General features: G+C 35.7%; 1 protein-coding gene and 1 long non-coding RNA gene across 2 annotated transcripts; both read left to right on the plus strand.

Moving 5' to 3' along the window:
• Positions 1 to 13,683: 13,683 nt before the first annotated feature.
• Positions 13,684 to 48,641, plus strand: LOC127834763 (uncharacterized). Its single transcript, XM_052360798.1, has 2 exons — positions 13,684 to 13,872; positions 46,685 to 48,641. Exon 2 carries the CDS (start codon positions 46,735 to 46,737, stop codon positions 47,815 to 47,817), a length of 1,083 nt encoding a protein of 360 aa, XP_052216758.1. The 5' UTR covers positions 13,684 to 13,872; positions 46,685 to 46,734; the 3' UTR covers positions 47,818 to 48,641.
• Positions 48,642 to 65,407: 16,766 nt separating this feature from the next.
• LOC127834765 (uncharacterized) lies at positions 65,408 to 69,167 on the plus strand. Its single transcript, XR_008028115.1, has 2 exons — positions 65,408 to 65,749; positions 68,488 to 69,167. It is a non-coding gene; the product is annotated as an uncharacterized LOC127834765 (long non-coding RNA).
• Positions 69,168 to 72,089: the final 2,922 nt, after the last annotated feature.

The following is a 72,089-nucleotide window of genomic DNA, read 5'->3' on the forward strand; positions in this document are numbered from 1 at the left end:
TGAGATATTTAGCATATTTAGCATGTTTAATAAATAGGATAAAACATACGGCATATGTATACTATTTAGCCTAATTTGCAGCTCAAAAAGCCTATTCAGCAAGATTATAATATAGTTTTCAACATATCGCCTTTTAAGAAAATTTGTCGTACTAACAAGCCTTATAAAATTATTGGGCATGTTTAGCTTTAAAACGAAATAGGACAATATATACAGCCTGTTAAGAATAAAAAGCAGTGTAAGACACTGTTCAGCATATAAGGCCTATTAAGCAAGTTTACACAATTTGATAAAATGTTAATCACATTTTTGCATATTTATCATCCCATTGAACTTAGTAAGCCGATTTAGCACATTACATACATCATTTTAAGCATATATGTCCTATTAGGAAGGCTTTTCTGCTTATTAAGCAACTTTATAATGAAATATTTAACCTATTTGTCACAATCAGCATATATCATTCACTTTTTATGATAATTGTAATACCTCGCAAATGGGTTAAATATGATAAAACAAACATGCTACTAGGTATTTTAGCCTATTTAGCATATTTATTGCATTTTGCTAGTTTTTAAAAAATAGGAAACAATATTGAGAGTATTAAACACACTTATTATTTTAAGCAAACTATTACGCTGCCATTTGCGTTATAACCGTTGATTTGGTATACACGTTTAACGGCCCCTTTCTGACAAATATGAGTTATCCCGCGGAAGCGACCTTATGCATGCAGGCCTTCCGTTGCCTGTCTGCCGGGCTGATCTAGTTTCGGCCAGGGGTTAAAATTAGGTTGGGTATCAGGGGAAAGTACATTCATGTCTAGTGCGTTATTTAAAGTGCGCGAGTAGGAACTTTAAATGACCTCTTAAGAACAAAAAAGTTATTCCCTGGTAGCGATTTAGTGCAAACAGACTTCCCGTCGGCTGCCTGTCGGGCTGACATTGTTTCTGCCCTGGGTTGTAATAATGGTTTGCATCATGGGGACGACGTGCCGTGTGCGTTATTGTCCGTAGGTGGGTATGTAATTTTAATGGGCCCCTTAGAACAAACACGAATAATTTCCCGGAAGCAACCTAGTTCAAGCAGACGTCCCGTCGGCTGCATGTTGGGTTTACCAAGTTTTGGCCCGGGGTTTTATAAGAGTTGGCATCAGGGGGAGGGGGCGTCTAGCCTGTTTAGAAAGTTTATCAAATATGATAAAATAAACAACATAATTAAGCATCATAATTAAAATAATACGCACATTGTGATTTTACCGTTCCGAGGCTGTGACTAAAAAAAATAGTTGTGTTAATGTGTGTTTGTTGTGTAATTGATGCTTTTTCAATTGTGTACTTTCACTTTGAAGTGATCATTACTCGGGTTTGTGTGAGGTTCAGCTAGCTTATTTATATCCGCAATGTTTTCACCTGTGCGTTTCAAAGCGGTGACCCAAGCTTAAATGGTTGATATGTGTGTTGTGTGTTTTGTCCTAATTGCCTTGTATCGTGCCTGCAATTGGTCACTTGCATCAAATAAAAGACTACGGGAGATTGACTGGAATTTCACTTTTAAACATAACATAAAATAACATTTATTAGGCATTAAATAGCAAATTTACAGCCTATACACGGTATGTGTTTGAGATAGCAAAGACATGGTACATGTATTTGAGAAGTACAACACAAAACGATGTATACAAATAGTGGGTAAAACAATAAAAGAAAAAAGGCATGTCAAAATCATTCAAAGAATAGAATTAATAAGTCATTTACATAATGAATATATAATTTCGATGGTGAATTATATTTACAAAAAAAGTAATTTCTCATTGTCTAAATGATTGATTATATGTTCGATGCTGGATACAATTAAATATTGTTCAATTACACAGAGTTAGTTAACTAACAGTAGTACATAATGTTTTATGTTAATATAAAAAAATAATGAGTAGAATTCTTTAATCATTTAAAATAAAACATATGTTTGCTGACTATTTTATGTAAATAAAATATTCTAATTGATAATGATAACAATACAATTACCTTTAGAATAATCTTATTGATAATGACAATAATACAATTGCCTTTTCAAAATTTTGAAAATCATACAAAGAAGTGATCTTCTTCATTACAAATAGTCAACGTAATATAAAAGAATCGCACAAGCTGATCACTTTTACTCTATCCAATAAAGTCATTCGATCACCTTAATAATTTTAAGAGTAGGCAAAAAGAAATAATAATCATAGTTAATACGGTTCACTTATTATTGTATATGTTCTAATAGACATACACGAATGAAGGCGTTAACTGCATATATTTTATACTACGTTACATTTGACCTTAGTTTGAGGGCAAAATAAACATATTTTGATAGGTTATTTAATTCCTTTGTTGATTTTGATGACATAAGAGTTTCTAATTTGTTCAATGTTGGCCAATGACGACAGTATGGCTTTAGGTATTGTTTTCTAATTTCTTTATATAGGGGCATACTAATAAAAAGTGAAATTCGCTTTCTATAGTATTCATATTTCAGTAAATACACTTCCTGTTTTCTTTTGGTATATTTTCATGGCTAGATTATGTGCTGAGATTCTGAATTGTGTAAGTGATATTCTAAATATATTGTTATTAATACATTTTAAATAGTTTTTCCGTTTCAAAGTCATATTTGAAATATCGGTATGCAGCCAGTCTATTTATGAACCAAGTCTGTTTATATATATAAAAAATTCGATTTGTTATTATTTTTAGGTCGTATTCGTTTGGGGTATGCGTATTTTGCTGCATCCATATGATAGCTAATCCAATGTGTTCGAGTAGTTCTTTAATCTGATAAGCCCAGTTCCTACCGGCATATGTATTATTACTTTCAACATCGCTTTTAAGCAAATTATAAATAGATTTTGTCAGTATGTTGTTGTTCGGATCAATGATTTTTAACCAGTATTTAATTAATGTCAATTGACGTTTTACATACATTGAATATCTGCCAAATTCTCCGTAAAGTCCGTCTAGGTTTGTGGAATTTCTGACTTTAAGTATCTTACGTAGAAATTTACAAGGTATACGTTCGATATCTTTTCCTTCATGAAAGCCCCATGTTTCGGATGCGTAATTTAATTTGGACCCAACTAGACTGTCAAACAGTCTACACTTTTCGTCTATAGTTAATTCAAGTTGATTAAATGCTGTAAACAAATTGTGTAATGCAAATTGTGAATGTTGAGCAATATGTTTTTGCGTACGGTTTCAGTCTCCGTTTTTGTCAAGATTTACCCCTAAATATTTGGATGAATCGACAATATATAATATTGTGTTATTGAATGCAAAATGATATTGTGTATGTCTACCTTTCTCAAAAATCATTATTTTTTGTCTTTTTTGTATCAACTGCTAGTTTCCACTCGTTGCAGTTATTTTCTAAATCTTTAAGCAGCGATTGTAGTGCGTTAGGCGAATGAGCGAATATGACCGAGTCGTCAGCGAAAAGCAGTATGAATAATTTAGTATTCTTAATAGTAAAAAAGGTCGTCGATATTATCATTAAACCTTGAAACAATATCATTTATGAAAAATAAAAACAATCACGTTGAGCTTTGGTCACAAATATTCGACTCAAATAGTGATGTATAGTTATTTTCATGCCTAGCACATGCTTTGACGGAGTTATACATGCTCCGTACGGCGTTTACAAATGTTGTGCTTACGTTTTCATTAATAAGCTTTTGGAATATAAGGTTTCAGTCTAATTTATCAAAACATTTTTCGAAATCCACGAAGGCACAATCTATTTTTTTCCGTTGGCTAAGTGTTTATTGTATAATAGATTGCAATACAAATATGCAGTCTACTGTAGACTTTCCTTTCTGAAAGCCGAACTAGTTTTGTATCAAGTTTTTATGTTTAGTTGACCAGTTTGGCAATCGATTTAAAAGACTTGTTTACTATATAGTTGCCCGAATATTAATTAGGGTGACCACCCTTATAGTTTGTCGCATCCTCTGTATCCCCTCCCTTGAATATAGGTATTATAATTCCTTCACCCCAGGATTTTGGATATTCACCATTTTTATACATCCTGTTAAAAAGTGCTAATATAACTGATTACAATTCCGGTATAGTGTTTTATATATTTCTGCGCATATCTTGTCGATACCGCTGCATTTGTTATTTTATGTGCGCGGATAGCATTAGTTACCTCTTCTAGCGAAATGTCCTTATCTAAGTCTGGGTCTGACCTTAAGGGATTATTTTCGCGCGTGCTATTTTCGGTATTACTCCCATTGTCAAAACATAATTGTTAAAAGTGTTCATAGAGTGTCGTTGTGTTTAAATTGGTTGGGCTGTTGTCATTCTTTAAATACTGTTTTTTAATTATTTTCCAGAATTCTCGTGGCTTACGCTTACTAAATTGTGTGTGATTGTTTTTTTCTGTATGCATTAATTTCTGCTTAACTCGGCGTTTAGTGCGTATATATGTATTTTTCGATTTGATAAATAATTGTCGGTTATGTTCATTAGATCTGTCCTTTAGAAATGTATTCCTATGTTTATTAAACTCCGCTCTGGAAGTATAACATTCTTTGATAAACCATGGTTTTTGTTGTGGTGAATTATATTATGTGTTTGTTATTTATTTCGGTTTTTCCAAACACCTTTATCGCACTATTTTGAAAAATATTAATAAAGTCATTTGATACCTCATCAATGTCACGCTCGTTTAAAATGGACTGTTCGAGTGAACGCAATTCCGCTCTGTATTGCGATAAGACATTCTTAAAAGCGTCTATTTTTGAGTCGTCCCATTTTATTTTACAATAATATGCGGCTTCGGATTTGTTGCCTTCTTGATCGGCAGCGTGTCTTGACGCGAGACTTAAGACTATGCCCGAATGGTCAGAGAGCTCATTTGGCTGAAGTATTTTAAAGTTACTTAATAGAATGATATCTGTTGGTTCTAAAAGTAGATAATCCACAAGGCTGCTACCGCTATGTGAGTGGAAAGTGAACTCTCCTATATTTAGATCTTCGTGTATTCGCCCGTTACCAATAATGAGCGAAGTTGAATGGCAGAGCTCAATCAAGCGTTTACCATTTGTATCAATCACGTGGTCTTTGCTAGCATGTGGGGGATATAAACACGATTTGACAACTCTTCATCGTCAATGTACATGTCAAAACCTAGAACGGCGCATACATTTGAACATCTACTATTTAAATCTCCTGTGATAAAAACTTTGCCCAGATTTTTATATCGCTTCATGTTACATTCAAGGGTATCGAAAAATTCTATATCATTTGTATAAAGACTATAATTTTTTTGGAGAAATGTAGATATGACCTATGTAAGCATCAATGTCTATGTAAAAGAGAGATTTACAGCATTTATCCAAATAATACCTGCTTGATTATTTTCTATTACTCTAATTTTGTTTTTAACGTGATGTTTAAAATATACCGAAATACCTCCGCTATAACGTCCTCTGCTTGTGTTCACACTCTTATTTCCATATAAATGATCGGAAATAAATCCATCAATATAAGCGTTTATGAAGCTGTTTTTATGTAACCAAGTCTCTGATAGAAACAATATATCACATTGAGATACAGCGTTCAGAAAGTATGTGTCGTCGATTTTTTGCCCAAGTCCATTAATGTTCCATGACAATATTGTGGTTTCCTTCCCACAGCTATCCTAGTTGATGTTGACTACCTGACCGTTAACAAATTTCTTCCGCGCCACTTTGTTAACAAACATCTTGTTGCCTACGATTCGCACGCGCTCTTGTGCATCCGCTTCCTTTGAGTGCGGATGTAGAGCCTGCCTAGCTTCTCTAGGTAGATGTGGTTGTGGGATATCGACGCCCATTTTACGTCTGGAGAGTTCCGTCTGTATGGCGTCGATGAAAGACTGTTTACGCACTCGTTCGCGGTCGTTGTAGTAGTTAAACTTAGCGACTATTGGTCGTGTTTTCCTGTCGGAATATGGACCTATGCGATGCACTCTGTCTTACTTGAAGTCGTAGGTATCTAACATGTTTAGCCTATTTAGCAGCCTATAGTAGATAGTTACGATAGTTATTATGTTAAATAAATAGAGTGAAGCATGATGCCTTCTGAGCATATGTAACTTCTTTTGCAGGCATTCTTGCGCATTTAGCCTGTTTAGCAAGTTTATGAAAGAGGATCAAAAATCAAAACCTTTTTAGCTTATTCATCATATTTTGCAACATTCTTGAGATATTTAGCATATTTAGCATGTTTAATAAATAGGATAAAACATACGGCATATGTATACTATTTAGCCTAATTTGCAGCTCAAAAAGCCTATTCAGCAAGATTATAATATAGTTTTCAACATATCGCCTTTTAAGAAAATTTGTCGTACTAACAAGCCTTATAAAATTATTGGGCATGTTTAGCTTTAAAACGAAATAGGACAATATATACAGCCTGTTAAGAATAAAAGCAGTGTAAGACACTGTTCAGCATATAAGGCCTATTAAGCAAGTTTACACAATTTGATAAAATGTTAATCACATTTTTGCATATTTATCATCCCATTGAACTTAGTAAGCCGATTTAGCACATTACATACATCATTTTAAGCATATATGTCCTATTAGGAAGGCTTTTCTGCTTATTAAGCAACTTTATAATGAAATATTTAACCTATTTGTCACAATCAGCATATATCATTCACTTTTTATGATAATTGTAATACCTCGCAAATGGGTTAAATATGATAAAACAAACATGCTACTAGGTATTTTAGCCTATTTAGCATATTTATTGCATTTTGCTAGTTTTTAAAAAATAGGAAACAATATTGAGAGTATTAAACACACTTATTATTTTAAGCAAACTATTACGCTGCCATTTGCGTTATAACCGTTGATTTGGTATACACGTTTAACGGCCCCTTTCTGACAAATATGAGTTATCCCGCGGAAGCGACCTTATGCATGCAGGCCTTCCGTTGCCTGTCTGCCGGGCTGATCTAGTTTCGGCCAGGGGTTAAAATTAGGTTGGGTATCAGGGGAAAGTACATTCATGTCTAGTGCGTTATTTAAAGTGCGCGAGTAGGAACTTTAAATGACCTCTTAAGAACAAAAAAGTTATTCCCTGGTAGCGATTTAGTGCAAACAGACTTCCCGTCGGCTGCCTGTCGGGCTGACATTGTTTCTGCCCTGGGTTGTAATAATGGTTTGCATCATGGGGACGACGTGCCGTGTGCGTTATTGTCCGTATGTGGGTATGTAATTTTAATGGGCCCCTTAGAACAAACACGAATTATTTCCCGGAAGCAACCTGGTTCAAGCAGACGTCCCGTCGGCTGCATGTTGGGCTTACCAAGTTTTGGCCCGGGGTTTTATAAGAGTTGGCATCAGGGGGGGGGGGCGTCATAAATGTCGTGTGCGTTTGATGCAGTCAGATGGTATGCTCATTTAATGGCTCCTGTCGGACAAACAAGAATCATCCCTATGTAGCGACCTAGTGCACGCAAACCTGCCGTTGGGCTTATCTTGTTTCACCCGTAGTTTTAATAAAGGTGGGACGTACATACAGTTGTGTGTGTTGTTTTCAATAAGCGGGAATACCTCTTTTGTACAAATAAGTGTTATAACCCGATAGCGACCTAGAGCACGTACACCTCGGCTACCATCAATATTTTCTATTGATGTACCATTAAAACTTCCTCGTTGATGATGTCCTACTGGGTTAAGTTTAATACATAGAATCGCGCATCTTTATCCACCTTAATTTAGAATTATCAAAGAAAATGGTATTGCAACATCGTGAGCACAGACACGCTGATTTATATAATTGTATTCAGTATAAATTGTCCTATTCAAATAATGAGGTTGTTATTTTAATAGAAAACATAAACGATAGGTTGAACGTTTTATCCTACAGCTAAATGATTTTATTGAAGCGATCATGCCCATTGAATAAACTATAGGTTTATTCAACACGTACCTTTTCTTTATTCAAAACCTGTATATAGGGACTACTTTTGTTGCCTTTCACTTTAAGTTCATTGTGTGCTAACCGGTCTTACTGACCTGTATACTAACGCGAAAGGAATTGTGGGTAGCACTTCTTTTAGGTCACATAACCCCAAACCGGAACTCCTGTTTGCAGGGTTACATACAGTCAACTTGATACTAATCACACATTGTTCAGTGCATGCTGCCTAGGATTTGTAAAATACATAGCAAATGGTATGTTTTGGTATCAAATTGAAGGTATATATGTAAGCAATAAGAAAAAAAGCCATTTTGTGCTCTACTTTTTCTGTTGATAGTTCCCGGCTTTGAAAGTAGGTCATTCTATTCGAGCCCAAAATGGCCGCCTTTACAGGCGTAAAAACATGTGTGCCTGTTCTAAGGTAAATATTTTGAGTTACAACGTATAGAATTTAATGACGTGCATTTTTTCAAAAGATTATGCAGTTATCATTCCAATGATGTATGATGATATGGTGGCAATACGCTTGATCATGGCAAAAATTGATATCGAACTTCAACTATTTTATATGTACTTTAGAAGGAAATTAATTGCGCATGCGTAAACTTTACAAGTGAAAAGTGAAAGCGAAAGTAGGTCAGGTAATCGTGCTTCTGTTATTCGCTATCAGTCTTAATAGAGATTCATTATAACATTTAAACATAATTAAATAACATTTCTCTAAACAACATTCCGTTTTAAACACACAATAAAAAACGATTTTTCTTTCATTATTAACAGTTTCATTCTTACGCAGAACTACTTTGGCGAAAGCATAATTCCCCAAACCAGGGGAATGAGATGCGTCTTAGTATAGAGGTGACAATAACGTAGTCACGTCACCATCTATGTATAGAATGCGTCTCGTTCATTTGTTCTTATATATGGATTTATACATGAGGTGAATATTTAATCAATATATCATATTTAAATAAAAGCCGTAAGTTATCAATCCAATACAGCGTTTCTTCATAATTCGTTTAGCTAAAGAGAAATAATCCTGGATCCAACGGGGTACTGAACTCGAGTTTCCCGCGTTGTAACCACACTCTCTAACCGCGACAGTTGTCATAGATCTTATTTTACTATTTAAAAATATATTTGCTCCACTTTGACATGAATGTAAGGAGCGTAACAGTTAACGGAATATTCTTTTGCCACGTCAATCTCGCAAAGCCTCGTTTTCAAGATGACGACACCCTTCTTCACTGACTTCACCGTTTCAATTTTTTCTTGATAATCGCTATGTTGCGGTAGATTTAATTGTGTGTAATGATATTCAACAAGTTTTCAATTTGCTGTCGGCTTACTTTCAAGCTTCCTCCCATCGTATTTTTTACAAGCTGTAAATTATCGAATGTCTTTGTATGTATTATCTTTCTTTATGGCATGCATTCACCCTTTTAAGAACTATTGCTTCAAGACATTTCTGTAATACGTACGCATGTTTTGAAACATTCACTTTCATAAAATACCGCACAATGTCGTTAAATACGTTCCTAAAAATGATCATGAATAATTTTGTCCGATGGACAATTGTAGCTGTCTCATCATTTCCTCCTGTATTTTGTTATTTATTTTCTTGTTCAGACAGACATACTTGTGTGGCTTGAAGATGCTTTCTCGTTGCTGTACCCCTTACAGAAACAGATTGTTTGCTGCAACTTTGCGGCAACTTTGCTGCAACTTTGCGGCAATTTTTTTTGTATGCAGGAAGGTTTGCAAGAACTTTGCAGGACTTTGCGGCTAACCGCGAAGTTTTTGCAAAGTTGCCGCAAAGTTGCAAGAACTTTGCGGCTAGCCGCAAAGTTTGAAAGAAGTTAGCAAGAAACTTTTTCAAAATATTAGTGTTGCAGGAACTTTGCAAGAAACTTTTATTAAAAATATTGACATTGCGGGAACTTTGCCCTACATGTCAATATAAGAATATGAACTGGGTGTGATCCTATCAATATTAACTGTTGTTAAAACTCTTAACAGTGGCTTACTATAGTAATAGCAGTTTTCTTAGTCAAACATGGGCATACTTTCAACAAAAACATCAGAGAGTTGCCTACTCTTGCCTGATTAAAATGTGAGGTCATGATTGTAAACAACTGCACAACATTACAAACAATAAAATATGTCAATGAACTAAATAATATTTCAAAGTAGCATTAAGACAAGAATGAAGAAGCTCTGGTGATTAGTATGATAGCTATCCTTATTCTTTGAATAGTACGTAACGTTAAATAGGGAAATAATATAAAAACATTAATTGTATGGTTAAGTATGTTTATTTAAAAGTGCAATATTTTTAATTTCCATTGGTATAAAAATGTATTTACAAAAATTAATTCATTAGAATCCCTTCCTTATTTTGGAGTTATTCTTCAGACGACAGAAGCACTGACAGAGGATGCTGGACGTTAGACTTCAGGTGCTTGACGAATGCTAATATTTTTAGTAAAAAAGGGGAATAACTCTTACAAATTCTTGACACAGTTGTCGCCTCAATTCAATAGAAGTATATTGGTCATCGAATTATAATGTGCATAAAGTTTCCAGTTAACAGATTTTATAGTTTTTGAAAATTGAATTGAAAGTTGAAAATCGTCATTATAGTTAATATGTACTAAGTCAAAACAAGGGTAGATAACTTTATGAATACAGGTCACAGGGTTACCAGCCTTGTCACTATGGAGTGGACAGATGTCCAAGTTTGAAGTGGATATCTAGAATAGTTTTTAATACAAAATTGACTTCAAGAAAAACATAAATTTATCTAAATTTTGACCTCACACGTGCCACTGTATATTTCAACTTGTAACAGTAAATAATATACTTGCAGTAGCATATAATACTACAATTTTCTATCGTTATCCCAGATTTACAAGTTTCCTCTTTAGCCAATAATGATAACAATTCACGCTGACTCAGATGGCAGATTGAAGACAATAGGTGCACTTTTTTCTTGCAAACCTTCCCGCAAACAAAATAGTTTGCCGCAAAGTTGCAGCAAATTAAAGTTGCAGCAAACATTCTTTTTCTGTAAGGGATCTCTTCTGATTGGTTCTTTGCAGATTGTGAGCCAAATTTGAATGTGTAAACATGTATAGATCCACGCAGGACCTGTTACTGGTTTGAAATGTAGTTTGAAAGCATGCGCAATGTTTGGAATTTTTAAAGTGTAAGTTTTAACAATATCCTGAAATACTGACTTTGATGAACATTCTTAAACAATTAAGTAGAATGTGGAAATCAACATTTTGTGTGTCAACAAGTCTAAAGGAGTAATTCAGTGAGTTATAAAGTGGCCCTTTTGGATATGCTTTGAACTATTTAACAGGTTTGTATTGTTTTTCTTATAATGTTAAGTTTAATTTGATGATGTTGTTTAACAGTTTCAAATACCTGTTTTTAGTGGGTGATTTACATTTAAAATAAATGATGAAACAAATTATCGATCTTTGCAGTAGGTCACATAAAAGACATATTAAGTCATGTAAAGGTATCCCTATTTTACAAAACCAACATAGTTGTAACAATCAATTGCTTTATCAGTGACCAAATAAAATAATAATGTAACCAATACTTAGACTTATTTATGAAAACTACTCTGCCACGAAATGTTAAGCCTTTTTTTCACTTACATATATAAGAAAGCTATTACTATCGCTTAATAGGTGTAAAGCAAAAACCTAATATAAAATAGTTAGTAACTTAATCAAAATTATACAATAGTCAATCAAACATTAAACTTTTCTGTTTTAGTTTTATGTTTGGTGAAGCATTCATATGACATTTCCAACATTTGAAAAAGAAAGCTATATACTTGTATGCTTGCAATTTCATTTACATAACATTCACCATGTGACAACTTTGCAAGAACTTTGCGGCAACTTTGCAAAAACTTTGCGGAAACTTCGCAAGAACTTTGCGGCAAAGTTACCGCAAAGTCCCATATGCAAATGAAGTTTGCAAGAACTTTGCGGCAACTCTGCAGAATTTTGAAAGAACTTTGCAGCAAAATTACCGCATAAACTCCCATATGCAAATGAAGTTTCCAGGAACATGACAAAAACTTTGCGGCAAATTTGCAGCAAACTTAAACCATGTAAATTAAGTTTGCGGCAATGTTGCTGCAAACCCATATGCAAATGAAGTTTGCGGCAAAGTTGCCGAAAAGCTCATTTGCATGGTAAAAGTTTGAAATAAAGCATGTTTGCGGCATCTTTGCTGCAACTTTGCTGCAAATTAGCAAGAACAGTTTGCAGGAGGCCTGTTTTTTCGGTAAGGGGTTATTTAAGTTTCGTTCGACGTATTAAGTAATCACGTCTGCTAAATTTCTTTTAGCGTAGATGAATTAAGTACATTTAAAATCATCAAATGTCAAATTTTTCATTCATCATAGCAGCGGGAATTTAAAAGTCTAGTTAAATTGTATTTTAGAGGTGTACACTTCATTAAACGCCGTGAGAAATAAGTAGTGTTTGAATCTGTGAATACTGTTTAAAATAAACACTGCCTTCTAAGTAAACTGATTATTAACACTCGATTTTGTTCCCTAGTGTTCTTGTTATAACAAGTACCACGCTTTTAATGAGCAATTGAACCTTTAACCGTCATAAACTTGAAAAGTCAAATAGAAGGCTGCAGATTATAATCTTTTACAGTATTTGAATCTGGGAATAAATTATGAATTCAACTATTAACAAACACAAATCATCATGATAAGTAGCACACCATCAATAAGTGAGTTTTTTTTATAGTTTTTTTATAAATATTTTGATCATTATAGATGGGCTTATGGTCCTACTATTTTTTAATATAGTGTACTTTAAACGACTCCGGAAATATACCCTACAATTACGGAATTTCTCTATGCAAACATCACGGCTGTCACTCACAATTTCTTTTACAAGAAACCAGAACAGATAATTATTTTAATTTTATTTACTTGGAGAAGAATTTAAATATCATATGGACGTATTGCTTCAGTTTATGAATTTGAAAAATCTTGATAAAATATTTATGGATCAGTGTTATTGAGCCACCTTGCGTGTGCCTTAAAGGCGTATGCTCCGTCATTCTGTTAAAACGAGTAAGCGTGAGTATGAATTGTACATTACATAAGCTCGTATAAACAGCCAGTTTAGAACGTAAATAAAACCATGATAAATGAGATATCAAATACGCACATAATTTTAACGGCTGTAATTTCTAGCATATTTTTATTTACTATTTACACACGTAAACAATAAAGAAGTTTTTCGTTTACTTCTACATCATAATGAGCAAAATCCAAAACATTGAAACCGATTTCGATCAGTGTTTAACATCGTTGATAACGACTCCAATCCCCACTACGCCACAAGGACATCTATATTCATAAACATTAAATATTACCGCGTGATTACCATGAGAGTTTTTATAAGTTAATATAATGGTCACCAATCAACATACGTGTAGCTTCGTTGCTATATGAACACATTAAATTTTATATCCACCTATAGCATTTAATCGTATACAAAAATCCTTCCAGATTTTGTGTTTGCAATGATTATCGGTATGAGGGAAATCGCTTCAAGGTATTTGGTTTTTGTTCGCGATACTAAGGTTGTTGTTAGCCTTTTCTTGTTGTTAATTATTTTTCATTACGATAAAATAAATTTGAATGGTTACTTAAAAATTCGCAGTTTTTCTTTCTGAAAACGAGTGTTTTTCTTCCATATGATAACACGTGTTTCGATATTCTAAGATTGACATTCAACCAATTAAAAACTGTTAGTTTAAATGAATCGTTCATGCTGACTAAAGTGAGAAACAGAAATGTTCAACGAAATCGTACATCCAATGGAACCTAGGTCTAGGAACATTCGGCTTCGCCCTGGTACGTTTCGCGCCAATAAATATGTTTGTCTTTGTTGACAATTATTTACCGTGTAGTACCTTGCAATCACGTGCATTATATAAGATCTCATTTTTTAATGCTTTGAATTTATATGTTATACTATAAAACTATTATAATGTTTATTCTAGAAATTCAAATGCAGGCGGAACACAAGTCCATATAAATGTACTCGCAGATTCTGATAATTGTTGCTATGGCGGCTCTGGAGTCAATATGCACCCCTTAATTAATTCAAGCCCAAATCTGCGCACAGATTTTGTGCGCATCACTAAACAGACGTCGTTCGTTACCAATTAAAGCGGGTATATACGATTTTTCATATGTGTTTAATTGTAATATATTGATAAAATATGTTACAATAACACAAAATATGCAAGAAAATTTTTACATTAAAGCCGAATTTCATAAAATGCAGCAAAGACAAATTAGCGCCCCGAGCCGATAGTGACGTACATATTTTCCTACAATAACCGAAGCATTCGTCTTTGTATTAGGATCGGAGATAGTGTTCGTGTGTCGTATGAATAGATATCATTGCAGGAATTCAAATAAACCGTTAAACTAAGTTTAGATGCACATCGTACATGTATGGTATACATGCTGGCGAATTCGGCTGTACAGCCGTTTTCAATTTCAGAATTAAATATCTGGCTTATTTCGCTTTTTTCGACACATGTTCTTCTTAACTTTTATTTTAATTTATATTGAAATATATATATAATAAGTTTTTTACACAGTTTATATAAATTCATAAATATTTGACAAAATTGTATATACCCGCTTTAAGGAAAGCAATTAATAAACTTCATTAACACATTAATTTAAATTTACCTGAATGGCAGCCTACAGACATTATCCATTGCATGCAACCTAAAAAAATCATCGATATGTCAGCACACTATTCTGGCTGTCATTTCCATTTTGAAACTTCTAACAGTGATAGTATTTGACGACTCAAAACATCGTTATCGACTTAACGGGTACACCAAATATCACAATGTGGAAAATATTCGTGTGATGTGACCTAACCAATAGCGGCACATTTTGTCTGCAACATTACAAAAGTTCAATCTCCGCGCAGAGATTTGACAGGAACCAGTATTGTATGTGAGTGCAAGAAACGACAACTCTGCGTGGAGATTGACAAAAGTTCCCAATATGGTCACTATAAAGAGCGTACGAAAGAATAACAAAGTAAATAAAAAACAGTTATTTGTTGCTTTAATGGTACCATTTGTGTAAGTTTGTGCTTGAAACAGGTTAACATTGATAAGTTTTTTTGCAGTATCAGTGTTCCTAAGCCGTTGCAGGGGTGATGAAATTTTAGCACCTTTGGACAATAGACGGCGAATTGCAACTCTCAGTAACCCTTTGGGTTATAAAGCTGAGAGTTGAATTATTGCAACTAGCGGAACATTTTTCATGGATTTGAAAAATAATAGGGGGATTTTTGTTAGAAACTTTAAGAATTATTAAATGAATTTTGTATACATATAATAAGTTTAAATTGTTTAATCGTAAGCATTATTATTTACCATCAGTGAAATACAATTTTAACTGCTGTTACATGTAAATATCAGGGTCTTCCCCAGGCCATTTAAGCGCCCCTTGCCGGGGCGCTTGAATTTCGAAATCAAAGTCCCCGGGGCGCTTGAAATTTTCCGATCAGTGTATTCTTCAGTAAAAGAAAGTGGAGTTTTTCCAAAAAAATCAAGGTTTCCCTATCAGTGTATCAATATTCCCTGTTTTAAAAGAGCACTCGGTACCTACTTTCACAAGTAATCGCCATAAACACCCCATGGGGTAATGGATAATCCACTGATAAGAGAATAGCAAGACGCGCGTATCGATTATTCTAGCCACATTACACGGTCATTTAAATGCCGACAAGGATGTATTTGGTAACTTTCCAGTCGTCAAACTGTGAAGTTCATCGTCCAATCGGTTACGCGAATGCTTATGAGGGCGGGGTTAACTATCGACCATTATTTTTGATTGACGTCGGGCATGAAGTAAGAGTTTATCGCAGCTTGATTAGCAAGTAGTTGTACCATTTGAGTAATGTAAAACCGGTAATTAGTAGTGCTGCAACAATATACCGGTATATCGGTATATATCGCAATACGCAATCCGCATATTGTATTGCGATACGATTTTCATCATACCCGTCAGGGGTGGCGAAATCTCAAAAAACTATACTTGTCCACGGACAACCATTTAGGAAATTTAACTTGCCCGTTGCTGAACTACACTTGTCCGTTCATGTTTATATAAATTATAAACGCATTTATTGATTAATGTTAAATAATGTGGAATATATCAAAATGAGTAAGATTTGCTTGTTTTGTTTATAATTGTATTTTAATGGTACATTCATTATAGCAGTATATTATAAACAATATAAAGACTTTCTCAAACTTTAAATCTTGCGAAGCTAGTGTTATTAAAACATGTGCTGAACATAAGTACATTGTAATCTTAACAAATTAAACTAGTCCAATATGTGGACCTCATCAGACTGAGGCTCCGCTACTGGTAGCATTTTGATTATATAAACTGGTAACCATTGAAAATCGGTTAGCAAATATCATAATCTTTCTTAGTTTTTTGGGAGGTGGGCTGCTCAAAGCTTCGGGTTTCTGCTCCGTTGTTGAATATTAAAAAAAAAGTTTCATCTTTACCATTAAAGTTGTCTTGAATAACAAGGTAGACCGTGTTTTGATTATCTTAGATTGATACTTTTTATTTCCGTCTGATTGTAAAAATAAAGAAACCAGTCTGTACACTGTCTAACAGTCGGGCCGAATGTTGAAAATGCGGCATGCTCCCGGTCTCATATAGAATAAGGGAGATCACTGCGCAGGAAAGTGCAGGTATTTTAGCTTGATTGCTCCGCAAATAGCACTGACAATGTAATCGCGTGTCAACATCCGGTTTTGTAAAACTTAATTACGGCTTTAATACATTGTATTTTTGTATACCTGTACGCGACTTTTAAAAAACTTGTTGTCCACGGACAAATTAATTGAAAAAAGTCAGTTGCCCAGACAAGCAAATGTACGACTCGGGCAACTCGGACATTTGATTTCGCCACCCCTGCCCGTACGAAAATTTTACAAAAATTCATTCACATTTCGTCCAGAAAAGCCATCCGAAATAATGATAACAAGGTAAACAAAACAAAGCAGTGTATTTATTTTTTTTTGTAAAAATAGCATTCTGAAAAGTATACGGAGTAACGTTGTTACATCGGAGCATTCGTTCGATGCTTTTGAACAGATTATCGTTGAATTAATTGCGCACAGCTGTAAATGTTTCGTTCGATTCTGAATTGAGCATTATTAAATTTGTAATCCACATTCCGGAAATACGCTTCAAAATTTTAATGCTACTGCGACAATAAAAAATTATAGCGTCAAATAAAAAGTGCTTTAGCCTTTGTCTCAATAAAAAGCGCGCGAAAATTATACAGACATGTAGGACGTTGCATGGAAAGTATGGGTGTATTTTGTGTTGTATAAAATGGGAACATCACGTCAGGTGAATTACGCGTGTTCAGTGGAAAAAAACGCCCGGGTTGGACGTTATTTCATCACATCTTTAAATAGTAACAAATGCCAAAATGTATTTGATACATAAATAACCTAATAAGTATTTACCTTTTAATGTATATCTACATGTTAAGATCTTCTAACGAAGTCCTATCGACTAGATTTAAATGCTGAACCTCAAATAAAATGAAAAGTTGTTCGATAAGTAACTGAATATACAATTACAATCTTTAAAATATAACATTCTTCGCTAAACATATGTAAAATCGATATCCACTTTTTAACAAAAATATTACGATTTTCGTGAACTTTTGAGCACATTTACCGGTATATAGTAAATATTTACCAAAATTTGCTTTAAAACTGGAATATACGGGATTATCGGGTAATTGGCAAGTTATAATTTTGGTACAAGTTAGCAATATATTGCGATATATTGCAATACGGGTTTTTGAACTGACAATATATTGCAATACGGTTTTTGGCGTATTGTTGCAGCACTAGTAATTAGTACAGTACAGAACATTAAAGATGGTTTCGGGCATCATCATCACACCTTTTTACTGTAAACAAGTGTTACCTATGACTCATAATTAATACGAGAAATTAATTGCAAGTGGTAAACAATTAATTATTATAGAGGTTACAATTATGTGATAACAATTTATTTAATTCCAGTACATGTATATTTCAACATGTCCATTTATAGAACTCATTCACCTCGTTTTTCTGACATTTATTCGACACGTAATGCGCTTTAACAAATTTTCGTTGAATTAATTACGCACACTTGTAAATGTTTCGTCCGATAATCGATAGTTAGAAGACTGATGATGGCAACCGGCCGTGATCCTCGTGGACAACGTGAATTTCATGCATAATTCCGTCAAAACATTTATTTGACTCGTAAAGTGTGTAAACAAATTATCGTTGAATTTATAACGCAACGGTTAATATTTATTGAAATCTCAAATGGGAATAATTAAATTTGTAATCCGAAACCCATTACCGTAAGTCGATGTTAACGCGTTTTTAATCCGAAACACGCTTCCGAATGTAAATGTTACCACAACGTTAAATATTTTTGCTTCAAATTAGCAGTGCAAATTTATTTTGATTCGAATCTTTTTCTCAATTAAAAAGAGCGTGAAAATTATGCAGCATGTACAACGTCGCGTCTTTTGCATACAAATGGCGTGTATTGAGCGTTTTAACAAGCACACAACAGGTCAGGGGATTGACGCATATTCAGAGGCAATATTTCATCAAATCTATAAATAGTCACTTAAAAAATGGCAAGGTTTGTGTTAAAGAAATAACTGAAAGCTTTTATCGTAAATATTTACCAGAAAGAGATTGATAAAAACGGAATAAATGGGATTATCGGGTAATAAATAGAAACTTGAAAAATAGTAAGTATACAGTAATAGAGTCGGGTTGAAACGGATGTATTGGGGAATCGTTCGAGTCGGGATTTTACTATCTGTGCGGAAAAGTTTTTAAACAATTAAACAATATAAAAAAATATATTTTTAAATGACTGGGGGATTTTTTTGAAGAGTCATAGCGCACCAAATGACTCTTTTGACGCTGTTTTTCTTTTGAGTTATAACGCACCACAGAACGTGAATTGACACGTTAAATTAAAAAAAAATCAACGTTGGGAGGGGACATCCCTCCCGAACCCACCCCCGGGGCGCCTGAACAAATTCCTGGGGAAGGCACTGGTAAATATATCAACACTTGCCATAGTACAGTTTGGTCGCCAGTAACGGATCACTTCCGGTATCCTTCTTTGCTATAATTTCATCCAGCCCTATATATTCGTGAACATTATTCACGTTCAATTTGCCACAATCCTAATGGTCGCGCATACCCCGCTTCGATACAAGTTTTGTCAGGAGATATTAATTAATTAACTCATTCCATACTACAGCCTTATCTCTAGGCAACCCCTATCAGTAATAACCTTATCTTCCCCTAGATAATCAGTAACCCTCATAAGCTCTGAATGCCTGACAGATTATCTGTTTATTGCTACTTTTGGTGGTATGAAATAGGATATGGTGTTTTTAGCTCCGGTTTTTCGGAGAAAACCCAAGGTATTGTCATACAGTACACTCCACGCGTTTTCCCCAATTTCCCTCCATACTCCGCGGTGATTGACCTGGAGGGAGATTAAGAAAATCCCGCCAGACGCGGCGTTTGCATGATTTTGGACGCGGCGGTTAACAATCGGCAAAACTGATAAGCCTGCGCGGCGGCCCTCGGCTTTGGCAATGCGGGGGAAACTCCGCGTTTTACGAGATAACGATCAATTTAATTTTGTTTGACTTCCTGATTTTCAAATAAAATTACATTTATTACAAGTACATACATGTACATGTAGTATAATATTTACAATAAAAAAAAACAACCAAGATAGATCGATCCCGACGTGGTTGTAGAAGTAGTTGTTTTTGTATAGAAAAATCGTTGATTTACGACAAACAAAACGTCGTCTTTTAACTAATACTAACCAATTAATATAAACACAGTTTGCAACATTGTTTTTATTTTGATAATTTAATCCAAAGTTTTCATGTTAGCAGGTGATTTTCTATACTGAACATGTAAACAAATGACCTAGGACCCTAAAAATCTCGCAAATCTGTGTGAATTGACAGTTTGACGTAATCAAAGAAAAGCCGCTTCCTGTCTAAAGGCATAACTTACTCAAGTAATCACGTTCAACGAATGCATAAGGAATGGTTTTAATTGTCAGAACAACGTCAATTCTCTGCTCGCTAATGCATTTATTTTCTCTTTGAAATTAGGTTATTCCATTGATTGCTAAAAGAAGGTGGTAACTATTGAGTTGATAGTTGCATTTAATATTCACAGTTGTATTCTTGTTGCGTCGACATTCAAAGCAATGTTTACCAGTAATTATGGCTCCATTGGTCATTGTCGGCTCGGGTACTACTTACGTGTACCCCGGGTACTCTGAAGTATACTTACATGTACCCCGGGTACGGTAAATATACTTAATCGTACCCGGTCGATATTAGACTGAACCCGAGTTGCATTCCCGCCTAAAATCCTATGTCGTAAAACGCGCTACCGATTATCTTTAAACAAACTTTTCTTTAAAAAAAAACTGCATCAACATGCTTTGTGAGTATGAGTTTCCATAATATAGAGGCCATTTTACAGAAAATTGACATAAATGTGAATATATTTAATTAAAAAAAAATAGCCGACAACGACCGATAAAGCTTTAAATTTACCGGGTACGTTTTAGTATAGTTACCGTACCCGGGATACATATAAGTATACTTAAGAGTACCCGGGGTACATATAAGTAGTACCCGAGCCGACAATGACCAATCAAGCGTAATTATGGACCAAATCGGCAGAGTGACATTCACACATGTTAATCCCTTTTGTCAAAACACCGCAGACAGCAGTCTACACAATAGGTCAGTAGACAAGCTTTGCGTGTTTTCATAACGTCAAACACTTAAAATCCAGTTCCACCCAGATGTCTTCTTTAATCAGTTAACAGTACAATTACTGTTAAAATAATTACTCTACTAAAATACCGTAACGATAAAGATTCGGCGTGTATGATTTGAAATTATTTTGGAGGGAGGAAATATCAACTTATTCGCGATATAATTTTGTTAAAAAATACCAAAGAAACTTTTAACGGAAATCAACAAAATATAATGTTCTGTGCGCTATAAAGTTTGTATAAAAAAATCAATACACGCACGCTTTGCAGGAGTATACCTTGTACATTGCAGCATAATTTTCGCGCGCTTTTGTCGGGAAATATACATGATGACTGTATATTGGAAGCATTTGTTAACGTCGTGTTAACATTAAAAATCGTAGTGTGTTTCGGATTACTAATTATTATTCTCATTAGGAAATTGTACGGAACATTTATTCTTGTCTTATATGTGTTGTGATTTAAATATTAATTTGTCAAATGTCTTATATTCATTCATATTTTAGACGTACCTGTGAATTAAAAAACATAATTTTTATACGTATTAATTTTCTATACAATTATCTTTTTTATACATGTACTACAGTATTTAAACTATTTATTAAAACAATGTTTTTATTTTTTGGCATGCCCAGTAGCACACTGCTAACACGGCGTTGCGCGGCGGTCACTGATAAGAACGGAAATTGTCTGCATTTACCGACTAGGCTAAAATAATACACGCCGCGGGAATTAGCGAACGCGGCGTAATGCCGAGCGTTTTATCAAGTTCATCAAGCTCTCTCAACGCCGCGTGAACACTCGCTAGCAGAAAAAAACCCGCGGAGGGAGCGCGTTTTTTGGGGAAAACGCGTGGAGTGTACTGTAGCCAGCTGGTCCTCCGTCTGCGTCGTGCTAAAACCTTAACATTGGCTCTAAAATCAAAGTGCTTCAACCTACAACTTTGAAACTAAATATGTAGCTGCACCTTGATGAGTTCTACACGCCACAAGGGCTGTAACGTATACACTAGGTGATGAATACGATATGTATCACGAATACAGGGTGGCGAATACGAATATGTATTCGCGAATATAAATGTCAATGAACAAAAGTAATACTAACTACTTGACATGACATTATATAGTATGAAACTATGAGTACCGTATACTTTTGCTTGTAAGACGCATTTTTAAGACTCATATTAATAAGTTACAGTTGGGGTCGCGTCTTATAAGCGAGATACTGGTTAAAATAAACAAAAAATTTCAAAATATGGAGTTTACTGGGCTAATGCTAGCCAAGTTGGACACTTGTCAGTTGTTTTGAATCATCGCGGCAGCCATTTTCATTTTCTCTAAAGTCTGTATTGGCCCGTACCGTGTATCGGAACGCTATGTTTAGTTACCGATTTATTTGTAATAAAATGTATTGTTACTGATTTTGTTGTCTATTATTTTTAATTTGAATTTTGTTATTTTTGGGGCGTAAGACGTTATATTGTCCGTGATTATTCTTGAAAAGTTTGTATCACCTGATTGTCTGCGGGCGACTTCGTTAAATGTCATATAAATTGGCCATTATAGTATACGTGTGTAAGCGGCAACACGATGCCAACATGCTTAAAACAACAGCAAAATCAATTCTCAGTTTGAAACTGTCAATTGTTAAATAAACACACTGCCGATTACAAATGCTACTTGACAAGTTTGTATCACCTGGTCGTCTTTGTTCCACGTCGTTAATTGTCAATTAAGACATAATTGGCAATTAGGGTATCCTCTGAAATAAGTTAAATAAACACGTTTATTCAGACGACCCCCTAATGCCGATGACACCTTATTTGTTAGGGGCCAACAACGACAGGAGCAAAGAGCGACCGCATGCAAATATCTGCATATGACTTTCTTCTTGACACGTGATTTCAATCTGCGCTTCGGAGTCTATCACTCTATCACGCGATTGGCTAATTTTATGAAAGTAGGCGTTACCTATTGTTGATAGACAATGGGCGTAATTGCATAATCTAGGTAATAAAACTATACGCTTTCAAGATATCTGCCTATTAGTTTTCAATACCTGTCAAACAATACAATTAAGATGAATGATACGATCAATTTTGCTTGTGCATTGATATCCCAAACGTAATATGTTTGCAATTGTTAGGGCAAATGATTAAATACGCAATTGTTACAAATTTTGTTAATTTGATAATTATTTTTATTGCATGAATAATACTTGAAAATAAATTAAAACCCACTAATATATCATAAAATAAACAAATATTATTTACTTTGTTGTTTGATTGTTTTATTTTTCAGACTTGCGTGAATTACTAATTGTATGCAGCGCGAGTTTGAAAAATTCTCAATGTGTTACTAATTGATGATTTTCTTTAACATTCTGCCATTTTTCGGCCATTTTTTCGGCCGATGAAAACTGCTAAATTGGACCGCGTCTTACACGCGGGTCAGTCTCAAATCCACCCATTATAAAGTTCGAAGTCGGAGTGCGTCTTATAAGCGAGGGCGTCTTTTAAGCGCAAGTATCAGGGGTCTAGCTTGGCTCAACATTTATGGAGAAGTCACTTCTCCCTAAAGCCAAAATAGGGAGAATTGGTAACATATTTGGGAGAAATGGTACATTTTGGTCATAGATCTTAGTTTTACGTATATTTTGCAGCAACTTAGTGGTTTCCGTTCAGCTTTCAATAAACTCTTCACTTGTTTTATACAATAAGACATTTTTAGTATATAAAACCAACATTTTCCTTATTATGCCCCTCTTCGAAGAAGAGGGGGTATATTGCTTTGCTCATGTCCGTCAATCTGTCAGTCTGTCGGTCTGTCTGTCGTTCCGTTCACCAGATGGTTTCTGGATGATAACTCAAGAACGCTTAGGCCTAGGATCATGAAACTTCATAGGAACATTGATCATGACTTGCAGATGACCCCTATTGATTTTTAGGTTACTTGGTAAAGGTCAAGGTCACAGGTGAAGGCCACAGTTACTGGAAATAGGCATTTTAAGGATTAAGCATGGTTCAAACAAGGGAAACAACTACCGTTTATGCATGTTCTTTTTGTTACAGCATTTGCCTCCCTTGTAATTTATTTAAATTTTACCAAATGTAAGGCTAACCGCACCACCACAACCACCACCACCTACACCACCACCACCACCACCACAACCACCAACACCACGTTGTTCACAGTGACAAAAAAGTATTCACACAGTGGCTGCTACTACAACTTATAGCCCATATAGGGGGCATGCATGTTTTACAAACAGCCCTTGTTTCTCATTGATTGTTGATTATAATTGTACTTTTAATTACTTTTTTCCTTACCATGTGTATCAAAGAAACTTCAATTGTAACAAGCCAGTAATGTTCAGAATCTTTTTACTTCCTTGTTAATTTTAAGCAATTCAACATTAAAGCAAACTCATATTTTGTTACAAATATTTGTTTTAAATTAAAAATTCATTTAAAATCTCATTTTACAGCAGAGATTCCGAATCTGACCTGTAAATGAGCCTTATTTATTGCCAGTGCTAGGTTACATCTTCCCATTTGATCATTTCTTAGTATTGTTTTAATGGGCTATTTAACATAGCTAAATCATAGTTATTGGTAGCCAGCAGAAGGCAATTAATCAAGGCATCATCTATTAACAATTTCAAGAAGTGTAATAGCTCCAGGCTGTTCTTTTGAATGTTCAACTTAGCATGACCTGTACATGGGGCACTAATGGCTGAGAATCCTCCTGTGTCCAATTCTCCACATCAAATTGATTTTAATCGGTCAATGTCTGGCACAAAGTAAATCATTAAACGGAGAAGTCACTTCGCCTTCATGAAATTAATGTGCGAAGTGAAGATTAATTTGGCGAAGGAATCGCCCATTTCGCCCACTCGCGAGACTCCTGAGTATACGGTATTTTTAAATTTGATTGATTGAGTATTATTGCATACTGAAAATATGAAATATAACACTTTGAAATAACAAAACACTGACTAGAACTGCTTAAACTTTGAAAACATGACTAGTACCAATAAAATCCTTGAATAGTAAATTACGCAACTCATCGATTTTTTTCATTCTTTATAAAGTACCGGTAAACGGCACTTTCCCAATTAAGAAAACACTACAAATTTCCCAATTAGCCTACTGAATGTAATAAGTCATGTAACTGACATTTTTATACATTTTTACTTTTTTCCATTTTTGTGTTTATTAAGGTGACATACATCAACTGTTAAAATATTAAGTCAATCTTTTTGGTAAAAATAATGTTTTTATCAAATTTTTGAAATTGACATAACAAACGCATGTCATTTTATGAATGCAAAAAGTAGCGTAACTGACATTTTGTTATATTTTCAGGAGAAGCAAAAAAATGTTCTTTTAAAATAATAAACATGTTTCCGTATTCAAATTTTCTGATTAGTATTATAATAACACTTGAAAAACGAAACAAAACTCCAAATTGATATGTCTTTTTTAAAACAATAAAAAAATAAGAAAGAAGCAGTTACCATAATTTTCAACACTGAAATATTTTTAGCGCAAAAAATAACGTAAGTGCTCTTACTGTATTTTTGAAAATGTCTGAAAATATGCTTTCCTGAACAATTCACAATATGTCAGTTACCCTAGTTATAACATTCAGTAGACAATTTTTTTTTGAAAATGCAACATTTTGTTAGTTTCCCTGTGCAGCTCTATGGTTTGAACCTAGGTAAATATAATATTGACAGCTTGAAAACACTTAGAATCAATTTTAAAGTATTTGGGAGCATAAAATCAAATACACCAATTTCCCAATTTCACGACTCGATTGTTCCCAATTTTCAGGTTTTCACGACTCAATTTTTCCCAATTGGACCGGTACAGGTACTTTTCCCAATGGACAAAAAAAATCGCTGCAACTTGACATGACATTATATAGTACAGGGGGTTTTTTTAGAAAAAGGGGAAGACGCTGGACGCTGGGTAAAAGGGGAAAATCGAACGCGCAAGAGACATATTTGGGGAAAAAATAAAAACTGTTCATTTCAATGTCTATAACTCACCTACAGACTTAAGGGGTTTTTTTTAGAAAAAGAGGCATGTCTCTGACCTTTTTGTTCTTAAACACATGAACAAGTATGATATTAAAGTCAAAGTCCTAAATAAAGTTGCAGGTGTAGATCTAATAATGGGAAATGTTTTCAACTGGGGCCGGGGAACGATGTCAATATTATGATTTCAATTTCATGATGAATGGGTTGACGATCTGGATCTGCTACAGTATTGGAAGGGAAAGGTGCGGCAGCTGCCGATTGTATACTTTCACTTTCATACTAATCCGACAGTATTAATCGATGTTGATTACATTTACCTCCGAATCCTGCTGGGTTTCAACGGTTTTTGGATGATTCATTCTTTAAAAAATGTGTCAACGCAATTAATATTTTCCGAGTCCGAACGTTTTATTTTGTTCGTGTATGAACGCCAATTGTGAGACTTTTTTTCTGTTTTAACGTTTATATCTTGGCTTTCACATAACCCGGATGAAAATTCGACTGGTTTCCGGTAATTAATTGACGAAACACCCTTCTCGCGCAATCCAGTAAAATAGTCACATGATTAATATGATTATTTGCCCGGTTTCCATGACGTAATATAAGAGCTATATATAGAATCACTGGGATTCCCAGATTTGAGTGTTCGTCGGGAGAGAGAGAGAGAGAGCGAGAGAGCGAGATCGTTGTACATGGTACAACTTGGATAAGTGTCGACTTCCCAAAAGAAAAAAAAACATTTCTTTGAGGGTAAAATATTATATTTTGGTAAAAAATTATATTTTTGGAGGGGAAATGGTATTTTTAGGGGAAAAATTCTGGTAGGGGAAGACGCCGAATATCGGCGTCACTTTCTTAGTAAAAAAAAACCCTGTAGTATGAAACTACGTGTATATGGCAGGCGGGTCAACGATATCAATAGGCTCCATGTTTGTTGATATTAGTTGCACAATAATTGTCGTAAATATAAACAAAAACGAAGTTCCATCTGCTAATCCTTTGTGTGTATGTTTGAGCATCAAATCAATCGTATTTACCTAAATAGACATTAAACAACCATCGAGAGATTTTTCAATGTCGTAAATATACAACCGGTGCCCGCCATTTTTTGTTGATAATCTCCCTGTGTAACATAGTGGGTGGGGTAAACATGATAAAAAAATGCTGGAGTAAAGAGAAGAACATTTAAATAAAGGGGTTTATTGTATGAACCTTCATTTGTAAGGTAAGATAAGATGATTGAACTTTCAAAGTCGAAACCATGTTTTTTGTATTCGTCAAATATTCGGTTCAGGAGGTGGCGAATAACGGATAATATTCGTCCACAGCCGTATTCGAGTAATTTGAATGTATCGTTACAGCCCTACTCGCCACACCCATTTTTGGGTCACTAGGTCAGAGATCAAGGTTTATGTGACCTCTAATATATATATATATATATATATCTTCTGACAAGCTTTCATTTATTCATAACTGCACCCGCAGCCAAGCGTGTGAACCCACTATGCAGTGCTCTTGTTAGGTATTGTTACTTTGTTGACTGAATATGTGACAGATGTTTTATTATTATATTTCCCATTTAAAAATGAATATATTGTTATATATTAATAATTTGAAATCTTGCAAAACTTTAATATCAAATAAAAAAAAACACATTGCATTAATTATTTCCAAATAATGAATCCAATACCATTATTATTTATGTATATAATTTTTACAATTAGAAACTGTTGTAATGAATAAAAACAATTTTAAGATTGTTTTAAAGTAAAACAAAATTAATTATTTAAAGACATAAAAACAATAATAAGATAGTGTTAATAATAAAAACAAACATAAATAGAAGTAAGCACAGTGATGTTTCAATTGCAAGTAATTTTTTGAAAAAAATAAATATTCTGAGGACATCTTATAATATAACTTTATTAAAGTAAAATATAATACAAATAACTATCCTTAAAAAACGTCAACACAACTTGAGTTACCATTACTCAATTTATTTATTTTTATCTTATTTTCTCATGTTTTGACCAGAAATAATAATTAAAAAAAATCCAGACTAAGAAAGTATGACTTGTGCTACAAGAATGTTCTTAGATTGGGAAAACTTTCTGCAAATAAATAGCTCATTTTTAAATACCAATATGAATAGACGTATTTTTAAGTCATAAGGCATTCAGAGCTACATCACACATTGCACCTACACGTTATGTAACTTAATACAGAAGAAAATGTTTGAATGTTTCCATGGAATTATCAGTTATTCAGAGACTGGGATAAAGTTGCCCGGTGCGATCTTTTCCCATTAAAACAAAAAACTGTGTATCATTTCCGTTATTCTATGCACACCATTACGCAATGCGCTCCCTGTTGCATAAATCTTATATAAGATAAACTACTCTTTCACAAATTATTTGTTCGCTCTTACTCAACTTATGAGATTGTTCATGAAAAAATCAAGATAAATCGAGACCCGCGTCGTTGCGGGAATGTTTGTTAAAGTTGTTGTTGTCATGAGAACTCATTGATTTACAATGCAAAACGTCTTGTTTGAACTAACGCGAATTATTAACATCATATTTTTATGTCCCCCACTATAGTAGTGGGGGACATATTGTTTTTGCCATGTCTGTTGGTTGGTCTGTTGGTTGGTTGGTTGGTCTGTTGGTTGGTTTGCGCCAACTTAAACATTTTGCAATAACTTTTGCTATATTGAATATAGCAACTTGATATTTGGCATGCATGTGTATCTCATGGAGCTGCACATTTTGAGTGGTGAAAGGTCAATGTCATCCTTCAAGGTCAGAGGTCAAATATATGTGGCCAAAATCGCTCATTTTATGAATACTTTTGCAATATTGAAGATAGCAACTTGATATTTGGCATGCATGTGTATCTCATGGAGCTGCACATTTTGAGTGGTGAAAGGTCAAGGTCAAGGGCATCCTTCAAGGTCAGAGGTCAAATATATGTGGCCCAAATCGCTTATTTTATGAATACTTTTGCAATATTGAAGATAGCAACTTGATATTTGGCATGCATGTGTAACTTATGGAGCTGCACATTTTGAGTGGTGAAAGGTCAAGGTCATCCTTCAAGGTGAGAGGTCAAATATATGTGGCCCAAATTGCTTATTTTATGAATACTTTTTCAATATTGAAGATAGCAACTTGATATTTGGCATGCATGTGTATCTCATGGAGCTGCACATTTTGAGTGGTGAAAGGTCAAGGTCATCCTTCTAGGTCAAATATATGGGTCAAAATTGCTCATGTAATGTAACTTATGCAATATTAAAGCTAGCAATTTTATATTTGACATGCATGTGTATCTCATGGAGCTGCACATTTTGAGTGGTGAAGGGTCAAGGTCATCCTTCAAGGTCAAACGTCATATAGGGGGACATTGTGTTTCACAAACACATCTTGTTCAACTTTGCTTTTGCTTTATTTTGATAATTTAATCCAAAGTTTAATGCTAGCAAGTGTTTTTTTTACTGGAATTGTAATTTAAATTTGCACTCTGTGTGAATTTACAGTTTGACGTCATCAAAGGAAAGCCGCTTCTTGTCTGAAGCAATAAAGTGATAAATTTCTCGTCGACAAAACTGGCTTCCTTTGATTAGAAAACAACATGCCGAACCAATCGTGTGTTTGTTCCTCAATGCATAGCTCTGCTTTCGAATCTTTTGCAGAGAACAGAGGTGGAGTTTAACCGTTAATTGAGCAAGTGTTTTACGCAAGTTGGGTTCCGATTTGCCGAAATTACTCGGCCTAAACATTGAAACGACGAATACATTTAACAATTATTTTCCGTAATATACCGATTAGTTCTGATTTACAAACAATCTGTACAGTTCCTGACTAGGGCTGTAATGAATACACTAGGTGACGAATACGATACGTATCACAAATACAGGGTAGCGAATGCGAATATTTATTCGTTAATATGAATTTCAATGAACATAAGTAATACTGACAACTTGACATGATATTTAGTATGAAACTATGTGTATTTGTCAATTTGATTGAGTATCATTGCATACTGAACATATGAAATATAACACTTTGAAATAACAAAACACTGCAAATTGTCTTTGTGTCATCGTCTTTTTAGGGGAAACCAAGTAGCGCCAGACAAACAACATGTATTTGGCAGGCATCTCAACGATACCATCAGCAGAATCCCTTTGCAAGGCTCCATGTTGGTTGATAAGTTGCACAATCATTGTTGTAAAGATAAACAAAAAAGAAATTCCATCTGCTAATCCTTCTTGTGTATGTTTAAGCATCAAATCACCCGTATTTACCTAAATAAACATTAAACAACCATCGAAAAAAAAATCAATTCAATGTCGTAAAGATTTAACTGGTGCCCGCCATTTTTGTTGATAATCTCACTGTGTAACATAGTGGGAGGGGTAAACATGATGATAAACACTGTAATAAGGAGAACATTTAAATATAGGGGTTAATCGTATGAACCTTCATTTGTAAGATAAGATGATTAAACTTTCAAACTCGAACCAGGTTGTTTGTATTTGTAAAATATTCGGTTCGGGAGATGGCGAATAACGAATACGACTCGTCCACAGCCGTATTCGAGTAATTCGAATGTATTGTTACAGCCCTATTCCTAACTATGGCGGACGCCCGTGTTCACAAAATTCCTAAACACATATAAATAATGGCAGTGTTTTATTGGATTATTTATACTAATTATCAGATTGCAAGGTATTACTATTTTAATCTACTATTATATCGGGTTTGTTTAATATAATTAACATGTTAAACAATATAGTTGCGTCACAGACTTGGAAATAAATTTGATGGGGTCTCTATTGTACTGACGCTGATTTTCCTATTGACTGTAATTTTTACCCGAAATAAATCTTTAGAAGTGCCCATTCATTTCAGGGCCCTCAATCTATCAAATCCCCCACCTGAAAAGTATACTTTTTTTCCCTTTTTGGGGGAAAAACTCCCCCTGAAAGATTTTTTTTTTTTTTTTTTTTTTAATAAGATGTGTCTCATGCTTATTATATCTCAATTCTATTTCAATTTAATCTTTGCAAACATACTAAATTATGAAAAATGCAATGAATATAGTGCAAATATGTACAAATGTAATAATGAGAGAGTAAGAAAAAAAATCCCCCCCAAAAGCGAAACGCCGCGAAAATTCCCCCTCATGAGGGTAGCGACGCGCTTCCTCTAAAATGGATTGAGGGTCCTGCATTTTTGCTAAGTGCCCATTCAACTTTGCAAGTGCCTATTGTTTTTTTCATCTATGGGGCAGTAATCCCATCAGAGAAAAAAATATCCTGATCTCTGGTTATTGCAAACAAATGACACCATCATCGTTCATATTAAGGAGGAAATAATGCTAACTATTCAGGGCCCTCAATCTATCAAATCTGCCGCCGAATTTCGGCGGCAGTCCCCCACCTGAAAAGTATATTTTTTTCCCCCCAAAACTGATTTTTTTCCCCTTCAGAAAATGAGAAAAAAAATCGCTGATTTATAGAAAATTTACTCCAATATATCACTGTCCGTTATATTGCGTTGTCCAATATATCACAAATCGGTTATGCCTATGGTTATGGCTCCTAAAAATGTGACGAGCATAATCCCCAAATAACATGTTTTAATCTGAGAATTTGCGGAGATAAAATCAGGTACAAGCTAGTATTTTACCCTTTTTTCACCCCCTTTTAATTTCTGTTTCTTCCCGACATTCATAATCCAGTTTTGACCAGATTGTTTTGTTTCATTGTACATCACTGTTACACCTGTTGACTGCGATAAACAATAACTCCTCTTGCCAAACATCAGGTCATTTTGGGTGTTAACACTCTCTCTTGAAATTGCTTTGAACTGCCAAAACGCACCAGTGCACACATGAAGGTGTATACAATTTTAACTGTAAATGTCACAAGTCAATACTGACCTATCTCAACAATCTTTGCGCGTTAGATACAGTGTAAACAACTTGCTTTTAATTGAGAGGCAAAGCTCCCTCAGTTTGTCAAAATGCACCATGCTTTCCATGAGGATAAGATGATGTCATTGTTGATGATTTTGTACATGGGGTCTTATTTGTGCATTCTTGCTTGAACAATAAAACTTGGCAATTGTTTTCGGATTACAAATTTAATTATATGCATTTGAAAATACTTACATAGAATAATGTTTTGTTTTATACCAATGAACAACATATGGATATAACACATACTTCAATAAGGTAGGAAAATAGTGTGTTTTGAGATTGCCAAATTATGCTTATGCATACTTAAACATGCAATTTATATTGCGCGTCGGATATATCTAGGTCGCGATCTTTGGACCCCTTCAACCGCAAATTATTTGGACTTTTAAATAAGATTACTGTTATATAGATTGAGTAAAAGTCCACCTTTCTGTCCTATAGACAGTCACGTATATAGAAATATATGTTTATAACCATTCAACACAGTTGTTGTGTTTTGTTATAAAAATTCCCCCATTTACAAAAAAATCCCCCTCGTAAGGGCTGCGGACCCCTTCCCCCAAAGTAGTGTGAGGGCGCTGCTATTGTTTCTAGTTGGTATTGGCAACTGTCGATAATGAACTTCCAAAGACACTTCCAGTTAAATCCAAACTAGGCAAATTTTTACAGGACAGTAGGTCTTGTAAAATGGGAAAAAATACAGGACATCCTTTTTTTACAGGACCTACCGGCTACAGAATAAGATAGTAAAATAACTTGGTTTCATTGCTGGGATGGAGGTGTTAATGACATAAAATGATAAATGATTAAAGAGCTATTAATTTCAAGGTCACACATTTGTTTCTGACGTTAAATAACAATACACGACATACATAGTACTAGTCTTGTTTAGTTAAAACATAAAAAAAAAAGATGAACGCATGTTAACACTAAATATACATTTTCTCATCACGCATTCAAATTTTCCATTGGGAATCGCTCCCAGTTATATCTTAAGAACATTTTCCAAAACGAAAGTAGCTGATACTTGTTTACCTAAGCTACTCTTAGCGTGCATGTCAAATAGGACTAAGGAGTCTGGTCAAAACGGCCTAAACAGACGACCACCAGTCACCTCGATAAATGATGACCAGTCTTTTTCAGGCATGGACATTGACAGCCAAGATAATAACGGTTCAAATGACAATTATCATTATTAGCTCGACTTTTCGAAGATTAATGAGAGCTATACGACTTGCCCCGGCGTCGCCATCGCCGTCGGCGTTGGTTAAAGTTTTTTATCAAGTCAAATACTTGGAATACTTCTTTATGACAACAAGACAATTGTGCAGGTCAGGGTGCATAACTCTGTCAACATTAGTTTTAGAATTTTGACCCTTTTTAATCCACCTGGATCGAAATATCGGGGGTATATTGTTTTTGGCCTGTCTGTCTGTCTGTCATTGTGTCAGTCAGTCATTGTATGTGTGTGTCCCAAAACTTTAACCTTGGTTAAAGTTTTATAACTTTTGCAAAATTGAAGAAGCAACTTCATATTTGGCATGCATGTGTATCTCATGGAGCTGCACATTTTGAAAAATGCTTTCATACTTGCAACACTAACTAACTATCATAAGGGGACTGTGCAGGCAAACTTGCAAAATTATGTAACTCAGAATGGCATTTTGACAGAATTATGGCCCCTTTTATACTTAGAAAAATAAAAATTTGGATAAATTTTGTGTTTTGGTCCATTTTACTCCTAAATGATCATAGCTATTTCTTTCAGACTTGGAACACTTGCTAATTATCATAAGGGGACTGTACAGGACAAGTTGCATAACTCTGGTTGTCATTTTGACGAAATTATGGTCTTTTTTATGCCCCCGTATTTAAAGATCAGGGTATGTTGTTTTTGGCCTGTCTGTCTGTCTGTTTGTCTGTCTGTCATTGTGTGTGTCCCAAATCTTTAACCTTGGTTTAAGTTTGATAAACTTTGCATTATTGAAGATAGCAACTTCATATTTGGCATGCATGTGTATCTCACGGAGTTGCACATTTTGAGTGGTGAAAAGTCAAGGTCAAGGTCATCCTTCAAGGTCAAAGGTCAAATATCATTGTATTTTATAAGGAGGGCATATTAAGTGATCGCACTGTCTGTCAGTCTGTCCATCACACTTTGAGTTTAGGTTTCGAAAAATGCTCATAACTTATATGTCCCTTGAGATATAACCTTCATATTTGGTATGCATGTGTATATGTACAAGGCCTTACCATAAGCACTAAAATTTTTACCCCTGTTATTTTGACCTTGAACTTAGGGTCCGCGTTTAGGTTTCTAAATCTGTGTCATAATAGGCTTCGAAAAATGCTCATGAATTCTATGTCCCTTGAGATATAACCTCCATATTTGGTATGCATGTGTATATGGACAAGGCCTTTCCATACGCACACTTTTTTTTACCTCTATGACCTTGACCTCGAACTTAGGGTCCGGGTTTAGGTTTCGAAATCTGCGTTTAGGTTTCGAAAAATGCTCATAACTTCTATAAAAGCGTTTATAGGGGGCATATGTCATCCTATGGTGACAGCTCTTGTCCTTTCCTAAAATTTTAAACTTTGTTAAAGTTTGGTCATAACTTTTTATGCCCCCTGTAGGGTGGCATATAGCAGTTGAACTGTCTGTCAGTCAGTATGTCAGTCTGTCAGTACGTCCGAAAACTTTAATGGCCATAACTTTTTCAATATTGAACATAGCAACTTGATATTTTGCATACATGTGAATCTCATGGAGCTGAACATTTTGAGTGGTGAAAGGTGAATGTCAAGGTCATCCTTCAAGGTCAAATATATGACGTCTGTCCGTCCGTCCAAAAACTTTAACATTGGTCATAACTTTTTCAATAATCAAGATAGCAACTTGATATTTGGCATGCATGTGTATCTCATGGAGCTGAACATTTTGAGTGGTAAAAGGTGAAGGTCTTCCTTCAAGGTCAAATGTCAAATATATGGCATCTGTCCGTCCGTCCGAAAACTTTAACATTGGTCATAACTTTTATGTCCCCTTTCGAAGAAGAGTGGGTATATTGTTTTGCACATGTCCGTTGGTCTGTCAGTCCGTCCACTGAATGGTTTCCGGATGATAACTTAAGAACGCTTACGCCTAGGATCATGACGCTTCATAGGTGCATTGATCATGACTCGCAGATGACCCCTATTGATTTTCAGGTCACTAGGTCAAAGGTCAAGGTCACGGTGACTCGAACCAGTAAAACGGTTTCCGCATGATAACTCAAGAAAGCTTACGCCTAGGATCATGAAACTTCATAGGTACATTGATCATGACTCGCAGATGACCCGTAATGATTTTCAGGTCACTAGGTCAAAGGTCAAGGTCACGGTGACTCGAAACAGTAAAATGGTTTCCTGTTGATAACTCAAGAATAATTAGGCCTAGGATCATGAAACTTCATAGGTACATTGATCATGACTGGCAGATTGATTTTCAGGTCACTAGGTCAAAGGTCAAGGTCACAGTGACAAAAAAGGTATTCACACAATTGCTGCCACTACAACTGACAGCCCATGTGGGGGGCATGCATGTTTTACAAACAGCCTGTGATCTATATTGAAGATAGCAACTTGATATTTTGCATGCATGTGTATCTCGAGGAGCTGCACATTTGGAGTAGTGAAAGGTGAAGGTGAAGGTCATACTTCAAGGTTAAATGTCAAATATATCTGTCCGTCTGAAAACATTAACATTGGCCATCACTTTTCAATATTGAAGATAGCAACTTGATATTTGGCTTGCATGTGAATCTCATGGAGCTGCACATTTTGAAAGGTCAAGGTCAAAGGTCAAATATATGGCATCTGTCCGTCTGTCCGAAAACTTTAACTTTCGCCATAATTGTTATGCCCCTGAAGAGTGGCATATAGTTTTTGAACTGTCCGACTGTCTGTTCGTCAGTCAGTCTGTCTGTTCGTCTGTCAGTTCGTCCGTCCGAAAACTTTAACATTTCCCATAACTTTTGCAATATTAAAGATAGCAACTTCATATTTGGCATGCATGTGTATCTGATGGAGCTGCACGTTTTTAGTGGTGAAAGGTTAAGGTCAAGGTCATCCTTCAAGGTGAAAGTTCAAGGTCAAAGGTCAAATTTTGCAATATTGAAGATATAACTTGATATTTGGCATGCATGTGTATCTCAGGGAGCTGCACATTTTGAGTGGTGAAAGGTCAAGGTCATCCTTCAAGGTCAAAGTCAAAGGTCAAATTTTGCAATATTGCAGATAGCAACTATATATTTGGCATTCATGCATATCTCATGGAGCTGCACATTTTGAATGGTGAAAGGTCAAGGTCATCCTTCAAGGTTATCCTTCAAGGTCATAGGTCAAATTTTGCAATATTGAAGATAGCAACTCGATATTTGGCATGCATGCGTATCTCATGGAGCTGCACATTTTGAGTGGTAAAAGGTTAAGGTCATCCTTCAAGGTCAAAGGTCAAATTTTGCAATATTAAAGATATCAACTTGATATTTTGCAAGCATTTGTATCACATGGAGCTGCACATTTTGAGTGGTGAAAGGTCAAGGTCAAGGTTATCCTTCAAGGTCAAGGTCAAAGGTCAACATTTTGCAATATTGAAGATAGCAACTTGATATTTGGCATGCATGTGTATTTCATGGAACTGCACATTTTGAGTGGTGAAAGGTCAAGGTCATCCTTCAAGGTCAATGTCAAAGGTCAAATTTTGCAATATTAAAGATAGCAACTCGATATTTGGCATGCATGCGTTTCTCATGGAGCTGTCAATTTTGAGTGGTGAAAGGTCAAGGTCATCCTTCAATGTCAAAGGTAAAATATATGGCTTTAAAGCGGCGCAGTAGGGGGCATTGTGTTTCACGAACACAGCTCTTGTTTAATATTGAAGATTGCAACTTGATATTTTGCATGCATGTGTATCTCATGAAGCTGCACTTTTTGAGTGGTGAAAGGTAAAGGTCAAGGTCATCCTTCAAGGTCAAAGGTCAAATTTATGGCGCAATAGGGGGCATTGTGTTTCTGACAAACACATCTCTTGTTTGACTAAGTAACTTTGAATATTTTGTTATTTTTTTTGTTTAGATGCACTTTACTTCTAATGTATCAAGGCTATTGCTTTCAAACTTCAAATTCTTTCTTGCTATCATGAGGGTACTGTACCTAGCAAGTTCAATTTGACCTTGACCTTTGACTGACCTTGAATCTCAAGGTCAAATAAATAAATTTTGCTTAAATTGCCATAACTTCTTTATTAAGGATCAAATTTGATTCATACTTTGACAAAACAACACTTAGCTGACATACCACAATGGACTCCACCCAAACAATCCCCTACGCCCCACCCCAGAATCCCCCCTTAAAAAAAATAAATATTTTTTCCCCTTTTTTTTCTTATTTTTGAAATATCATCTTATAAATGACCACATCTCCATTATTCCCCCTCTCCACCCCCCCTACACACAGATTTTTTTTTTTGAAACATGGTAAAAAAATAAATATATTTTTATTATTTAATTTTGGAAACACCTTCCAACCATCCCACCCAAGCTTTTACCCAAGCTTTTGTTATCAAACTTAAAATATAATCTTATTAGTTTGTTTTTAGCTCACCTGAGCGATAGCTCGAGGTGAGCTATTGTGATCACTCAGCGTCCGGCGTCCGTCCGTCCGTCCGTCCGTATACAAATTTGTAAACATCTTCTTCTACTAAACCATTGAGCCAATTTCAACTAAATTTCATGTGGAGCATCCCTTGGTCATGGGACAAAAGAATTGTTAAAAAAAATTTGATCACATAACCAAGATGGCCGCCATGACCATATATGGTAAAAACCTTAAAAAATCTTCTTGTCAGAAACCGCTCATCAGATTTTCAAAAAATTTCACAGGGATGACCTTTGAGGGCTCCCCTGAAAAAGTTGTTCAAAGAAATTTGATTCTTCAAAAAACATGGCCGCAGGAGCTCGTTGAACTTTGCATGTTTATTAGTTTTTGCCTATTTTGTGAAAACTTTCAAAAATCTTCCACATTTTTTGTCCGATCCTTTCCAAATTTGCACAGTGTCTTTATATCAATGAGGACACAAACCCTACAAAAAATGAGCATTATTGGTCCATGAAGTACAGAATTACCTCCCCTTGAATTGAGAAAATGTTGTTTATGCAATAAAGTCCAAATTTTTCATCCAATTCTTTCCAAACTTGTAAGGATTTAGCATGGTTCAAACAAGGGAAACAACTACGGTTTATGCATGTTCTTTTTATTACAGATTTGCCTCCCTTTAATTCATTCAAAATCTCATTTTACAGCAGAGAATCCAAATCTGACCTGTAAATGAGCCCCATATTTACTGCTGGTGCTATGTTACCTTTTCCCATTTGATCATTCTTAAGTATTGGTCTTGTAATGCTGCTACTGCTACTGCTACTGCTACTACTACTACTACTACTACTACTACTTCTACTACTACTACTACTACTACTACTACTACTACTTCTACTACTACTACCACTACTACTACTACTACTACTACTACTACTACTACTACTACTACTACTACTACTACTACTACTACTACTACTACTAGTACTACTACTACTAGAACTACTACCACCACCACCACCACCACCACCACCACGTCTACTATTACTACTTCTACTACTACTGCCACTTCTACTACTACTTTTACTACTACTACTACTACTACTACTACTACTACTACCACTACTACTACTACTACTACTACTACTACTACTTCTACTACTTCTTTTACTTCTACTACTACTACTACTTCTACTACTACTACTACTACTACTACTACTACTACTACTACTACAACTACTATTACTACTACTACTACTACTACTACTACTACTACTACTACTACTACTACTACTACTACTACTACTACTACTACTACACCACCACCACCACCACCACCATTCACAGTGACAAAAAACGTATTCACACAATGGCTGCTACTTCAACTTATAGCCCATATAGGGGGGCATGCATGTTTTACAAACAGCCCTTGTTTCTATGGGATTTTAACCACAACTGTTCATGTTTATCTCCGACACATATTTTTAGGTCACCTGTCATGAAGTGACACAGTGAGCTTATGTGATCGTGTGATGTCCGGCGTCCGTTGTGCGTGCCTGCGTGTGTCCGTGCGTCCGTCCGTCAACAATTTGTTTGTGTAGACAGTAGAGGTCACAGTTTGCATCCAATCTTGATGAAATTTGGTCAAAATGTTTATCTTGATGAAATCCGGTTTGGGATTGTATTTGGGTCATCTGGGGTCAAAAACAAGGTCACTAGGTCAAATAATAGAACAACCTTCTGTAGACAATAGAGGTCACAGTTTTCATCCAATCTTTATGAAATTTGGTCAGAATGTTTATCTTGATGAAATCTGGGTTGGGATTTTATTTGGGTCATCTGGGGTCAAAAACTAGGTCACTAGGTCAAATAATAGAAAAACCTTGTGTAGACATTAGAGATCACAGTTTTCATCCAACCTTTATGAAATTTGGTCAGAATTCTTGATGAAATCTGGGTGGGATTGTATTTGGGTCATCTGGGGTAAAAATCTAGGTCAAATAAATAGAAAAACCTTGTGTTGACAATAGAGGTCGCAGTTTTCATCCAATATTTATGAACTGTGGTCAGAATGTTTATCTTGATGAAATCTGGATTGGGATTGTATTTGGGTCATCTAGAGTCAGGAACTAGGTCACTAGGTCAAATCATAGAAAAACATTGTGTAGACAATAGAGGTCATAGTTTTCATCTGATCTTAATGAGTCAGGTGAGCGATTCAGGGCCATCATGGCCCTCTTGTATGTCTTTACAAATGCTTCAAGAGATTTTGGTGAATATACCTGAACTCAGAATCGTCTATAATATACCACTTCTTTAAAACATAAGCGATCAATATGTTTCAATTATGGTCCTCTTCCAGTTAGAATATGACTATATTACCTTAACATTATTATACCCCCACAAACCAAGTTTAGGGGGGTATATAGGAGTGAGCTTGTCTGTCTGTCGGTCGGTCGGTCCGTATTAAGTGTCCGCACTGTAATTTAAGTTGTTTTCATCCAATCTTCACCAAACTTGGTCAGAAGTTGTATATAGATGATGTCTAGGTCAAGTTCGAATATTGGTTATGCCGGGTCTAAACTAGGTCACAGGGTCACTTAGTGCATTTTAAACATTGAGCATGGTGTCCACTCTAATTCGAATAGTTTTCATCCGAGCTTCTTTAAACTTTGTCAGAAGTTGTATTTAGATGATGTCTAGGCCAAATCGAACATGGGTCATGGCAGCTCAAAAACTAGGTTACGGGGTCACTTAATGCGTTTTAAACATTGAGCATGGTGTCCGCTCTCTAATTCAAGTAGTTTTCATCCGAGCTTCATTAAACTTTGTCAGAAGTTGTATCTAGATGAAGTCTAGGCCAAGTTTGAACATGGGTGATACAAGATCAAAAACTAGGTCATGGGGTCACTTGGTGCATTTTAAACATTCAGCTCTCTAATTCAAGTAGTTTTCATCTGATCTTCACCACACTTGGTCAGAAGTTGTATCTAGATGATGTCTAGGTCAAGTTTGAATATGGGTCATGCCAGGTCAAAAACTAGGTCATGGGGTCACTTGGTGCGTTTTAAACATTCAGCATGTTGTCTGCTCTCTAATCCAAGTAGTTTTCATCTGATCGTCACCACACTTGGTCAGAAGTTGTATCAAGATGATGTTTAGGTCAAGTTCAAACATGGGCCATGCCGGGTCAAAAACTAGGTCACGGGGTCACTTAGTTCGTTTTAAACATTGAGCATGGTGTTCGCTGTTTTTTGTGAAGACAACATGCAAAATATTCTGTGTCAATGCGGCATGTGGGGGTATTCGTCACGTCTGTGACAAAGCTCTGGTTGAATATGAACAATGGCTAACATTAAACAGTCAAGCACTCGAAAAGCCGAGCGTGCTGCAGACATAGCGAAAGACCGTCACAATTTACAGGCCAGACTGGCCTACCAGGAGAAAAAATTCACAGGCCAGTTGAAATTTTCACAGGCCTTAATTTTAAGTGTTTGACCGGGGAGGGCATAGAGCTATTAGTCTCGGCATGGCAAAGTAAATTCACAAAAGGGCAAACATAAGCATGAAAACTTGATTTGGGAAATAAATTAAGCGTGTTAGTTTCAGTTTGTGGATATATTTATGATTTAAACATATATACATGAGTGTTGTCGATGTATTTAGAGTAATTAATTTATAAATTAGTTTACCTTTAAGACATTAAGTATCCATTTCACTAACATGCCATTACAGTAAACTGTAAACTGTATAGATAATAGAGTGGCAAACATAATAAAGCAGAATATGCACATGAATCTGATTAAACGCAGATCCACTTACATATAAATCGAATCATGTTTGTCTTTTTTTTTTTCATTTTTGAAGGATAATCATGTAACTGTTAGATGTATTTTGCTTGCGAGTACACTGCATTCCAATTTTTAAACACTTGTTCTGTGACATTCAGTACATACATTTCCAAAAAAAGAGTTTTATTTGTATCTAAAACGTATGCTCCATCGTAGAATGACACGCGTTTTTCTTTAATCAATGCTAATTATATGACGTCCCTTGTTAATTCGATTGTTATTTGTCCTTTTCACTGGGCATCGTTATTTCTTTTTATTGTCCGCCATCTTGGATCACGTTAACAACATGTGTGCAACGAACGTAAACTCGTATATGCCCGACTACTTTCGCGAACCAATACTTAAGTATAATGTCGTTCGGCAAGTCGCTCCGTTAACGTTTTGAATCACTTTCGTAATTTATCGTCGCAGTTTGTCACAAAATTCAACGAAAACTGCAAGAGGGTAACTCTCTTTTAAAGCAAACATCGCCGGCCAGTAAGGACGACGATTTTGCATTTCACCGTCAGCCTTTTTAAATGTTCGTCGGCAATGGCCGACGGGCTTTCGCCATGTCTGGTGCTATCTTCTGACAGCTCTTGTTATTCATTTCTATTTCTATTACAACCACACAAATTGATATCTGTATCATCTGATAATCAGATTTATGATTATCTTGTTAAGCGACAAGGCCTTCATGGATTTGGACCGTCCTGACCCGCATTTGTAAGTTGCACAAAAATGGACCAATCAGGTGCCCTCGGAAAATTCTGTCAGCAGAAAGAGCGTTGTTACGGAAAAGCATGTGTATTAAGACGCTATAGCTATTTTTGCAACTCAGAAAACTTTCAGAGCCATAAAAAAACCTATACAACCCAACAAATTGGTTATCTTATTTTTTACTGGACAATCAGTCCTGTTAATTTGACAGACACGCCAGACCTTACAAAATTTTACAGGACATGTCCGTCGGTCGGGCCATGTTTGGCTGAGACTGCACTTCAGACGTTTACAAAACAACAATTTCATGTCATTTTTAGCCAAACTGGCAGTAATGAAAGTAATGCTAGTAATTGAACATAAACAACTTTTCTCGAACAGGATAGAATTCGGCACATTACCAGTATATATTTCATACTCAAGAATTACTTGAAGTGTCAACATATTTTCTCATAATTGTGAATCCAGTCTAAGTTTTAATACAAGCGAATTTCAAGGATATCTAAAATAGCAATGAATAGAACGCATATTTATTTTACAAATGCATATTTTAATGAAACACATGTTTGGAATTACAATGAGGTGGTGTATTTTAACGGTATTTGATGATGTAAACATAATATAGATCAGTGCTCGACATTTACGGTAGTCTGTAAACAAACTTTATTTGGCAGGGGATATCAATTCAACTAATTTGCTTGTTTAAATGTCTGTTTTAAGGTTTATAATTGCGTTCTGCACGCGATTTGCATAGTCAAGATCAGAATTAACCCTTGGACATCACCTCAATCACACCCCTGATCTAAGAAGAGTATATATTTGGGTCACATATATCCAAAATCTAGGTCACCATGTTAAATCTAACAAAAATTTGCACTCTGTCTAGAAAGTAGAAACCTCATTTATGACTCAATCTTGAGGAAACTATCAGTATGTTAATCTGTGCAATATCTTACATCCTATGCGTTTCCTCTTTGTGGCCTGCTCCAACCGGAGCCTGTCTTTGGCCGCGGCGTCTTTGTAATCTGTCAGCCTCTTGAGTAGATAATTGGATTTTGCTGGAGTCAATTATGAGCTCTTTTTTCTTCTTTGGTAAAATTTGTTATGACCCAAGGGGTTGTTCTCCCTAGCACATGCACCTCCTTCAGCTTCTTTTTCCTCATTTGAAAGTGGCAGATCAACAGGAGCAGTGGGTCCTTCTTGATCGTGCGGTAGGCATGGACTTTCAGGTTGCTCCTCAACTTGAGCGTCCTTTGCAGTGCGGAGGGGGGGGTGGGGGGGGCCTTTGTTTGGCGCTTTCTTGGTGACATTATACTGATCGAGTGTTCAGACTGAAATGAAAGTTTCCTGAATAGCACGGCTTTTATATATTCATCTTCAGACCGCGCGAATCATGTCAGACCATACAACAACTCAACTGGACGTAATGCATCTGCCTGCAAAGCGCAACTAACCGTAACGGGTCGGAATAAACACGTAGCAAAACGGCTGTCAATTATCCTAGCTTGCCGTGGTAATCTTGACAAAACGTAACAAAACTTGATAGAAACTTAACGTGTTGGGGAATGAATAGTATTCCTGTCTGAGTACGGACGCTTTTCAGGTTCTGTTACAGCCTGCTACGTACTGTTAAGTTTTGTTGCGTTTAAAAAGTTCAATCACGTTTCTCATTTCCGCTGTGGCATGTTACTCACATTTCACATTTTTGACAAGTTTGCAACTAATTTTTCACAAATTGGGTGCCATAGGCTGCTTTTCAAAGACGTGGAAAAAAGCCCTGTCAGACCCCAAAACTACATTTACATAAAAATGGCTGAACTAAGTAATTAAGACTTTTTATTGTAGGTTTAAGGTTTTTGTATTGGCGGTTGATTTTTTTAAATTTGCTTTTTCCTTTTAATGAACTGTTTATAATGATTTATCATAATACTCTGTAGTTCCAATAATGAATCTGTCAAGTTCCTTTTAATGAACTGTTTATAATAATTTAAAATACTACTCAGGGCCCTCAATCCATTTTAGGGGAAGCCGGTCGCTACCCTCATGAGGGGGAATTTTTCGCGGCACAGGTTTTTTTTTTGCCCGATTTTATAGCCGAATAACGGCTATGTTCCCAATGGCAAAAGGTATACTTTGTTCCCAAAATTTGGAAAAAAAATCCCAATTTAATTTATTTTTTTTATTTTTTTTTAATTTTTTTTTTTTTGAAGTGTCTAATGATTATTTTATCACAATTGTATTTCAATTACATGTAACAAAGTACATTATAATGATTTATATGATTTTGATCTTTTAATTTGAATTATTAGCTCATCTATTTTTTGAAAAAAAATTATGAGCTATTGTCATCACCTTGGCGTCGGCGTCGGCGTCGGCGTCGGCGTCCGGTTAAGTTTTGCGTTTAGGTCCACTTTTCTCAGAAAGTATCAATGCTATTGCATTCAAACTTGGTACACTTACTTACTATCATGAGGGGACTGGGCAGGCAAAGTTAGATAACTCTGGCGTGCATTTTGACTGAATTATGTGCCCTTTTTATACTTAGAAAATTGAAAATTTTGGTTAAGTTTTGCGTTAAGGTCCACTTTTTTCAGAAAGTATCAATGCTATTGCATTCAAACTTGGTACACTTATTTACTATCATGAGGGGACTGGGCAGGCAAAGTTAGATAACTCTGGCGTGCATTTTGACAGAATTATGTGCCCTTTTTATACTTAGAAAATTGAAAATTTTGGTTAAGTTTTGTGTTAAGGTCCATTTTATTCCTTAAGTATCAAAGCTATTGCTTTCATACTTGCAACACTTACTAACTACCGTAAGGGGACTGTGCAGGCAAAGTTATGTAACTCTGACTGGCATTTGGACGGAATTATGGGCCCTTTATACTTAGAAAATTGAAAGTTTGGTTAAGTTTTGTGTTTTGGTCCACTTTACCCCTAAAGTATCATAGATATTGCTATCATACTTGGAACACTCGCAAACTATCATAAGGGTACAGTAAAAGGACAAGTTGCATAACTCTGGATGTCATTTTTACGGAATTATGGCCCTTTTTTGACTTAGTAACTTTGAATATATGGTTAAATTTTGTGTTTCGATCCACTTTACTTCTTAAGTATCAAGGCTATTGCTTTCAAACTTCAAATACTTTCATGCTATCATGAGGTTACTGTACCTGGCAAGTTGAATTTTACCTTGACCTTTGAATGACCTTGACTCTCAAGGTCAAATTATTAAACTTCTCTAAAATTGCCATAACTTCTTTATTTATGATTAGATTTGATTGATACTTTGACAAAAGTACTCTTACCTGACATACCACAATAGACTCCACCAAACCATCGCCCGTGCCCACCCCCCCCCCCCCCCAACCCCCCCCCCCCCCCCCTATTTTTTTTTTTTTTTTTTTTTTTTTTTTTAAGATCATCTCACAAATGACCACCACACCCTCACACTATACCCCCCCCCCACCCAACCCCCTCCCCAATTTTTTTTTAAACGGTTAAAAAACAAAACTATTTATTTTGATTATTTTATGTTTGAAATACCGTCCAACCATCGCACCCAAGAATCCCCCCCACCCCCCTCCCCCCACCCGAATCCCCCCCCCCCCTATTTTTTTTTTTTTAAGATCATCTCACAAATTACCACCACACCCTCACACTATACCCCCCCACCTCACCCCCCCCCCCCCATTTTTTTTTATGAAACGGTTAAAAAACACAAATATTTATTTTTATTATTTTATGTTTGAAATACCGTCCAACCATCGCACCCAAGAATCCCCCCCCCACCCCCCCCCCCCCCCCCGATTTTTTTTTTCCTTTTTTTCGCATTTTTGGAAGAAAATGTAATAAATGTCCACACCCCCACACAATGCACCGCTCTTCACTCCACCCCTCCCTCCTTTGTGATTGAAAATGAGAGTCCCTTCACCTTTAAAAAGAAAATAGATGAGCGGTCTGCACCCGCAAGGCGGTGCTCTTGTTATACAGGCTACTGAATTTATTTTCCCAATTTCTTGAAATGCCGATAAAATTCCCAATTCCAAAGCCATGGGCTATCTTCCCAAAAAGGGGAAAAAAACCTGCGGCGTTTCCCTTTTTGGGGGATTTTTTTACTTACTCTCTCATTATTACTTTTGTACAGGTTTGCACTATGTTAATTTCTTTTTTCATAATTAAGTATGTTTGACAAGATTAAATTGAAATAGAATTGAGATATAATAATCATGAGACACATCTTTAAAAAAAAATTTTTTTTTTTTTTAATCTGGGGAAATACCGCCCCCCCCCCCCCCCCCCCCCTCAAAGGGGAAAAAAGTATACTTTTCAGGTGGGGGACTGCGGCCGAAATTCGGCCGCAGATTTGATAGATTGAGGGCCCTCACTCTGTAGTTCCAATACTAAATCTGTCAAGTTAGAGATATTGTTTGACACTTAAAAAATTCTAAATTCTCAAAACAAGACATTTTAATGTTAATGTACATGTATCTTTGAAATATGTTGATGTTTATTTTCAGGGCTAGCCTAAGTACAGTCATACAGTTTAAAATTGCTGGTAAAGGAGAATATGGAAACAAGTGTTATCAGGCATTTGAAAAGTGATGGGACAGTGACAAACCTTAAAAGCCTGATGGCCAGTATAACAGCTGGTGATGAGAGCACCGTCAATGAATTGCTGACAAAACTTGATGTTCGAAGACTAAACAAACAGTGTCGAGTGAACTATTGCAGGTATTCAGATATAACAGTGACACCATTGCTATGGGCAGTGATTCTTCGGAAACATGGCATCATTGAGTCTCTTCTTCGCAAAGGCGCGAATCCTGATAAGGCAGGCAGCTATTGTGAGATATCCACTGTCTTTACATACACTCCTTTGTTGAAGGCAGTGGAACATGTAGACTTGCCAAGTATTGATATGCTACTGGAGTATGGGGCAAATCCCCAATTAGGGGTTCCAGGTCCAAGGCAGTTAGAGGAGGAAGGGGGATCTGCTCAGTGGAAGGGGACAGACCCCTTGAGATTGTCAATGGCTAGTGGGACATTGGTGTTTAGAAAGTTGCTTGCTTGTGCAGATCTGTTTAGAGAGCATGGCGAGAAAGGCCATGTTTGCTTATGTTACGCAATTAAGTGTTTTACGACTTACGGAGGGTCTTCACTATACATTCAGTATGTGATTCAGCATGGTGGAACTGTTTGTAAAGGAAGGTTTTTCAGAGGCAATGTTGAATGCGAGATACTAAAGTCGCTTATTTCCGGTAGTGTCACGTTTGATTGTGATAACAGTGACTTAGAAATGAAATTTAAATCGTTAACTGTCCATGAGCATTATGTACCAATTGTTCAGTTGATTCTGAATACTGACTATGTGCATTCCTCTTCCTGTATATACAGAACTTTATCAGCTTCCATTCTGTTGAAAAACATGTCGTCTCTTGTGTCATGTAGCAATGAAAAATCAAAAAAATATATCACCTGGTTAACTAAGCATCTTTCTAACCCATCAGACTTGAAGCACATCTGCAGAATAAAAATCAGAAATTGCATGAAAAGATTCTCACCTGAAATATGTGATGAACTGCCATTGCCTGCAGAACTGAAGGAGTATTTGGTGATTGGGTATCACATGCAAATTGCTGCAAATGACTGAACATCTTTATCAGGACTTGTGGCAAACTTGATGATGAGGCTAGCTCGTTAAGTTTGTACCATGGGGCCATGGCGTTGAATCCTCAGACATACAAGACAGAAAAGACAAATACTGTCCAACAAATACAACATCCGCAGCTGTGCTGATTTCATGCTCATAACTGCAAACTGTCAAGTTCAAGCTTGTAACAGCTCTTAAGTATGTCAAGACTCATAACATCTCCAAACTGTGTCAAGTTACAGCTCATTACGGCCCCCAACTGTGTCAAGTTTCATCTCATAACAACTCCAAACCCTAAAAGAACATCTCCAAATTGTGTTAAGTTATAGCTTGTGTGTTTCTAGTAGCAGCTAAATAAAACAGCTCTAAACTGTGTAAAGTAACAGCTCAAGTTCTAAACCAAGTCAAATTACTGCCGCATATTTTGAGTGGTGTTTAGAAAAACCATATAATGAAAAAAAACAACAGCTGAAGACTTTGAACCAAGACCCCATGCTGCACAGTGAGTCTAGTATCAGTCACAACAAAACTGTAAGTCTTAGATTTGTTTATGTAATTCAGATGCAAGTGTTGCTCAAGTGCCTTCTTCAATGGTAAGCAAGTTGTTGATACTTTGTTATCATGTATGCTTAGTGTCTTTAATATGGTATTGTTATCAACTTTTGATTTTTTTGTAGCTTTTTTCGGCACTTTGTGATGAGAAGTTTCCAGTCCTATATAGCTTTTGATGACCTGTTTGTTCATTCTGCCATGTTAGAGTTTATCATGGCTTTTTTGCTGATTTTATACCTGTTATAGGTCAAATTGCCAATGACAAAACATATCTTTTTACTGGTTCCAGAACAAAAAATTAACAACTGATTGTTTGACTCTTATGTTTTTTTAATAGAGATGAATGGTCTAAGAATAAGGAGTTTTTGAGTTGTATTCACCAATTTTCTGATATATTAATGCTTGGAATTTTATGATGAAGTTTTATCACCAAAAATTCAAAATGTATACATCAAACAAATAAATTTTTGTCCTTTTGAGTAAATTGACCTTAATTTCCGGTTTCACAGGTATGGTTCATATTTCCAAAATTATTGGAACTGACCATGACTTTCACAAGTCTTGTGTTACAGTATTAACACCTTGTATTGCAAGTGTTTTTTTCTTTTGAATTCGGGGCCGTTATGAAGCCCCATTCTTAATGTTGTAAAGTATATTTCCGAAATGGGACCTAAACAGTTCCAATTTAAGGTATACTTTTGTTTTATGAATTGAAACATTTAGTTCATATTCCATCCTATTCCAGCCCTATAAGTTGAACCTTAGTTTTGAAGTATTTGTTAGCAACAAACTAGCAGCACTTTGCAAAATCTTACTAGCACTCATTCAAAGTCTCTTGCCTTGCATCCAGACTCATGAGGCCAAGAAAATGTTCTCGGACCTCTCCCTTTCTCTCCAACGCACCTTCCCATGACAGAACGTGCTACCAAGCGTTGTCAGTGCTCTCATCAAGGAAAAGCGTTCATTTTTTCCTTTGTAGATCACTTAATTGTTCATCTTCTATGCATTTGTTGTTAAAACAAATAATCATGCAACTTACTGCTTAGGTAATTCGGCACACATGGATTGCCAGTTAATCCTATTATACTAATAAGGTCTTAAAGGTTTTGTGTGTAACACTAATTCTTTTGTATAAGGAACATGAGGGATTTGATTACAATCTTTAGATATTTTCTATTATCCATGGCTTCTTTTTTACATGGGTTTTGGTTCAACACCAGTGTTTTTTTTTGATGAAATATTCGGCGTTATTCGGTTCCATTCCCCCATCTCTAGAGTATATATTTTTCCCCCAAATATTTGAAAATTTCCCCTCTTCAGGGTGTTTTTTTTAGAGAAAGGGGAAGACGCTGGACGCTGGGTGAAAGGGGAAAAAAGAGTGCCAAAGAGACATATTAGGGGAAAAAATAAAAACTGTTCATTTCAATGTCTATAACTCATCATAAAAGGCATGTCTCTGTCCTTTTTGTTTTTAAACACATTTAACATGTATTAAAGTCAAAGTCCTTAATAAAGTTGCAGGTGTAGATCTAATAATGGGAAATGTTTTCAACTATATTTCTGTACTGGGGTCGGGGGCGATGTCAATTTTGTGATTTCAATTTCATGATGAATGGGTTGACAATCTTGATATGCTACAGTATTGTAAGGGAAAGGAGCGGCAGCTGCCGATTTTCTACTTTCACTTTCACAATGTTCGATGTTGATTACCTCAGAATCCTGCTAGGTTTTAACGGTTTTTGATGATTCTTTCTTAAAAAATGCCTCGATGCGTTCAGTATCTTCCGAGTCCGAACGTTTTATTTTGTTTGTGTAAGAACGCAAATTGTGAGACATTTTTTTCTGTTTTCACGTTTATATCTTGATAGCCCGGATGAAAATTCGACTGATTTCCGGTAATTAATTGACGAAACATCCTTCTCGCGCATGACCGGTATCCAGTAAAATAGTAACATGATTATTACGATTAGTTGCCCGGTTTACATGACGTAATTTAAGAGCTATATTTAGAATAACTGGGATTGCCAGATTTTTTGTGTTCGTCTGGAGAGAGAGAGGGAGATCGTTGTACATATCTATCTATCTCTGTATACTGCCAACCGCTCTTTCGAGTATTATAGGAGGTTTTTGTGTGACGTCACAAGAGGGGTTTTCCGTTACTAAAAATAGATTGGCCGTCAACTTCTTGATCGCGGCCAATTACATTGTATCAGAGTAAAGGTCGTCGACTTACGACTTAATACTTACAATATCACAAAACAAAACGATAAATACCCGTATTCATTTTTAAAATAAGAATTTAATAACTGATTTTTCAAAAATAATAAAACATAATAATTTGAATATTATTATAAGTGGTGTGGATGCGATAGTGTTATTTTTCATCCGCGATTGAAATTTGGTGTAAGGGGTGCATTGAATCAGTTATAAAACAAAGCCCTAAAATAGCTCAATACATTTCAATCTTAAAATTTATTTTTAATTTTCTTTTACATTTAATGAATTTTCTTTTCGTTAACATTGAATGAAAATATAAATAAATTTAAGCATTTAAATTGAAAAAAACACCTGCATATTTTGCAAATTGAACTGTCTTTGCATGTATGCACGGATATTGAAAACTCGTCTGTAGTGATAATGAGCGATTCAAATCTAGCATTTTATGATACCATTAATCTACACATTTAATTTATTTCACGCAAGTATTTTATATCCCTATAATGACCAAACGCGATTGCTTGTTTTCATGATGATGTTTCGAACACTGCAGTAACGCACGATCTTTACACATTATAGTAGAGTTTACATTTGCAGGTACCCGTTCAATACGTTAATTGTGTAGCAGTAAATGTGTACAATATTTTAAATGTATAGTTATTAAACACTTTATTATTATGTTTAAACTGGCTAATATATATAAATATACTGAATAGTTCCTAGCTGTTAATCCATTTCGGACAAATGTCTATTTTTAAATATGTTCAAATATTTTATTAAAGCAACTGTTACGTTTTTTACTTAATATGTCGAGAGATGACATGGATGTATCATAAATTGTGTTTAATGACCAGACACATGTGGTTTATGCAGAGACCCCATACAGAGTCATACAAGTATAGATCCCTGGGTTTATGACACACTGTTTCCTTAGTAATTGTCTGGACAGTATCCGATCATATCGAGATAATTGGTTTGTGATGAAGGGGCAATTAAACACTGGGTTAAAATGCTGAAACAAAGAGTGTCAAAATTGGTGTGAACAATTAAATAAAAAAAAACATTAACATTTAGCAAGAGGATTAAGTTAATCTGTAACAAGGTAAGTTTTTACAGACAAATAGGTTCAAATCAGTTTCTATATGTTGATTACATAAAATCAATCAATTTGTTGTTTGTTTTCGTCCTCATTTGTTTTCGTTCATTAGATTCAATTTAATCTGAAAGAATTTCAATTTCTGAGTATTTTTTGTTCTTCAAAAGGGTCCCGAATATGTTTTTAACCATATCACGATGCGCTTCATCAATGCAAACAATAGCAGAATGGCCGCAGTTTTGACGGCCAAAATTTGAGCATGCGCAAACGTGACGTCATTATCGGAATCCCCAAAACCTCCTATAGGCAGGGAAAAGGTGCACGTCAGGAACATTAGTGAGTGTGAAAGGTAAAAAGGACCCAGCAAAGGATATTGTTGGGTAGTGAGACTAAAAGCTTGAAATCTCCAGGAGAATGGAGAGAAGTCAAGTGGTTAAAAGAGTTTAGTGAAGGTGAAAGATAAAAGTGAGGGTTAAAAACATCATTTAACAGACTAGTACCGCACATTTTCCACTGCTCTCTTGAACTTTTCAAGATCGGATAGGGTAGCGATATCAGCTGAGAGCTTGTCCCATAGTGTGATGCTGTGTGGGAAAAAGGAGTAATAGTGGTAGAGTGATCCTGTCTGTATCTTTTGTAGATACATGGTGCAAATTGGTTAATTGTCGAATGCTCAAAGGAAAAAATAAACATTTCTTTGAGAGAAAATACTAAATTTTGGTGAAAAATGATATTTTTGGTGGGGAAATTGTATTTTGAGGGGAAAAATTCTGGTAGGGGAAGACGCCAAATATCGGCGTCACTTTCTTAGTAAAAAAAACCCCTGCTCTTGGAAGTGTAATTCAATTTTTATCAATACCTCATTAAAATACGTCTTTCGTTACAAATTTATTTACTATAATTTTCGTAACTGCCGCATCGGCGTGTTTACTTTATTTAAGCCTTAACTCCTTTACCGCAAACCGTACGTTGTTCACTATCAAGACTTTCACTTAACGACATTTACCGCAAACCGTATGTATTCCACCATGTCGCACAACAGCAAAAGCTATCGGAAAAAAATGACAAAAAATCTGTTTTAACTTAAAAAAAAATCGATATTCTGTTTAAACAAGCACAGCTTAGTCAGTCTTCTTCAAATGCTGGCAGTGTTGAAAGACTGGTTAGTTTGCTTAACCTGCTTTGCGCACCACACAGAAACAGGCTTGGGGAAGCTACACTTGAGTCTCTGATAAGATTATGTCTGCACATGGAGAGACTTGGTGAAGAGGAGGTCAACAGAATAATTGACAAATTTGCAGAATAGCCAAGAAATGTTGAACTTTGAACATGAACATAACATGTCGATGAAAAAAAGAGTTGGAATAATGTTTTTCTCTCTATGTATGGTGAATTATAGTATAAAAACTTGATTTTGTACTGTAACTTGCTAGGCATTGAAATTTCCCCTTTTCCCCTTTTACGCATGAATTTTCCCTCCCTCAGGGGACCCGACCCCTTTCCCCCAAAACTGAAAAAAAAAATGAACACTATGAAATGGAAGTTGTTGGTCATATCTACACCATGTTAATGCCCTTTCGTGTCTGGTTTTGGCCTGTTGTTGTTTTCTGATGGGGTGGTTACTTATAAGATGGGGCCCCTACAATTACAATGAATGACTGGTTGAAACCTGTTGGACAAATACTACAAATCTTGCACATGTACTTCCCTCTGGCATCACTGAAATATAGAGATGTGAATTGTCTTTCCAGATCAGCAGAATTTCTCTTTTTAGCTGAAACCTGAGCTATTGTCATAGCCAAAGGGCTCGTATTTAACTTTTTTCTACTAGCAAAAAATTTCGAGCAGCTTTAATACCAAATCACAAAATCAAAAACATTCTCGCAAATTTTGCTGGAAACATAAATAAAAGCAAGTTTGGACATTAGTTTAGTACTATTAAAACAAAATAAAATATGACATCAACAACAAGTTTTAGTGTTATATATATTAAGTTCCTTTTCCCACTTTTCACTGTTTTTGTAGAAGGATTTAATTTCCGTTTTTTTACCTAACTCAACGGGTAACTTTGCTTTATATTTCGTATTGTTATTTCCATCAGTGGGCAAAAAGAAACTAGTTATTTTTCGCTTCGACGCCATGACTGTTTAAGTTTTATGTCTCTTATAATGAACATGTGTGGATAATCGACTGTTTCACCTTCTTTGTACCAATACCATCCGCATATATGAACTATAAGTATACCATTCTACATACAAGGTGCGAGCTTCCGCAGACGGGTATTCGGACGTTCTATTAATTGACCTGCGGTTTAGCGTTCACAACGTCGAGCGCATTTAACAATATTACTCTTTTCACTATATCTTTACTCGCAAAAAAATTCAAGTGGCTTCAAACTTAACTCGCAATCGGTATTTTTCACTCGCATTTTGCGAGTGTGCGAGTGTTAATTTCAAGCCCTGAGCCAGCTCGTCGTGCGCCGTAGGCGTCGTGCTACTTTTTAAATATTGACGATAGCACCTTGATATTTGGAATGCATGTGTATCTCATGAAGCTGCACATTTTGAGTGGTAAAATTTCAAGGTGAACATCATCCTTCAAGGTCTAGGGTCGAAAAAACAAAGTCAAGGGAAGTAGTAAGCTTTAAATGGACATAGTTATCTGACCTGCCCACGTATATATTTTTGTTAAATAAATCAAAGCGGCCCAGTAGGCGCCATTGTGTTTCTGACAAACACATTGTGGTAACAGGGCTCACGCTGGGCTCAAATTATAGGGAGAAGTGACTTCTCCCTGGACACTGATTTAGGGAGAAGTGAGGAGACTTTAGGGAGAAGTGGATAGACTCGGACACAAGGGTTTGCGTGTATGGTGTTACAACACACATATATTTGTATCACATTATTGCAGTATACCACTGTAGTACACATAACTAATAACTATAAGTAAACTAGCTCTATATTTAATCCATTTTGATGTATATATAAACATATGATATTATAAAGACTAAAGTAATTCGAAGATAATATGTATATGAAGCAGTAGCCAACATAAGCTCAGACCAGATAAATATTTATGTTTGAAATATGACATTTAACATATGTTTTGTTAAGTATTATTAGTTATTTTTTATAGCCTTTCCAATTGCAATATCTGATGAATACAATCTGAAATATTATAAACCACACCGTCCGTATCACCCCATGTGTATTCGTCATTCTTTTTCTTCTTTAAAGAACTTCTAAAATAAATTATAATCGATGAAAAATAATGTATCGGAAAACGACCATCCGAAAAATTGTACGCGTTTTGTAAATGAAATAAAATGTGCATATTGTTTGACTGCATAAAATGAAAACCAGTAGCCTAGCAAATAAGTAATAAATAAACAATTTAATTGACATTGCTTTACAATAGCATAGTTTGTCGGTAAAAAAAACAACTTAATTTAATTATCACCTTTTTGTCAAACAATAATCGGCAGAACGGTGTAACATCATCGACATAGATCTAATTATTTAATTATCATCCTTTTGTTAATTCAGATCGATAGTCGGTTGAAAGGTGTAAAGTGATCAGCTTAGAAATAATTTATTTATTATTACGCTCCTTTTTATTTGTTTATCTTTAAATACGACGTTTGCCATCGGCCGTGTTGGCAGACGACAATATCAACTGAGTATTTCCAACTATGAACTAACGTTATACAGCGTCTGCGCATGAATGACCCAATATTATGTGTGAGCAAACTCAATGTTGATTGGCCAGCTACAATGTGACTTGAACGCTGACCTGATGAATATCGATCGTCGATTGGATAAGTTCGGAAGCTCCGGAAGACATTGTGATTGTGTATTGGAAAATTGAATCAGACCTTGACATCCAGAAATCTTGCGCGAGCCCTGGGTAAAAGGTCAAGGTCATCCTTTACGGTCTATGGTAAAAAATACAGATTTAAGGAAGTAATAAGCTTTAAAAAGGGAGAAAATTATTCAATATTGAACATAGCCACTTTATATATTTGGCATGCATGTGTATATATCTCATGGAGCTGCACATTTTGAGTGGTGAATCTACAGTCACAGTATAGTGGCTTTTAATTATTTGCTACTAAAAATAGAGATTTGTTACAGACAATTATCAAGGGAAGTAATTTATATAATTATAAATCTCATATTAAATATTACCTTACCAAGAATTCATTTCACAGTTACTGTACAAATTCATTATTTTGATTATTTATAACCCAAATGATTGATTTTTCAAAGTTTTTTTTTTAATGATAGAATTATAATTTCTTTGATGTTCATTACATACCTGTGGACTTATGTCCATAGATACATGATCAACCCTGGTTATGCTCTCTTTTAAACCACAGGCCTTGGTTTTCAGTGATGTCTGACATGGTCATAATTGACTGTGAGACCCTTCCCAACCCCCCCCCCCCCCCAGTTGGATTGGACAAAATTCAAGGGAAGTAATAACCTTTAAAGGGAGATGATTTCTATACCTGCCAAATGATTAATAGAAATTTTATTCGAATGCGGCGCAGTAGGGGAATTGTGTTTCTAACAAACACATCTCTTGTTGGGTCACTAGGTCAAAGGTCAAGGTCACGAAGCCGAGCGTGGCACCCGTTATGCGGTGCTCTTGTTTACATTTGGTCTGCTGCCCTGTTCACTACTTGGACTTCAAAAAAAGAATATCACAACAATCATGCAACAAATGAAATAAGAGTAAACGATTTAAAAAATTCGCCTCCCTCTGAGAAAATTGGTTCAGTATGCTCCCAGATTAGGATGCACTGTCTGATAGTCTCTTCGTAGCCAAAAACTATTGTTAAGGCGGAAAGTCGTTTCCCTGATAAGCCTGTGCGGACTACACAGGCTTATCTAGGATGACACTTTACGCACATGCATTAAGCCCAGTTTTCTCATAGCGACCTTCAAATATATTTTTATGCCCCCCGATCGAATGATCAAGGGTATATTGTTTTTGGCCTGTCTGTCTGTCTGTCTGTCTGTCTGTCTGTCTGTCGTCCGGTATCACTCACAAAGTAGGTCTCTTCTTAATGGTTAAAACGTTTGTAGTGATCTAATATGTTACTTTCTGCTGGTAAAAAGTTGTTTAAATAAGAATTAAAGTTGATTGTTCTTTCGGCTATTTTAAGCATACGTCACCGCTTTGGCGCTACACATCACGTTAGTTGCAAAGTTGTAAACATTTCCTCCAATTATGAAACGGGTATATCTTCCATAAATCTCGACTACGTTGCACCTAAGCTGTGTTATTAGCATTTCTTATGCAAGAGTAACTGAAATCCAGTAAAAATTAGACCAGTTTATAAGCATAATAATTGGATTTGTCACCTTTATAGGGGCTTTAAGATCTAACTATAAATATGGCCTCTAGGGTTGTAACAAAGTTTTTCTACAATTGGCTGCGTGACCTAGTTTAATACTAAACCAATGCAAAATTAAATGTTCCTCATCATTAAACAAGAGTGATTGGTTATCACAATTGTCTCCTGATGGTAACTAGTTTAACAGTTGTATAACTTGAAAACTTAGCACTTTTAGTGATACACCTCATTGGGCTTTATCACTATATCAAGTTTCAAGTTGGCATCTTCAATACTCTTAAGAGATATGCTCTGGAAACGATTTTCAAACAATGGGAGATAACTAAAAAATGGGACCACTTCCCCTCATCAAGCTTTATCACTTTATCAAGTTTCAAGTTGGTATCTACAGTAGTTTTACAGTTATGCTCCGGAAATGATTTGTGACGGACAAACGGACTGACAGACAGACGACTGAGAAGTGATCCCTATATGTCGCAGCTACTCTGTAGCAGGGGACACAGTAAAAACTCCTACCTTGGGTTCTTTTCTCTTTTGAGATCTCCAGTCATTGAATCCACTTAATTTTTAAAACTCCGGACAGTTAATCGACCTTGCGTTTAGTTTCTCTCAGTGTAGGTCCAGATACCATAGTGTCTCGGTTAAGTTACTATCATCTTTCCTGTTGTGTCCACCTGGATAAAATATTTTACATAAGATATTCAAAATTCCTTTGTTACAATTAACGAACAGTATTCTAGCCATCTAAATGTTCTTAAAGTTTTTGTAGGTTTATAATAAATAGGCCTATTAAACAAATATCAACATAATTCAAACTAGTACATGTACCAAATAAATTATTTACTTAGTTAAGCTCTTTTAAATACTTTTTAAAAGTAGTTATGTTTGCTTACCTTGAATACTGTTCAGACAAAAAAAGATATATATAATATCAAATCCCTAGAAACAAACACTTAAACCAACCTGCATTGGTGTAAACCCAACATCATTTTGTTTCAGGAGTAGAAGAACCTCATTGAAGAGTTTATCCTTGGAGTTTTGGACCAGTCTTAATGTACGCTGTCCTCAACATCACTAGAACCATGTTAATATCTTTATATTAACTGGTTGTAGCCAGTTTGGTAGCAACTGCCCCCATAAACATGTCGTTTAGAGGCAACAATGTTTCATCTTCAAACTTCATCTGCTTCAGCTTCTTTGCTGTGGCTGGTATACACTGTGGCTTCACCTAGTATCCTATAAAATCCCAAACAAGTCGCGACTGCTCGTCATTTAGAATGTGCAACATAGGCGTTTTTTTCTGAAACAGCAGTGTGTAATCCTTCAAAGTGATGACATGTAGATTCCTAGCATCATCCTGGTAACAGTTCTTGCTTGAATAATTTCATTAAGATTCACTGCTTTCTGTGCTCTCCATCTTTTGTCAGTTTCTTCTGTGACAGTCTCTTGCCAATATTTTGTAACTCCTTACCCTCCCCCCCCCAACGAAACTCCCCAAATTTTTATTAACTCGGCTTTTTTCTGAGGAAACTCGAGGTATTGTCATAACCAGCTCGTCGTGTCCGTCGTCGTGTCGTCTGCTTTGTGCTAAAACCTTTACATTTTGTCAAGGTTTTGAACATTGCCTCTAAAATCAAAGAGCTTCAACCTACAACTTTGAAACTTCGTATGTAGCTGCACCTTGACTAGCTTTACATGCCACACCCATTTTTGGGTCACTAGGTCAAAGGTCAAGGTCACTGTGACCTCTTAAAAAAAATTCTGACAAGCTTTCATTTTTAGCTCATCTATTTTTTGAAAAAAAATTATGAGCTATTGTCATCACCTTGGCGTCGGCGTCGGCGTTGGCGTTGGCGTCCGGTTAAGTTTTGCGTTTAGGTCCACTTTTCTCAGAAAGTATCAATGCTATTGCATTCAAACTTGGTACACTTACTTACTATCATGAGGGGACTGGGCAGGCAAAGTTAGATAACTCTGGCGTGCATTTTGACAGAATTATGTGCCCTTTTTATACTTAGAAAATAGAAAATTTTGGTTAAGTTTTGCGTTTAGGTCCACTTTTCTCAGTAAGTATCAATGCTATTGCATTCAAACTTGGTACACTTACTTACTATCATGAGGGGACTGGGCAGGCAAAGTTAGATAACTCTGGCGTGCATTTTGACAGAATTATGTGCCCTTTTTATACTTAGAAAATAGAAAATTTTGGTTAAGTTTTGCGTTTAGGTCCACTTTTCTCAGTAAGTATCAATGCTATTGCATTCAAACTTGGTACACTTACTTACTATCATGAGGGGACTGGGCAGGCAAAGTTAGATAACTCTGGCGTGCATTTTGACAGAATTATGTGCCCTTTTTATACTTAGAAAATTGAAAATTTTGGTTAAGTTTTGTGTTTAGGTCCATTTTATTCCTTAAGCATCAAAGCTATTGCTTTCATACTTGCAACACTTACTAACTATCATAAGGGGACTGTGCAGGCAAAGTAATGTAACTCTGACTGGCATTTTGACAGAATTATTTGCCCTTTTTATACTTAGAAAATTGAAAATTTGATTAAGTTTTGTGTTTAGGTCCACTTTATTCCTACAGTATCAAAGCTATTGCTTTCATACTTGCAACACTTATGAACTATCATAAGGGGACCGTGCAGGCACAGTTATGTAACTCTGACTGGCATTTGGACGGAATTATGGGCCCTTTATACTTAGAAAATTGAAATATTGGTTAAGATTTATGTTTTGGTCCACTCTACCCCTAAAGTATCATAGATATTGCTTTCATACTTGGAACACTCACAAACTAAGGGTACAGTAAAAGGACAAGTTGCATAACTCTGGTTGTCATTGTTACGGAATTATGGTCCTTTTTTGACTTAGTAACTTTTAATATATGGTTAAATTTTGTGTTTCGATCCACTTTACTTCTTAAGTATCAAGGCTATTGCTTTCAAACTTCAAATACTTTCATGCTATCATGAGGTTACTGTACCTGGCAAGTTGAATTTTACCTTGACCTTTGAATGACCTTGACTCTCAAGGTCAAATTTTAAATTTTGCTAAAATTGCCATAACTTCTTTATTTATGATTAGATTTGATTGATACTTTGACGAAACTACTCTTACCTGACATACCACAATAGACTCCACCCAAACCATCCCCCGTGCCCTCCCCCCCCTCCCCCCTCCGCCCTCCCCCCCCCCCCCTATTTTTTTTTTTTTTTTTAAGATCATCTCACAAATGACCACCACACCCTCACACTATACCCCCACCCCCCCACCCCACCCCACCCCCCCCACCCCCACCCCCCCCCCCCAATTTTTTTTTTTTATTTTTTTTTTTTTTTTTTTTTTTTTTTTTTAATCTCATCTCACAAATTACCACCACCCCCATCACAAAATAACCCCCCCCACCCATTTTTTTTTTTTAAAACGGTTATGTTTGAAATGGTTATGTTTGAAATACTGTCCAACCATCGCACCCAAAAAATACCCCCCCATGGCCCCCCCCACCCCCCACCCCCCCCCCCTCCCCCCGCCCCCTATTTTTTTTTCTTTTTTTTTTTTTTGCTTTTTTGGAAGATAATGTAATAAATGTCCACAACCCCACACTATAAACCCCTCTTCACTCCACCCCTCCCTCCTTTGTGATTGAAAATGAGAGTCCCTTCACCTTTGAAAAGAAAATAGATGAGCGGTCTGCACCCGCAAGGCGGTGCTCTTGTTTCAAAACTGCACCCGCAGCCGAGTGTGGCAACCATTATGCGGTGCTCTTGTTGATCTCAAAAGTGACCCTGGTGCCTTGAAACCCGGATAACCAGATCAATCCAGAATATTACGACCCCTGTTAACATATTTCATCAAACTCATATTCATGTTGTAAATACTTAAACAATTTGCAACCAGCAGATACTTGAGCTGGAAGAATGGCATCTGCTTTATTGTCAATAGTTGTATTTCTGCATTTGGATTTGTTTAAGCTGTTTCTATGAATCTGTGGAAAGTAGGGGCATTTTTTCCCCATTCCTCTTCAATTGCTTTAAAAGAGAAGCTTTCAATTACTTCCTTTTGGCTGTGTCTTAATATACTGTTGGTAGATTTCGATGTGAGCACTGTCTTGCAATTCTTTACCCAGTCATTTTCAGGTTCCATTGAAATTCAATGTCACACAGGTTTGCTTGTATCCAACATGGTAAATCTCAACACTATTCCAACAAGTTTGTTTGAAAACAAGAATTTACACTTCATAATTAAGTTCTTTAACACAACCATCAATGCTTTCTCGTCGCTGCCTGGTTTCCGGCATTTCACAGTTAATGGAGCGCACACTACGCTCAATGAGGCGTGTCTCTCAGGCTTTTTCCGCCCTATGCCACGGGTCCGAAATTCGGCCCCATTCCCAATGCAAATCTGGTTGTTTTTTTTTCCCAATTGAAAAAAAAATCCCAATTCCAAAAAAAAAAAAAAAATTTTTTTTTTTTTAACCTTAAAATATATAAGTTAACCTGATCCGATGTAGAAAATAGAAAGTATTGCATAATTAAATTATCTGTTGCCTTGAATTTGTTTTAAAAACTGTAAAATATGTTAATGATTATTTAAGACTTTCCTTTTTTTCCTCAAAATCCTGCGCTTCGCGCGATTTTTTTCACCTAAAAAAAGACCAGGCCTTTTCCCCAAATTCAGATTAAAAAACCTGCACTTATCACACATGTTCATAATATTTTGTAAAATTTTAATTATAAGTTATCAAAATAGTCGTTAATTACCAGTTAACGGCTTTTTTAAAATATAAGAAACACTATTTACATGCGATAATTTTTTCCCAATTGAGCCAATTTAGCGATTAATTTTTTTCCCGAAATGGGGGTTTTCACGACGCGAAATTCCCAAAATTCCAGTGTGGCGTTTTCCCAAAATGGGGCGGAAAAAGCCTGTCTCTTCTAGTATCTGAGTGCTCCTGTCTGCAAAGGTAGCTTAGGGTGTCCCACAGCCTGGCCCAACAGCTCGCGAGTGGAATGCAATTCCCCTGCTTTGCTGGTCTCCCCTTCTTGGCCCTGGTAAAGGGGGTACGCCTAGTCCATCTCAGTCGGCATGACGCTATCAACCACGTTCTTGTCCTGGACTGGTGTAGAGGGAGCGGGGGGGGGGGGGGGGGGGGGTCACTGCCTCACATCTGGTGGCGATGAACACAGGGGCTTTATGTTCCTCTCTTGAGCCGGCACTAGCTGCGTCCCATGCCACCTGGATCGGATCCCTGGGATCAATGGTCGCTGAGACGCTGGCAACTGCGTCTATCATCTGTGTAAGCCAACCAGGTAACTCTGTGGTAGACGCCACCGCTACTGCCCCAACGTGCTTCTCAAAGTCGACTGGAATGAACGTCCCCACCCTCATTATGGATGAATTGTCGACAGCACTCATCCTTTGTACTGCTGCCAGATGTGGTGCATACCGATCGACCTGACTAGCGAGGCTCCATGCGTCCATCGCCTTGTACCCACTTAGAGCACAATAGAACGGAGCGCTTTTGCGAGGAATATGCTCCTGAAGCATGTGTTCAAACAATTGGCTGGTCCCGTTTGCCGCAGTGCCCGCAGAAATACAATCTGCTGCTGTTTTGCGCTCGAGCCATTCTGGAAACACAGAGGCATATTTTTTAGGCTGATCCAACATAAAACAATTATCCAATTATAAAAACATCGATATTTAAGTACTAGTATATTTTAATTGTCCCCTACTGGTGAAACCAGAAGGGACTTATGGTCTGGCTCTGTACGTCAGTACGTCACACTTTTTTGGATCCTGCGATAACTTTATAAGTTCTTCATGAAACTTTAAACATGGATAGATGGCAATATGGAGATTGTGCACTTCATTTCATTTTGTTCCTACGTTAAGAATTTTGGTTGCTATGGCAACAAATAAAAAAAAGATTTGACAATGATGGAGTTTCACCGGTAGGGGACCATATTGCTTGGCAATCTCTTGTTTCAAATATTTTTTTATTTAACCATCTCGCACGAGCTGCCCTTGCAAAACGCCGCAACAGGAACTACGCCTGTTAGGTCTCAGCCTCACGTCTGCAACTTCGGTCGTGGAAAATAAAAATCACTGCAAATAGAATAATTACGCAACGTTATTATCAATGTTTACTTATAATTTATTGTCAAATTTTCTTAGTTCGCAAGAACATATAAGTGGAATGCAATTAAAAGTGAAAACTAGAGGAGCTTTTGTGCACGCAGGATCCAGGAAGGAAGTTGATTCCCGCAGTATGGTTTAAGCTTGTTGTGGTGCACCAGACACTCTTTGCCTTGGCTGTCCAGTTGAAGCACGAAGTTCAATTCCGTGACCCTTCTCATGATAAGAAAGGGCCATCAAACGCTCGTTCTACCTTATTTGTCTTGTGCAGGCACCAGACAGCGTCTCCTGCCTTGTAATTAAACTGCTGCATGTTAAAGTCATCAATTTCCTTGCTGCAGCGCATGGCATTTTGTAAATGTTCATGAGCAATCCGATGTGCAAGGTGCATGCGTTCTTGAAGTTTATGGATGTAACTTCCTGGACTGGGCATGTCCACAATTACACAAACGTAGTCGGGAACACCATGTCCTGGGGGAGGCGGACCTCTTGTCCAATGGCAAGCATATTTGAACATCGCTGTTGATCGATGGGGAGTTGCACAGTACGCAGCCATTAAGCATCCAAGATACATGTCACAGTCGTCTTGCTGGTAAACGCGGTAAGCTCCACCATTAGAAGCAGCGTTAGGTTGAAGTGTTCAAACTGACTGTTTCCTTGTGGATGCCGCGCACTTGATTGCGTTTTCTTGATGGAAAGCATCTGGCACAATTTCTCAAACATCCCGCTCTCGAACGCCGCACCCTGGTCCTTGTGAATCGTGAGCAGTGCAGTTTACTGAGCATGGCTTTGAGTTTCTTAAGGCATAGAAGGTAACATACATGAGAACAGAGTTAACAACTTTCTTCAGCAGTAATCTAAATTGAACAAAATGGTACTTAAGGCTCTTTGGAGCATTTAGTTTTTCGCATTTTTGGGGGTGATTAGAAGATTTTAGTAGCATTTCAGATGTCATTTGTCCCTAGAAAAGTTTTTTTTACATGGGCACTGCAAGCCCAAGCCAGGTGCGAAAAACAGAAGGTTACCAGAGACTGCATTGTTTGCAATGGAAGTTAAAAAAAATAGGGAAGGATTGAAGAGAAAACAAAAGGCATATGAATGCATTCAGCGTGAGAAGCCAATGTGTAATCCGGAGTGCTTCATGCGCTACCATACACTCAAATACTACAAGTCTGAAGGCAATCAAGAGTGACAGTGATTAAATTTATAATAATATGTACATACTTGAAACTATAAAATCAAATAATCGAAATCAGTGAAATCATTGTGCACAATTTTGTAGAAAATTTTAAAAACACACTGGACATCCATGTTAAAAATTGTGGCACTTTGTGACTATATTGCGTCACGGCGTGAAAAATGATAATCTATTGTTTCGCAAAGTTCGTTTTTAGTCGCGTTGTGTAATTTTTTGATTTGACTTAAATGTCCCAGATTCGTAGATTATTCATCAGTTTGCATAATAAGGCAACAAGTCTTTTTATAGCATATAACAACTTTTATTCTTGATTAAATATTGTATTGTAAATGTATTTTATTCTTATTTGTATTGTAATTCTTCTTTAAGAAATTGAGACAAGAAATAATCAGTAAAGAAAGAAACAAGATACTCCAACACAAAATATAATCCGTCCAGAAAAAACAAATGTCCAAATGTCCGTCTCTCTTGCACTATCCCGTGAAGCCAGAAATTGGGATATTCACTTGTGCTTATTCAAAACCGCTTGGCTTGAATGGCTCGAATAGAGGTTTCAACACGGTCCGTTTTATACAAAAATGGTGACCTTGGTGCTGACCTACTTGTTTTAGGGAGTAAACAGCGTTATCCATCACTTTGACACAAACTCATAACCATAAAATATATAACTATAAACGGGATATAACAATGTCCATCACTTTTTGGTCGTCAAATTATTTCTTACTATATAGGCTTATTTAACCTGTTTATATAAGCTGTTTACATAAGCAGTTCGTGTTCAATTAATATTTTATTGACCGCAAGATATAGTCGAATGTGCGTCATTTCTGTCCTAAATGTATTTCGCCCGTGACAATGCATCTCATGTTACTAAAATAGTGATGACCATATAGAAATAGTGTTACAAAATTTCTATACTACTGTTTAACAGTCATTCACTTCTGCCACCTACAGACACTTACAGACACATACAGACACAAATCTGACCCCAAACTGTCAATACCAGGTGTTAACCCTTATCTATGACGTACCCTTTGGGTCAAAAGTACAGATACGCCAACAGCTTAAAATAGATATCACAGCGGTGACAAAATTGTTACCGCGGTGACATTTTTGTCACTGCGGTAATAAATTTATCACTGCGGTGATATATTTGTAACTGTTGTGATACTTTGTTTGACCCAAACAGTTTGATAAGAGCTAAATCGAACTAACCAATGAAACAACGTCTTGCAAAACGGCAAATCGGCGAATATTTACTGCGAAGTTTTCAAGATGTCTGCCTCCATGGATACTGTAAACAACTTTTCAGATCATGAGTTTGGTAATTTTAATCTTCGGACACAAGGATGACGACAATTAAGGTATACTTACATAATCATTTATCGATTAACATTCCTACATAAAGTTTATAAGAAAGTGTGTCGAACTTACGCTATGATATTGTTTTTTATGTATCACGATATCGACAAATGAAGTCTTTATTGTAAATAATCTTGTTTATACTGGTTAAATTATATTCTAGATTAAGTGCTAGATCTGCGTTTACCCTTTGTTATGGTCATGATAATAATTGATGCCCGCGATACAATTCATTTTGGAAACAATAGTGACAACCAGGTGATTTAACATACATGTACCATTGTCAAAATTAAGTTGAATCATGTTGACATTGGTGGGGTATCATGTACATGTAAATTCATTGGGCCCAAATTGCAGAAAACAAATTCAAGCAAACAACTGTACAGTTTAAATTGAAAAAAAAATGTGTAGATGAAAGACTGTCAGTCAGCCTGACAACAATTTTTTTTTTAAACCTATTTATTTAAGCTCGATTGCATAGAAAGCCTAAAAGTAAGGAATATTTGAAACACTCTCGAGTCTGTTTCCTGGGTTTCAATGGGGGAGATCTAAAGAACGCTCCCACAGAGGGGTTCCAACCCTTGACCTCATAATCGCTAGGTGGACACCATATCCACTACGTCACGGCGACAAGAACATTTGATACCACTACCAGTTTTTATATCCAGGGCCCTCAATCCATTTTAGGGGAAGCGGGTCGCTACCCTCATGAGGGGGAATTTTTGCGGCGTTTCCATTTTTGGGGGATTTTTTTACTACTCTCTAATTATTACATTTGTACATGTTTGCACTATATTCATTTCTTTTCTCATAATAAAGTAAAATAAATAATGTTTAACAAGATTAAATTGAAATAGAATTGAGATATAATAATCATGATACACATCTTTAAAATATATAAAAAAAATTAATCAGGGGGAATTTTTCCCCCCAAAAGGGGAAAAAAATATACTTTTCAGGTGGGGGACTGCGGCCGAAATTCAGCCGCAGATTTGATAGATTGAGGGCCCTGAATAATCATTTATTCAAATTATGCCTTTATTTATAACGGGGTATAACAAGGATCCATCTTCAACAACACTATTCAACTGTAAAATACATTGCATCAAAACTGTTTCCTGTTACTGTAGATTTTGACAATTGAGATGCGTTTGTTTAGTCGGAGTCAAAATTCTGTCAGACTGTTTTAAATTTTGCAAACAATGTTGCAGGATACAAAATGCATTTTTTTTATGTTCCTTACAAACTAAAAGAGTCTCTTGTTGACAATTTACCTTTAAGGATTACATGTATAGTCACTAAGTGTTTGTGTTCATAGATCATTATTGAAAACGGTACTCATTATCTTGATAATATTTGGACTAAATTAATTGTGACAATAGTGGTTAAAAACTGCACAATAATGTTAATTTTACTAGTGCGTACAAAATTTGTTTGTTTCCACTAATATTGCAAAACAAATATTTCAATATGATTTAGAGTAGGTAGGTTGGCATTTCCTTTTTTAAATGATTTTTATTTTATACACAAGCTATTCCTACTGAAACAAAGATATCCAGAGACAAAAATCTCCCAATTGCCTATATAACATTCTTTCCATATACTAAGAAGTTGGCCAAATTATGTTTTTGAGATATGATAAAATGTAAAAAAGAAATATAAAAAAACAAGTACTTTTTATTTCAAACGGCAATAAAATGCTTAGGGTCTGCTCCGCACACAAAAAGGGTCCGTCGGCTTTTGAAAACAATTTTTTTCTCGGCCTAGTTGTTCCTGTTGTGGATTACCCAGTTGCTGCCTGTTTCGAGTTTTATTTGTTATCCCAAAGCCCTGCTTTAAATCTGTGTGGGACTATGTTTTAGCTTTGCAACTTGAAACTTGCTAATTTGATTAAACACCTATTTATATAATTATACTCAATGGCGTTGTACAAAACATATTTATGTACATTCAATTGATAAAATATAAGAGTGATTGATACTATTATGCAGCATTACTTAAAGGATTAATAATCTAAAATTGTGTGATATAAATAAAAATGCCGTACAAAACTTAAGCAATTAAACTATACTGGCTACAATATTAAAACACAGTAAAAATAAAATAGTATGTAATAAATTGATATAACTAGGTTTAAGACAATAATTATAATGATATTATGAGCAAATTTTTGGCAACATAAAGACACTGTATTTAATTAACTTTAAATAAACATTAACATAAACATTAGCTTTAATTAATAGTAAAACAGTATAGCTTTAATCAGGACATTCCAATTTCTATTAGGCAGTTTATGTCTGTATTTTTTCAGAGATATAAGACATGGTGTTCAATTTGAGTATGCATGTTAACTATAACCAGGGGAAGCATATTTCCCAATGGCTATTTGCAAAAAAATTAACAATTTCTACTTTCCAACATTGAGTTTATTGCGCTTACTCTAAAATATCTTATTAGTTTAAGTTATATTATCTTTTTTTGTATTTATCCATTCAGTCATTTTATCTCATTAAGATTGCCACATTTTAAACAACTCTCTTTTATACATTGTTCTGGTGGACTGTATTACTGACACTCAAAATAGTGTAAAATGTTGTAAATTGTCATAAAACATTTCAACAAACAATTGTAAAACAGTTGTAAACAATCATGTTCAACTAAATTTGTTTTTATACATTAATTTAAACATTTGTAATGGTATAATAGAGAGTCCTTAACAATTGTCAATTTATATTTTCAGAGTCCATCAATGGTTGTGAAATCAAGGATATTCTATTGGAAGGAAAGACATGAATGCATTCAAGTTTCCTGTGAGCAATATGATTTCCTGACTTTGCCTTACAGTATAAAACAAGAGAGTTAAACACTTGAAACTTGAAAAGATGTGGTCCTAGAACCTGAAATGGCAACTCCAGCTCTCTACAAAAGCATCATCTGGAATCCAACTATGTACAATCAAAAAATTAATGTGTGTCTTAATTTTGTCTTTTTAGAGCCCTGACGGGTCTTAAGATATCAGATGTTTTAAAATTCATTGTGTTTGTGCTGCAAGTTTTATGAACTGGTTATAAAGCTTATGTATGAAGAACCGTTTACTGCCTGGTTAGCTGCAGTAGAGCACTCATAGGAATTGGGAGATCTGTGGAATCCCTTTGTGGCTTGCAAATTTCAACCTGTTTTCAAAAATTGCTTAGTTGGTCAGTGTGTTAATATTTCAATTTTCAGGTCTGGTAAAGAAAGTTATTTAAAGGCAATGTGCAAGGTTTTCCTTAATAATAGCATGTACACAGGAAAAAAAAGCTTAATATTAGATATTTTGTTATAATCAGTTTGTGGTCCGTCCATAGCTAAACATGAACATAGATATTTTTTACTTTTATTAGTACTATATACATATTATAAATAAAAGGTTGTATCTTGCATCTTCTAATCCTTAAAGTGGCATGGTGGCCTAGTGTGTGTGTTGTTTATCTATGAAATTTATACATGTATACTAATATCTAGGCTACATTATGATGTACTTCTCAAAGAACAGTATGTTTAAAATGCAGGTTTATACTAATTTAAATACAGGTACAAATTAATCCTGTGTTGTATATAGCAGAATGTCCCTTATTTTCACTGTTATCTTTTAAAACTGTTCAGGTACACTTCACCTGCATAAAACTAGTTCAGATATATATGTCCCATGAGGCAAAACAATTGTCACTAAATCATTGTATAATCGTTATTGGCAGTTCACTTCTGTAGTTTCTGAAATGAAAAATTGTTGTTACCTACCTTCACTCTTAATTCAGTTTTAGTGGAATGCTTAATTTCATTTTTTTTTCTTTATTAGTTGTAAGTAGTGGGCTCTGTGTTCTGATTAGTTCCTAAATTGAACACATGTTTAAACGTCGGTTGTTAAATTGTATAACATGTTAATGCAGAATTGTACCATAACATGAAATTGTATTTTTTGCTTTGTACATTGTTTGAAATGTTACCATCTTGTTTCTAATAAATGTTTTTTATAATTCACCATCTAGTCCTATTTGCAAAAAAGTGAACCATTTAAATATTGTATTTAAAGTATACACCCGTTAGCCTTACTTAAGTCGTGAACATTTCGTAGGCATTTGTTATCCCCAGTAATAGGCGGAGGGATATTGTTTTGGCGCTGTTTGTCCGTCCTTCCGTCCGTCCGGCACTTTTGTGTCCAGAGCCATATCTTGTTAGTGCTTTAGCGGATTTCATTGAAACTTGGTATGAGTATATTATATGGATAAGAGGATGATGTACACTTTGTATCTTGAAAAAAATGCTTTTTAATATAATCTTAGAGCTTTATCTTCACTAACACATGAGCCAGAGCCATGAAACTTGCCATAGTTGTTCTCAATCATCTAGGGGTGCTTCACATTCAACATCCATAATTCTAGGGGCTAAGGTCATGGCCCTTTGTATCTTGAAAAAAATGCTTTTTGATAGAAGCTTAGAGCTTTATCTTCATTAACACATGAGCCAGAGCCATGCAACTTGCCATAGTTGTTCTCAATCATCTAGGGGTGCTTCACATTCAACATCCATAATTCTAGGGGCTAAGGTCATGGCCCTTTGTATCTTGAAAAAAATGCTTTTTGATAGAAGCTTAGAGCTTTATCTTCATTAACACATGAGCCATAGCCATGCAACTTTCTATAGTTATTCCAATCATCTGGGGTTGTTTCACATTCAACACCCATAATCCTAGGGGCTAAGGTCAAGGTCACACATTGAGGTCAAAGGTCACAAATTTGAGGAATTATTCATTAATTGGTAATTCCTTTACTATGCATCAAGGAATTCTGTTATAACTGTCACAATTGTTCTCAATTATCTAGTTGAGTTTCAAATATAAGATCCAGGTTGCTAGGGTCATGGTCAAAGTCACACACAAAGGTCAAAATCACACATTTTGATCATATATATATATATATATATATATATATATATATATATTAAAACTCAGACCCCACATAGATTGCAACCTTCAATATTTTCTACACCGAAGTACCATTAAAAGACCAGTATTGTTAGTGAGTATGCACATTAAGATCTTATGCTGAATGTTCAGTTGGAGTATGAATGCTATTCCAACCACTATTTCACTTTTAAAATATGTAACCACCAATTGCGAGTCCGCATGCAAAGATGTATTGTATTTATTAAATTTAGAATTTCTAAATTCTGGATATTATTTAGAGTAGCAGCAATCTCAACATTTCTTACACAAATTTTATTCTGTTAATAAGACGTGTATAGTATAGTGCAGGTTATAATCTGTTTTTAAAACTATTATATCTAAACATGTAATATACTTTTCTATTATTGCATAAAAATAGTCATGTATTAGTTTTAATACATTTTAAAAGTACATAGGTGAGACTGTATCAATTTACTGATGTTTTTATCAGTGTAAATAATGAATAACATGTATGTACATTAAGGTCCCTTATAAGTCTTTTGTTGAACGGTCATATAGAATGCAATGTATCTATTTTATGAATGTTGAAAGACATTTGTACAATACATTGTATATAGACTGGGACTATAACAATGAACTAAAATTGCTTGCTAAAACATTTGAATGAAGTTGAAGAAAGGTAACTCTTTAGGGCTTAAAAATGGTTGGCAATATGGTTCGAGTTACTTCCCTTCAAGCTTACGTGTGGCTAGCAATTTTACTTAATACATTATGAAAACTGATTTTAAGTTGATATTACATTGGAGATTTATATTATCACCACGATTCATCTTAATCAAGGAATGACCATGGTAATTGGAAGATCTTTTAAGATGTGTAATTGTTTGCGCAATAATGCATTTTGTAATGACGAGCACTATATTGGAAGTGTATGGCATTCTTGATAGGGTCGGTGGTGGTAATGTAGTTTTTACCATGTATAGTCATGATAGTCATGTAACGTACATTGATAAGCGTTGAATAAGTCTCTTATAATTCCTTTCATGAATGGCCAATGTTGTATCTATAGCTTTATGTTTTATATATGCATTGTGAAAATTGTAAATATTGGATGAGACTATAATAAACTATAAAACGTGCACCTTGACGCTCATGTACATTTCATTCATAAATATTTTACCTTTACGTGTACTACGATTTGCTTGTGCCTGCGAAAATTTTTCCGGGAACAATGTTTTATGCCCCCGAAGGGCGGCATATAGTGATCGCACTGTCCGTCTGTCCGTCCGTCACACTTAGCGTTTAGGTTTTGAAAAATATGTATGCCCCCCCTTCGAAGAAGAGGGGGTATATTGCTTTGCTCATGTCGGTCGGTCGGTCGGTCGGTCGGTCCGTCC

Source organism: Dreissena polymorpha, chromosome 6, assembly GCF_020536995.1.
Source record: "Dreissena polymorpha isolate Duluth1 chromosome 6, UMN_Dpol_1.0, whole genome shotgun sequence".
In the NCBI taxonomy this organism is placed as follows: domain Eukaryota; kingdom Metazoa; phylum Mollusca; class Bivalvia; order Myida; family Dreissenidae; genus Dreissena; species Dreissena polymorpha.

Coding starts and splice junctions, on each gene's coding strand:
- LOC127834763 (XM_052360798.1), top strand. CDS start 46,735: ATGGAAACAAGTGTTATCAGGCATTTGAAAAGTGATGGGACAGTGACA.